Genomic DNA, 72,089 nt, shown 5'->3' on the forward strand with positions numbered 1-72,089 from the left:
GTCCACTCACTACCCTTCTATATTGCACACCATTTAGTTTGTCCATTTTCATCTCATGATTTTATGTGAATTTTAGGGGGTTCAATTAGGGGGTTTAGTCCAGTGTTGTGTTTACCCCGTTTCTTTAATATTTATCTATAATAATTGGTAGTTCTAAGTACTTAGTTTCTCTTTTTATTTTTCCACAGTATTTAACAGCGGTACACAATAGGAGAGAGACCGATAATTTCTCTTTCCGTCGTTAAAATCAACCATAAAGGAAAAGGGCAAAAGTGTCATGCTATTAATTGTCCAAAGCAGGAATGGCGAGTAAGCTAGTGAGGTAGACTGCAGTGGGTTTGCTGGTCTATACATATACTGAACATGTAACCACAGTAATGGTGGCCAGTAAATCAATGAATAAAATATGAATACATATATTGACAAGTTAAACAGAAATTGTAAACCTTTAATCTTTTCCAACATGTCAACAGACACTTGACTTCAAATAAGTATGAAACATTTCAGTGTTAACTTTCTCTTTATCCCTGGTTGATGTACATTTCAGAGCCTCTTCAGTGTGGATGGGGTATAGCATACATTTTCAACAACAAATACTGCACCTCCAGTTTGTGTTCTTTACTCTGGTGAACTCTGTTGTCTTCATTCCTAGGCACAGCACACGGAACCATCATTGGCATGCAAAACATTCAATCTAAAACAAAACACGTTATAAATAATATCAAATATCAATGCAGTATGACGAATGACGAATTAGCCATCCATTTTGTTATATCATAAATTGTCTGCCATCAACTGTTGTGAAAAGATTATAAACATGTTAAATAAAGTTACTAACCCAGTCAGTCTTTGGGCCACATCCATGTTCTTTATCAGTGGCACACATGAAGCAGTTGTTGAACTCTGAAATCATAGGCATGAACTGAACATATGGCTGTCCCACACGAGTACATACAAATAAAGAATTTACATTTACTTTGAATTAAATGTCATTACACACCATAGATTTTTAGTATATCCTCAGTCATTTCTTTTCGCAGTTGCTACATGTGTTTTTGAAGTTTCCGTATCAATTTAGGAGGGGATGTTGGGGAAGTTCTGTGCAACTTCCTTGGCCATCTTCACCAAAAAAATAAAATAGAGTTTTTGACCTAATTGTCACATAACAGCTAACATTTCATTTTTGAAAATATAACTATCAAACCTGCATTACAAAGACCCCACAGCTGAAGGTGTCCTACTGCATGGTGGGAGTTATTTCCCCTCCTTTCCACTTTATGTCCACCCACTTGTCTTTTCCATGGCAGGATCTTCTCATTTTGAAGTATTCTCTTTTTTAAATAAACATAATGGAATTCTGATTAGTTATAGGCAAATGAATACACAAGGCAAATTTGTATGCTGTTATCTATAATATAGCAGTACTTCAGTAGTAGAGGTCATTTCATGTATGCCCCATTCTACACACAGCCTAAATTATAGGCACTGAACCATTTACAGGACAGTAATAAAAGTAACATATAGGATCCAACCCGATCACAGAGTGAATGAATGTAGAGCATTTGTAGACTTTAAGAAAAAAATATTAAGTGCCAGTTTCATCATACGTGCTTAAAAGAAAGTCATATTACAATGATCAAAGATGACAGTGCCCACCAAATCTATGACAAAAGACAATGAATTGTAAGCACCAGTGTGTTTGTCAAAATAATTTCTGAAAATGTCAGTTGTTGAACATAATTATATTTGCAATAGCAATTTATGATATATGCAGTTCAGGAATATTCCATGTACCAACACTACATGTAGGACAGACATAAGACATTCCCACATACAGTATGTTTTTATTTCACCTTTATTCAACCAGGTAAGCCAGTTGAGAACAAGTTCTCATTTACAACTGCGACCTGGCCAAGATAAAGCAAAGCAGTGTGACACAAACAACAACACAGAGTTACACATGGAATAAACAAACGTACAGTCAAGAACACAATAGAAAAGTCTATATACAGTGTGTGCAAATTAAGTCAAATTAGGGAGGTAAGGCAATAAATAGGCTGTAGTGGCAAAATAATTACAATTTCGCAAATAAACACTGGAGTGATAGACGAGCTGAAGATGAATGTGCAAGTAGAGATACTGGGGTGCAAAGGAGCAAAAAAGAAAAAAAGAAAAATAACAAAATGGGGATGATGTTGTCGAATGGGCTATTTGCAGATAGGCTATGTACAGGTGCAATTATCTGTAAGCTGCTCTGATAGCTGATGCTTAAAGACAGTGAGGGTAATATGCTTCAGTGATTTTTGCAATTCGTTCCAGTCATTGGCAGCAGAGAACTGGAAGGAAAGGCAGCCAAAGGAGGAATTGGCTTTGCGGGTGAACAGTGAAATATACCTGCTGGAGCACGTGCTACAGGTGGGTGCTGAGATAAGGTGGGGCTTTACCTAGCAAGGACTTATAGATGACCTGGAGACAGTGGGTTTGGTGACAAATATGAAGCGAGGGCCAGCCAACGAGAGCATACATGTCGCAGTGGTGGGTGGTATATGGGGCTTTGGTGACAAGACAGATGGCACTATGATAGACTGCATCCAATTTGAGTAGAATGTTGGAGGATATTTTGTAAATGACATCGCCGAAGTCAACGATCGGTAGGATAGCCAGTTTTACGAGGATATGTTTGGCATCATCAGTGAAGGATGCTTTGTTGTGAAATTGGAAGCCGATTCTAGATTTAATTTTGGATTGGCGATGCTTAATATGAGTCTGGAAGGAGAGTTTACAGTCTAGCCAGACACCTAGGTATTTGTAGTTGTCCACTTATTATTATTATAAGTCATTATAAGTCAGAACCGTCCAGAATAGCGATGCTCGGCAGGCAGGTTCGGGCAGCGATCAGTTGAAGAGCATGCATTTAGCTTTACTAGCATTTAAGAGCAGTTGGAGGCCACAGAAGTATGGCATTGAAGCTCGTTTGGAGGTTAGTTAACACAGTGTCAGTTAACACAGGGGCCAGATATATACAGAATGGTGTCGTCTTTGTAGAGGTGGATCAGAGAATCACTAGCCGCAAGAGCGACATCACTGATGTATACAGAGAAAATAGTCGGCCCGAGAATTAAACCCTGTGGCACCCTCATAGAGACTGCCAGTGGTCCGGACAACAGGACCTCCGATTTGACACACTGAACTCTATCAGAGAAGTAGTTGGTGAACCAGGGGAGGCAGTCATTTGAGAAACCAAGGTTGTTGAGTCTGCCGATAAGAATGCAGTGATTTACTGAGTCAAAAGCCTTGGCCAGGTCGATGAAGACTGCTGCACAGTATTGTCTTTTGTCGATGGCGTTTATGATATTGTTTTGGACCTTGAGCGTGGCTGAGGTGCACCCATGACCAGCTCGGAAACCAGATTGCATAGCGGAGAAGGTACGGTGGGATTCGAAATGGTCAGTAATCTGTTAACTTGGCTTTCGAAGACTTTAGAAAGGCAGGGTATGATAGATATAGGTCTAACAGTTTGGGTCTAGAGTTTTGCCTCCTTTGAAGAGGGGGATGACCTCGGCAGCTTTCCAATCTTTGGGGATCTCAGACAATACGAAAGAGAGGTTGAACAGGCTAGTAATAGGGGTTGCAACAATTGCGGCGGATAATTTTAGAAAGAGAGGGTCCAGATTGTCTAGCCCAGCTGATTTGTAGTGGTCCATATTTTGCAGCTCTTTCAAAACATCAGCTATCTGAATTTGGGTGAAGGAGAAATGGGGAGGCTTGGGCAAGTTGCTGTGGGGGGTGCAGAGCTGTTGACTGGGGTAGGGGTAGCCAGGTGGAAAGCAAGGAAGCCGTAGAAAAATGATTATTGAAATTCTAAGTGGTGACAGTGTTTCCTAGTCTCAGTGCAGTGGGCAGCTGGGAGGAGGTGCACTTATTCTCCATGGATTTTAGAGTGTCCCAGAACTTTTGGGAGTTTGTGCTACAGGATGCAAATTTCTGTTTGAAAAAGCTAGCCTTTGCTTTCCTAACTGCCTGTGGTATATTGGTTCCTAACTTCCCTGAAATGTTGCATATAACGGGGGCTATTTGATGCTAATGCAGTACGCCACAGGATGTTTTTGTGCTGGTCAAGGGCAGTCAGGTCTGGAGTAAACCAAGGGCTATATCTGTTCCTGGTTCTACATTTTTTGAATGGTGCATGCTTATTTAATATGGTGAGGAAAGCACTTTTAAAAAGAGCAACTAGGCATCCTTTACTGACAGAATAGGGTCAGTATCTTTCCAGGATACCCGGGCCAGGTCGATTAGAAAGGCCTGCTCGCAGAAGAGTTTTAGGGAGCGTTTGATTGTGATGAGGGGTGGTCGTTCAACCACGGACCCATTACGGAAGCAGGCAATGAGGCAGTGATCCCTGAGATCCTGGTTGAAGACAGCAGAGGTGTATTTAGAGAACAGGTTGTTCAGGATGATATCTATGAGGGTGCCCGAGTTTATGGATTTGGGGTTGTACCTGGTAGGTTCCATGATAATTTAGGTGAGATTGAGTGCATATATATATGCCATTTAGCAGACGCTTTTATCCAAAGCGACTTACAGTCATGTGTGCATACATTCTACGTATGGGTGGTCCCGGGAATCGAACCCACTACCGTGGCGTTACAAGCACCATGCTCTACCAACTGAGCTACAGAAGGACAATCAGTCTCGGAAGGGGGACTCAAAAAGAGTTAGACATCGAAGTCCAGGCACTGCTGCTCTGTTTGTTTTGAGTGTTTGCAATGCTAGTATTTTTAGTTAATCTGTGTATCTCACATTATGTGCCCAGTATGATAGAGCAAGAATATTTCTTAGCAGATATTGACAACATGACAACAACAGTAGCTGTACATTTACATTTAAGTAATTTAGCAGACGCTCTTATCCAGAGCGACTTACAAATTGGTGCATTCACCTTATGACATTGAGTGGAACAGCCACTTTACAATAGTGCATCTAAATCTTTTAAGGGGGGTGAGAAGGATTACTTTATTCCTTAAAGAGGTGGGGTTTATATGTAGATGATGTAATGAAAAGTTGAGGGTGGTTGGTAATGGAGGACATCAGGGGGATCCACATCTGGGTAGAACCCCTAGATCCTGGAGAACAGGAGCAGTGTAGAAGGCAGGTGAACACACAGGTTGTGTAAAAAATACAGTTAGTGAATGATTTAATTTAAATGTTTGATTAGACATGTAATAATGTTAATGGCGAACAGAAAAGAAAGGATACCGGTCTGTAATATTTTATGTCAGTGAGGTGGATGAGGAAGGTGGTCCCTGGAAAAGATGAGGTGAGTTTAGATTGTAGGACGGCTCGGGTGTTAAGCATATCCTAGTTTAGGTCACCTAACAGTACAAACTATGAAGATAAATGGGGGGAATTTTAATTCACATATGGTGTCCAGGGCACAGCTGGGGGCTGAGAAGGGTCTGTAACAAGCGGCAACAGTGAGAGATTTATTTCTGGAAAGGTGGATTCTTAAAAGTAGAAGCTCAAACTGTTTGGGCACAGACCTGGATATCATGACAGAACTCTGCAGGCAAACTCCATCCCCTTTGGCAGTTCTGTCTTGGTGGAAAATGTATACACATACATAGAGGCATTTTTCAGCTATGATTTTACCATTCAGAATCCAGAATTGATATGACAATGGGGCCAGCATAGGATGTAATACACCCGTACAACAATCTATTTTTTGATCTTCTTGACTTCTTATCTGGTAAACTGCTACTGTGTGTCAAGAAAATAGCCCCAATTAGGGGTTAGTGTACTCCTGTAAAAAAGTGCTGGTTTTGATTAAAAACTATTGCCCTGTGTCCCCGTTCATAGGGGAATGAGAGACTAGTCAGTGGTAGAATTGAGTTGGAACTTTATTGGCCCAAACACCCACAAGGTTGAGGTTACTCATGGACAATAATTAGTTTTAAAAAATGTTTTGCATTGATGCATTGTCTACTAACTGTCCAAGAATAGGATCCAAAGTGTTAGGAAATATTTGTTCCCATATATACAAAGGAGGATGTCTCTCCTCATACCTCTCGCACTTTGGTCAGACTGCCAGACTATGCACCACAGAGCCAATCAGGAGAGAATACATAGAGGTCAACAGTGCCAGGTGTGGTTCTCAATCAGAGGCAGCTGTCTAGGAATGGCAACAGCTGGTGTCTGATGGCGACCGATTATTTTACCAAGTGGATGGAGGCAATACACATTAAGGTCTGTAAAGGAAGAGAACGTGCTTAACTCCCTTCTGTATCCCATTGAAAAAGGGTGCTTGGAACCAAAAATAGATTTTCTTTTGTGTTATACCCATCAAGGACAACACTGAGGCCACCTCCAAGGCGATGGACATCTTCAACACCCATGGTTCTCCTAAAGTCATCTCAAGTGACCGAGGTCGTGAACTCTGGAACAAGGTACGGAGGTTATATTCTATCACCAATGTTTCTTGTGGTTTTTGTACAGTTTTAATTTTTCATTGTTACATAATCAGACATTTCAATATATCTTCCATTGCCAATAGATATCCCTTTCTACCCCCTCCTCCAGGTTTGGATGAACAAACCAACTACACCCCTAAGACTGCCATGGGCAAGTCCCTTGACGGGTTCCAGGTATGGTGGGAGGACCAGCTGAAGGTCATTATCTTTGCACACAACAGCAGCAGAGTACTCACCCTATTGCCTGCTGTATGGACAGGAGCTGCAACTGTTGACTGAGGTTAACATTGCAATAGTTTATTGGATATACTATAGTATTTAAAATGTGTGATTGACATCTAGTTGTTTGTCTATTGCTATTTTTGTATGGACAAGGCACAGGAGAAACAGGAGAGCAACCGGAGGAGAATCAAGGAGGGGACCGACATCCGGGCGAATTACTTGGTTTGGAAGGACGAAAGGAGGCGACCTGAGAATCCTTTCTGCTTGTTGCTCCTAGCTTCGGGTCACCATCCATAAGGGTGATTATTAAAATCTCAGATGATAACTATTTGCCTCCTCGCAATGGCCGGCATCGCCATGCTTTCAGCAGTACCAACCAGGGTTTTCTCCAAATAGTCAATGTCAAGGCTAAGTACTGGGTCACATTAAGTAACCTCTGCTGCCAGGTAGGTACTGATAAGGTGTATGACTCCAGTGGTTGTGACACCACACCAGAGTTTCTCTCACAACTCACCTCATCTTTTCCAGGGACCACCTTCCTCATCCACCTCACTGACATAAAATATTACAGACCGGTATCCTTTCTTTTCTGTTCGCCATTAACATTATTACATGTCTAATCAAACATTTAAATTAAATCATTCACTAACTGTATTTTTTACATAACCTGTGTGTTCACCTGCCTTCTACACTGCTCCTGTTCTCCAGGATCTAGGGGTTCTACCCAGATGTGGATCCCCCTGATGTCCTCCATTACCAACCACCCTCAACTTTTCATTACATCATCTACATATAAACCCCACCTCTTTAAGGAATACCTAGGATAGGATAAAGTAATCCTTCTCACCCCCCTTAAAAGATTTAGATGCACTATTGTAAAGTGGCTGTTCCACTGGATGTCATAAGGTGAATGCACCAATTTGTAAGTCGCTCTGGATAAGAGCGTCTGCTAAATTACTTAAATGTAAATGTAAATGTACAGCTACTGTTGTTGTCATGTTGTCAATATCTGCTAAGAAATGTTCTTGCTCTATCATACTGGGCACATAATGTGAGATACACAGATTAACTAAAAATACTAGCATTGCAAACACTCAAAACAAACAGAGCAGCAGTGCCTGGACTTCGATGTCTAACTCTTTTTGAGTCCCCCTTCCGAGACTGATTGTCCTTCTGTAGCTCAGTTGGTAGAGCATGGCGCTTGTAACGCAGGGTAGTGGGTTCAATTCCCGGGACCACCCATACGAGAATGTATGCACACATGACTGTAAGTCACGTCCGCAAATGCATATATTATTATGGCATATATTATATTATATTATTATATATTGATTGCCTGTTGAGAACAAGTGACCGGCAGAACCTCCCACTCACACAGCACCCACCCCCTCTCGATTCCACTCACCAGAACTCAGTATTTCAGGCTCTGATTGCCATGTGAGTGAAAATCTGTGAAAGTAAATTGACACTGAGCAAGACCTTGATATGCTAGAAAAAACTATGCATTGTGGAGTTAATCGTTGTTATAGCCTAGATCACTTTATATATTCTGGACCGTTGTTTTTTCAAAGGCTATGCAAACAACGGGTAGCATATGCTTTTTATCTGTCTCTATAACAAGGCTTAGGCCTATATCCTCACAAACCGTCTCAATTCGAGCCCTGCTTTTAACCATAAGACATCTCCCCAGAAATGTTTTGCCTACAGATTGCATGGTGACAAGGATTGTGTCTGTTAAACCAGTAAACTGGGAAGTCTGGTGAAAAAAAACAGGGTCAAATCATGACATCTGATTTTCAGGTCAGAGAAAGATGCCAGAGTTTCTGAATTGGAATCCCAAGTTGAATGACCGTTCAACACTATTTTTCCCAGTCTGAGCTTGTTTTTCCCGGAGTTCCCAGTTGTCATGAATACAGCACTAAATTTGAAAGTCAGAGAATGCCGAGTTCCCAGTTGCTTTGAATGCGCCACTGGAGACTTAGACTTATTTCAAGCTAGCGAGTTAGCACACGGTCTCCCCAGCCTCCCGGCCTGCAGGAGCGACAGGTAGTGTACTTCGCCACCGCCTGTCGGGCAGTTCTGTTTTCCTGCAGACGGAGGGATGCCCACATGCAATTTAGCCCTAAATTGCGGGTTGCAATCACACACTATTTGAGCGCGCAAGTTTGGCTTTTTGAAATCCGCAGGTACACTGTGCAGGATGGCTCTGTCTGACAGGTTTACTGGAAATTATGTGACAGGAGCTTTTCAAATGCTAAAATGCACACACACCACTTTTAATGATTGCATGGGAAGCAAAAAGAATACAATCTAACTGACAAAAATGCCTTACTACACCTGAAACATTTCAGAGGAACATTACTTTGTATTAAAATACTTTATTGTAGAAGCTTACATCACAATGATTGTTCCTATTTAAAAAGTTCAGAATAAATCCTAATTACAAATGTACTGGGTTGTTCTCATTTTGCAGTCTGATTGAGAAATCTAAACATGAAATAGAATAGCCTAATGCACATTACATTTCTGTATGTTGTAATGTAAATTATCCAGGCATCAATCACATCAGATTTGAACCACATGGATTCCATGTCTAAAGATTTGATCTCTCTCCCATACATCACACCCCCCTCAGCTAATTTAAATTTGCTCTGTTTTCCAGATAATTCAATTGATCAGTTTACGTAAAACAGGATCAGATGCTTGAACGAACCCAGAGAGACACGAACGCTCTAATCATGCTGTTTTACTAGGGCTGTCAAGATGAAGTCTTCAGAATACAGATCTAAGCTATATTTAACTTAACTCTAAACAATTTTTAAAAAAGGAGCAGAGTGGAGCACCCAGTTCGGGAGGGTGGGAAAAAACATGGGAGGGGAGTTAACGTTTAGGTCCAGGATAAGGCATTCATCACAGCTGTGTAGCTCAATGTACTACCTCTGCATATAAAAATATTAAAAAACAATGACATGGGTGTCAGCAAGAAGTCCACTTTAGCAACAATAATTGATTCTCCTTGTCTGTTCATATTCTCTGTTGCAATGTCAATAAAACAAGTAATCTCAATAATGATAACTTGATTGATGAAATAGGCAAGGACAACTATTCAGTCTGTTGTAGTTCCATTGTTACTTGTTTTAATCTCATTTCTTAATTATTTTTTTTTGGGGGGGGGGGGGTTCTAATGACAAATTCATTAATACCCATGAAGAGAAACATACAAGACAACTTCAAAACTACAAGCATGGAGGTCAAGACTCATCCGGGAGGATTTCTTTTCTTTGAGTTAATCAGAGAAATCTGCTGAAACGGAGTAAATCATGCATCTTACTAACAGATGGGCCAACAGTGATTTCACATATTTTAAATTGGTGATAGATCTCAGCAGTATCTGTTAAGAGGAATTAACAGAGCGTTAAGCTACATTCAATATCTGTTAATGAGGTATAACAGGCATTTCCCTATACTTGGCCAGTGTGTAATTACGAGTAGGGGTTGAAATGAAATTCTATAGATCGTGATGGCCAAAGACGGCAGAATTCCGTTCCACTGCTTTCCCATTTGTAAATTACCCCTGATTACAAGTAGGCATTATGGGAGGCTGTCCATCTTTGGTTGAAGGTCCCCTTCTCCAGTAACACACTTACACAAATCTGAAGCTGTGCCAGTGTGATACCATGTATAAACTCCCTTGATTTTCTATGACTGTTGGCCTGCGAGGGTAGCCTAGGTATGACAAAAAGTAGTCTGGGTACCAGTCTGATTAGCTATCATTCCACTTCATGACATAATGCCAAAGATTATTCAGTTTAGCATAACAAGGAGTGGAATGATAGCTAAACAGACTGGTACCCAGACTACTTTTGTGTGTGTGTGTGTGTGGGGGGGGTGTTATGGCTTTGCTACTAGCATATCAGAATTGCTGATAAGTATAAGGGACTTCATTACCCACGTCGGACTGCAATGCTAAGTACACACCCAAACTTATACTCTCAATTTTCCACTTCATCTGTTCTTATACTGGCCTTGATAGTCAGTAAACAGATTGGATATCCCTGCCACAGATTCCCTGGTCTATGTCCACAGGTACACTGCTTCTTGACACAATGCCCGCTCAACCCAGAAGCCAGCCAAAGTACCAAGCATTAATTCAGATTAAGACGATTATGAAATTAAGCCATCTAATCACTTTTCGAATTCATGTAGTAGTAATGAACCGCTGTCCCCCAGTCGTCAAATATTCTGAATATGGTTGTGAACAACCCTGTGACCAAGCCACAGATGCGTGCCTGGCGCACACACAAACACAGCAGTGAGCCCTAGGTACACCCAGAGCAGAAAACAAACAGAAGTGTTCCTGATGTGGTCAGGACATTGAACTGAACCAACATCAACTGGGCTCCTGCCCCCTTACAAACACTATGGGTGTGGACACATTTTGCTAGGATGCCATCATCCTTGCAAATGTGACAGACTAATGTCTTGAAGCCTCATTACACCATTCCATTTGAGATTGACAGCCACTATGGAATCCATACAGGTAAAATAAGTTTCAATGCCTGCAGTACACAAGATGAACACCCCAAATTATAGCATCAATGACAGCAGACACTGAGGGGCAATGTTGATATTGGAGTGCTGTGAAGGAGGATAGATCATTTGAGTACTTGGCAAAGATATAGTTTTCATGTTGTATTCATATCCAAAGGTAACATATAAAAGGAAATAGAAAGGTAGGAAGAACACCGTCCCTCTAGTCTTGGCAACCACAAGGATGTGCAGAAGATCTATACATTTAATCATGAAAATATTCCAAGACCAACAGAGAAAATAAGTGTAGGTGGTGGTCTTGACAAACATCGTATGCTGTGTGTATTTTCCTTATCAGCAGAGGCATATCTTTCGATATTATTCAATTCACATCAAAAAGCTCACAAAAAGTCAGAGCCACACTTTTATCGTGATAACTAGAAACGTAATTGAGCCCAATAATATAAAATCCTTTGTAAGGTTTGTGAACAAATAGTAGTGGAAAAAATGTTATTCATCTTCTATACCATTGCAGACTCATGCTTCATTTTATATGTCAAACAGCAATTGATATAAAAAACAAACAAAAAAATACAGGAAAAACATGAACAGGTTTCTCTCCGTAAAGGAGTCATTTACAAAAACACTGAGCCACAGGAAAGTCAGAGGGGTTTAAAAGCAAACTGGAAAAAATCCTTGAGTAATCCACTTATTGCTTTCTGGATGAGAGAAAAGAAGACGAGTGTAGGGAGTCTATGCAGACTGGTCTCTCGTGAAGGATTCTGTTCTGTTGGATGGGACCAAAGCTGGGTCAGAATGGACCTCAATACTAGTTTATCTGCTTGCATGAACATGAAGAGTGATGACGGAATGTTGTGGACCAGAGGGGAAATGGTAGCTGGCTACTGGTCCGTTGGCATGTCTCTGTCTGTTTCTGCTTTAGAGGGTTGCCCCGGCGACGGTGTGTGGGGAGGTCGGGACACAGGGGCAATCCCATGTGCCATAGCCAGGTTCCCTGCAACAATTCCCTCCACTGCAGCGCCTGCCCCCGTCAGGCCTCCTGCTGCCACTCCCACTAGACCAGTAGAGAACCTGTTGACAAATGAAGAGTTGAGACAGAAGAATTAAAATAGCATTATATGGAATTATCTTTCTAGGGTCATATAACACAAGCCAGATGTCATCAATACCTGGAGTTGTCTTTACTGTCACTCATTTATTACCTACGGGTGCTTCCTGTCCCTCTTAACAGTCTCCGCAAAGCATGGTCGTACCTGTAATCAGTAACACCATTGTGTTCAGAGTGCACAGCCCCAGGGTCCATGCCAGGCCACTGGGGCGTTGCCATCAGATACTCCTTATTCACACAGTTCTTCAGACTGTCAGGGATGCGGCCTGTTGGGAGAAAAAACACCACAAAAGTCAAACGGATCAAAGTCTACTTAATGACAACTCTCGATAAGGTTTTTTTGGGATGGATTACAAAACAACTTGTGGGCTGTAATACATAAACTATATCACTGTGCCAAGTCTCATGTGGACCGACTGTTGTTCACTCTGCACAGAAATGCAATTGTATCATTGTAACCTAGTGTATGTGCCTAATGCCTATAAATATGCTGTTATACACTGAGGCTTGCATAACTGAATACCTGTGATGGCCCGGCGCACTTCCCTAGCTGCCTCCTCCCGCGCCTCGAGTGACGCCTGCTCACTGTACCAGGATGCGTGGGGAGTGCAAACCAGATTGGGGGCATCCTTCAATGGGCCCTGAGAGAAGCTGGAGGAGTATAGATGAACAGACTGGTGAGACATTAAAGAGTGTGTGCAAGGGGGTGATCATAAAAAATAAATGTTAAAATGGTGAATCACAACGGTCAAACCAGTTATTGTTTGCACGTTTTAAATGACTGGGCTATAAGCAGGATGAGGAGGCTATAAGTGCCTGTGGGCTGGGAGGAAGCTGACCTGAAGGGCTCCGTCTCGTGTACGTCCAAGGCAGCACCCCGTATCCTGCCCTCTTTCAGTGCCTGGGCCAGGGCCCTCTCATCCACCAGGCCCCCGCGAGACGTGTTAACCAAAAATGCTCCCTGACGCATCTGCACACACGACAGATCAGTCAGCAAGCCATGCAGACAAAAATAACACATTGGTAATGAGGGTGTTGTGGGTGGCAGAAATGGTGTACACGTGTGTTGGGGTTGTCACAATACCAGAATTTTTACTTTGATTTCAATACCAGGTTTAGTATCACAATACTTGATACTACGGTAGACAGCCAAGTATGCATAAATCAATTAGACTTTGTTTCCACAAATACATAATGGTAATCATTTATTTGAATGGTTAATCTCTATTGATAAACTGGGTAAATCAAGATGTAGCCTAGGCCTAGCCACAATACAGGTAAATGCATTCTCAATAGGTGCGCGCATGCATTGATTTGAGTTTGTTTTGCCTGACTTCATGGGGCTACAGATGACAATCTGTTTCCCTTCCATTTGAGACTTATTTTATTGTACTGATCAACATTTGCATAGAAGTAGCTCATTTTCAAAAAATGTGTGCCGTCTCTTTAACCAGTTCTGACGTCATTCACGAGGGAGTCTGTTCGCTGATCATCTTTGGGAGAAACGAGACCGCATGAGGGGGAGCTAACATGATGCAGCCCAGACTCCCAGTGCAGGCTAGCAATGACTAACGCCTCAATCACACCGACAGCGTCATTGCATTTTGGTACACCAGAAGTACATTCATTTCCAACGGAAATCTGCGTTTGCTTCGCAGCATTGCAGAGGCAGTTGCAGTGCGTTCTGTGTGGTGCGTATGTTGGATTTATCGAACGTATGTGTCAAACTGTATGCGTAGGCGGCATGACAGAAATGGTAGCAGAAGGTGAATGTTGAACTTTTGTTGCACACATATCCAGATGATCACACCGATAGCGTCGTTGTCACAAGGCGAAAGTGGAGCAGGCACGGTGCGCGCTATAATAAGGGGTCGACTGGACTGATAGATCAGCAATTGACAGATCTAGCGAAAGTAACAAAACCTACTACTGAGCCATTTTTCCATGTTAAGAGTATCAAAAAAGTACAGAAGCGTCAGTATACCTTGCAACAGTAGTGGGCGTGTGTCTTATACCTGTTTAATGGTGAAGTCGTTGATGAGGTGATGGTTGTGCTCGTTGAGGCTGCAGTGCAGTGACACACAGTCAGAGTGGATGAGCAGGTCCTGCAGGGTGGCCATTCTCTGCAGGCCCAGAGAGCGCTCCACTCCGTCTGGCAGGTAGGGGTCGTAGAACATCACACTGAAGCCAAAGGCCTTGGCCCGCAGCGCTACAGCTTGGCCCACTCGCCCTGCGCCACAAGATACACTCAGACTTGAGGATGGCGTAGCGGTCAGAGTAACCTCTCACTACTTCTCAGAAAACTAAAAATGATTTACTTTAAATATACATTAAAATGATCTGAGAAGACACCAACAATAATAATAATGATTAAAAAAAAAATTAAAAAAAATACATTGCAACTTCAAAACAGATCACATCAGAAAACTTGAATCAACATGTGTGTCCTATGATGACTGCACTTGCAGAGAGCCCTCGCTAAGACGAGATCAATTTCCCTTCTCACCCAGGCCGATGATGCCCAGCGTCTCTCCCCGGATGCGGGCAGCTCCGCTGGCCACCTCCCTGATCTGCTCCACGCTGGAAGCTCTGGTGCCCTCTCTCATAGCCTGGTGCATCCAGGTGACACGGCGGTACAGGTTCAGGATCAGACACATGGACGTGTCCGCCGTCTCTTCCACTGATGTCGCAGGCACATTACACACAGCTATACCTGAGGGGGACAGAGCACAAAGGAGACAGCGATTAGTTATGATACATAATTGAGGTGGATGGATGGATGGGTGTAGTAGGTAGGAGAAAAACAGATGGGAGGTGAAGCAAAGTATTGATCCAGTAGCCAACCTAGTTCAGCCGCAGCCTTGATGTCCACGTTGTCAAAGCCACTGCCAATTCGCACAATGATCCGCAGGCCCTTGAACTTGTCCAGGTCGTCCCGCGAAAGGCTGATGGTGTGGTACATCAGGGCGCCCACTGCCTCATTCAGCACCTAAAGCACCAGGGAGAATGTACGAGTTCTACTATTGCATTAAAAGAGCAAATACATTCCCTAGCTCCATTGAGTTGGAAATAGCCCCCACCACAAAAACAACAGACAGGTAGGTTCATGAAGCATCCATTTCCCAACTTTAAACTAAATGCAGATAGATACGTAGAGGTGCTGGGAGAGATAGGTGGTTACCTTCTCGTGGATCTCCTGGGTGGACTGGGCATCACAGAAGGCCACTGTGGCCACGTCCTTCAGGACAGGCATCTCCACGGTGCAGTCACGCCCATCCAACAAAGCCACCAGGGGCCGCGGGTGCATCGGTCCATTCAGAATCGGGGGGCGAATGCCTAGATAAACACAACAAATCAATTTCAGCAATGTCAAATGGGACCCCCCCCCCCCCCAAGTCTCCTTTCTATAGAGTCAATCATGGTGTGGGGTGGCATTTCTTTGGGGGGCCGCACAGCTCATGTGCTCGCCAGAGGTAGCCTGACTGCCATTAGGTACCGAGATGAGATCCTTGTCACCATATGCTGGTGTGGTTGGCCCTGGGTTCCTCCTACTGCAAGACAATGCTAGACCTCATGTGGCTGGAGTGAATACTTATGTAAATGTGATATTCCAGTTTATTTTATTTCTAAAAACCTGTTTGTGCTTTTTCATTATGGGGTATTGTGTGTGTGTGGGGGGGGGACACAAATATAATCCATTTTAGAACAAGGCCGCAACGTAAAATGTGGACAAAGTCAAGGGGTCTGAATTCTTTCCGGATGCACTATATATAAAAATGGCCATTTCCGAGTACACAAAGTTGTCTGCTTCATTCTCAAATAAAGGCAGTCCTCCAACCCCCACCAGACCCCTCCTGATCAGGGGAGACTCCTCCAGCAGATTAGCAGAAGGGTGCGGTTGGGGGCACAGGCTTGTTGAGTTATCATGACCTAAATGTCTATGTCTGGAGGCAGAAACCCCTGCCCTTCTGCAACAATACACAGCCTGCCTGCGAGCCCTATCGCCACAAGCATCTCATAAATAAATGTACAAACTATGTACACCAAAATTAGCAAAGATAAATAGGGATGGGCATTTGAAATGATTTCACCATTTCGAATAATAATCAGATTTATTAAAACCCTTTTTACATGAGCAGATGTCATGATATTTAAGATATCTGGATAGTCAAAACATGTAATAAAGCATGTATTTTTTTGTACTTCAATGGAGACTTGCTAGCACGACTAGAGTAGGAGGGGCCGGTGAGTGTGTATGGCAGAGAGTGTGCAAGCGAGTAGCCAAACTGACTTGCGCTAGTCAAACTTGTTGTTGCCATAGGTTATTTATACCATCATCTGGTAGTGCTCGTCTTAACTTCATCAAATATTTGTAAAGACGCTAGCTAGCTACATTAGAGGCTGTTGCTGTGCTGCCTGTACTTGACTCATTGTCATTGTAGCTACTCCTAATTTAGCCATAAAATAATTCTGTAATTGTATTTCCATTTAGAAATACCCAATTTCACTTTCTTATATGGCACCTTTCACTGCAGCACTGCTTTGATTGACCGACAACAACAACAATTTACACGTGTGAAATGTGTGTAGGCTACCTGTGCGTCTTTTTTATGGGGCGCACTCAAACTGTTGTACATTTCTTTTGTCATGGTCTATCCTTGTAGGCTATATAGCAACATCACAGATAATTGTATTTAATTTTAAACTAAGCATTTATTGTTAAAATAGGCCTTATTTATTTTAATTGTCTTCAAAAATGACTAGTCTCCGAGTAAGCAAATACTAATTTCAGTTTAGATATTCGAATAACCATGCCCATCCCTAAGAGATAGCAGGAAGATAATTCATTAACAGTTGAGAAATCCCCTAAAGTGATGCAGCAATTTAACTCTGCTAATCCTTGAAGGGCAGTAGAATGCCAACCCACTCCAATAGCGCAATTCTAAAACGTTAAGGCCAGAGTGCCAAGTAGAGACAGCCGAAAACTCTGAATGACAAGCAAAAAAAAAAGCAATTACAAGTGTCTTTCTAAATCATGACACTAAACACAAGTGATAATGGAATTCACAGGCACACAAGCCTTTCGTGGAGCTACAATGTTTTGCTAAGGAAAACCAAAGAGTAGCCTAGACATTGACGCTTTAAAGAGACGAGAATGCAATACTCAAAGCAACAGCACTGCCTGCACACAGACCACAGCACTTGTGACTGTCAATTGCTTCCTTTGCTTAATATGAAGGCTCCAAGTACAGATTACTGTTCTGTTTGCCAACAAATTCCATCATTCCTCCTCAAGGACAACGCATGGAAAAATAAATGGCTTTTTTGGCTCATTCTAATCTGATCCTGAAAATGAAACATAGCAGTAATAAGGCGCTAGTCTGACAAAATTTCACAGGCGATTGGAGCAGAATATAAACACACAACAAAAGCAGAGCGCTCACCAAACATACAAAAATAACCCATTTCCATCTAGACAAAAAAAGGCATTGATTACAAATTAACCTAAAGACGACAACAAAAAGGTGCACAACAGAAAGAGAGCGGAGGTGGCAACACACATGCACCATATGGTCTTGGAGACAGACGCCTGGCAGTGTGTGTGCATGACCATGTGTGCGTGTGTGGAGAGCCTGGTCTGACCGGCAGCAGGGCCATGCACACAATGCTATTCATTCAACGTTCATTCCTTCTCCCCCTCCGCCTGCCACTGTGGGTGTAAGTGAGCTCGCAGGGAGGGGTGGCTGATAATGCTGCAGGACCCCACCCAGCCCCCTGCCACACAAGCTCCAAAGCTCGCTCTCTCTCTCTCTCACACACACACACAATACCAGGAGAGACCCCAAGGACAAAAATGCTAAACCAAATAGCAGATTTGTACTCTGTCCTATCCATCTACCCCTCTCTCGTCCCAGAAAAACAAGACATTCATCCTCCTAACCTTGCATGCTGCAGTTGACCAGCCTTTCTTCCTCTCCTTCTCCACTTACAGCTACTGTCAGAATGCTTTCGCTTGGCACAATCCCAGGCAAACACCCTCCTCCTTCTGCCTGCCCCCTGCTCCAATCAGAGGGAGGAACAATTCAGCCTTAACCAACCAAAACAAAGCTTATTAGCATTGAGGCGCTAGGTTAGGTAGTCCTGCATGTGCGCCATTTGTGGACAAAAAAGGAATAACTTGTGGACTTATTTTGACACTGAGGTAAGCAGAGGGGAAGTGGGTCTATACAACAGATCCACGTTTGGAAAGTCTGTTTAATAATACTATCCTTTAGATATTTTGTCTCAAATTCCCATAATGACCAGCCTTCCTGCCCACTGGCACAGTAAGTTGCAACGGAATTGGCTTCCCGCAGACTGTTTTTGTGCAACCCAATACAATGGAAAGCAACGCTAGTGTATGTAAATAAACCCATGTTGCTAAGAGCAGCTAGGCTGCTACTTGATATGCAGTAAACTAGATTAATAATAAAGTGCATAATATGCCAAAAGCTATTGAAGAAAAAATTACAATGAAACATAGCCTAACCACATGTAAACCTTTGAGTAAGGCACAGTGCTTTCAAAACTGAATTTTCTGTAGTAGATAGTGTGGATATAGGTAAATGTGAAAATTATGATAATGCCCTTTAAGTGTAAGAGCAGTTTGAAAAGACCACCTGAAATTTCAGCCTGGGGATGGAGTTTTAGTTAATAGACCAATAAGAAAGAGTTCCAAACCTCTGTAAATAACAGCAAACCCAGCAGCTGATTGATGGAGCCCACTGTGCACTTGGGGACCTTCAATGCTGCAGAAATAATATATAATAATATAATATATAATAATATATATATAATAATATGTTTTAGTACTCTTCCCCAAATCTGTGCCTCGACACAATCCTGTCTCGGAGCTCTACGGACAATTACTTCAACCTCATGGCTTGTTTTCTTTTATCTGACATGCATCCTCAACTGTGGGACCATATAAAAGACAGGTGTGCCTTTCCAAATCATGTCAATTGAATATACCACAGGTGGACTTCAAGGATGATCAATGGAAACAGGACCCCTGAGTTAATTTCCAGTCTCATAGCAAAGGGTCTGAATAATTATGTAAGTAATGTGTTTTTTTTTTATACATTTGCTAAAATTTCAAACAAAATGTTTTTTATTTTGTCATTATGGGGTATTGTGTGTAGATTGTTTTTTCTCAAACTATTTATTTAAAACTTTTTAGAATAACAGCCTTATTCTATAATGTAACAAAATGTGGAAGAAGAGAAGGGGTCTGAATACTTTCCAAATGCACTCCTGTTTTATCAATGTATGTAACCTAAACAGCCAGTGATGACTTGACAAAGGCAACATGAAGGACCACAGGCAGCCACCCTCACTCTTTTGCTGATTATGGAATTAAGAGCTGTTATTCAATCAATCATTGGAGAACCCTTCACACATTGAACAGCTTATAAGACTGGTCCCATTCCCCTGCTCAGATGCTGTATGCATTAACCAATGGTTGCGTGCCACTTCATCAACTGTTTCATCAACTGACAGATTGCTATAACATATGTGGTTTGCTGATACGTAAAATAGCTATCCAGGCGTTGTAAGATCTGGCATGTCAGTAACGCCTGGGCAGAGGAAAGCTCCCATTGTCTGCCATAATGAAGTCAAGCGCAACTTCATGCTGTCCATCACCTATCATCTATGGTCCATCATCAGGCCCTTCTACATTGGATTTTTTTTAAATAACATTTTCAAGAATCCTTAGCTATGTTAGTTAGCTACAGAAGCGTGTATACGTGGATTGTCAGTCCCTAACATAATATGGGGCAAAAGTATGTACTGACCTTCACAAATGCGGTCCAGCCTCTGGCGCTTGACTTTGTGCTTATCCATGAGAGCCATCAGCGTTTTTCACCCCAGCCAAAGCACAAACAGACCAAAGGCTTAGCTGTGAAGCACACAAGACAAATAGTCAAAACACTTCCCGGGGAACAATGTGTACCGATGAAAACCTGTAAGATAAATAAAATGAACAGCGTTTCAATATTTAGATAAATTATTTACGTGACAGGGTTCGCTACTAATTCCTAAAGTTGCTAGCCACACGACTAGTCGTAGCTATTGCTAATAAAGTTGTTTACTTATCTCTGCTTAGATTTTTTTAGCTAACTAATTATTTTAGTTAACCTCTCTAGCTAACATGACTGCTGGCAAGAGCCAACACAGACAATTAGGGGCTAACTTCCCAACCATTACCATATTAAAACTTTCACACTATTCTGGCTTCTTAGCTAACGTTAGCTAGCTAGCTAATACGTAAAACACTTCGAAGCTTCAGTTTATAAGTAGCTAACGTTAGCTAAATAGCTAAGCAGTAAGCAATATACGAACTTTAACATCAACTATGTACTGTAGTTGGCTAAATGTTGTTAGTTAATGTTAGCAGCCTAACTAGCCATCGTCAGCAAACTAAAAAGTAGTTAGCTAGACTAACAATTCAAAGTCAGCCAAGAAAGTCGTGTGGCTCACATGGCTAAATAGCGTACCGAACACCAGGCAAACGTGAGTGTTCGCGAAAACAGGCCTGTTTTACAAAGCTATCAGCTAGCTAGTAAGCTAATGATAACTAGCTAGCGCTGATAAATTACAGGCATACATCAACACACAAGTTCAAGCGGCGAAAAACATTTAGTTTCAAGAGAATAATACTACGACTAACGTTACGGAGCAGTAACATTATTGTGGCTGTTGGATCAGACCACTAATTGGTAGCTAGCAAAGGTTCATTCATTACCAAATAGTGCAGGTTATATTCTTAGTGCTGTGGGGTCAAAATTAGTTGTCTTCCCACTGATCTCTCGTCATGAATCCAAACAGTTTGTTTAGAGGAGTCAGGTGACGGACGAGTCACAGAATGAAGAAAATCCTATATAAACCACTATTAGTTGAGTGTGGCGCCTTCACGTAACACAGGAGGTATTGCATCTGGCAGGCCGCACACTGACCATCCGCCCGATTGCTCAGGGTCCACATTTGAGGTCGATTAATTTTTTTCAAGATGGCAAAGATCATAATGTATTCTCAAGCACAGGCAGGCTGCTACTTCCCTTTTCAATGTATTGCCCAATGCAATTGCTACAGTTCCAGTGAATATAGTGGAGGGCAGTCACAGACAGGATAAGAGTGGACTCTTACTGTGCTACTTGAGGATATTGATATCATGTCATGGCATGATGTGCCATCACTCACTGCCACTAATTGTGGTCAGTGATGGTTGGGGGCTACCCATTCTTGGTGGATGTGGACAGATACCTGACATGCATGCTTGAGATCAAGCATGTATGCACTACACACACATTATTTCAAAAAAGCTCACTGGACACTTGCCTTTCCTTGTAAAATAATTTCCAATAAACTTTATTTATTCACAAACTGAGTTTGAAATTGCCATCTTTTTTTTTTAAACACATACAATTAAAAAAAAACATGTCTAAAAGACAGCCATGGCCTGCCCCAGGTCTCCCAGCCACCATCTTTACACAACTTGTTTTCAACAAATGATCGCTGTATAATACAATATTACAATGTGCCCTCAGAATACAGTGGTTGCTTCCATTTTTAGGTTAACTTGTCAAACAGTGCATTCATTATCAATACATCTCTATTTTCAGAAGATGAGTCATAGATATAAAAGAAACAATGAAAGGACTAATAGCAACAGCTACACAATTCATTACCTTTTCATAGTTGTATTTTTTTGTTTACAGAAAAAAAGGTGTCTTAAGGCTTATGCTGAATCATATGGATTGTTTAACAGAAAATAACAGGACTGCAGAAAGAAAACTGCAATGACATACTGCTCTTTTGCATCAAACTGAACAAAACACAGATATTCAATTCACCACCATCATTCAAGTCTATTCTTACTACTGCACCAACAAAAATACAATTAAAAGAAAAGTAATGTAAAAGAAAGCAAGTGACCAGAAGCTTGTTAGTCTTCCAAAATTCCATCAGTCTGAGGGTGCATTATATGAAGACATCCAACAGACACTATGGGAATAGCTGGCATCTCCAGCATTCAGATTATTCACAATGTTTCAGCAACTGGTTCTGGAATGTACTCTGATGGAAGGACAGCATCCATGGCTACCTGAATTAATTGTTATTATTGGTAGTAGTCAAATCATGACCATTGTCAATGAGATTATATATACCCCAGCTCTTCCCATGAGAGAGAAGTCATGTTCCTGAGAGCCCTGCCGATGAAGTACAGCAGGGCTGGGAGTGGAGTGTTGAATGCTGGCGGTAAAGGGGAAAACAGTCTCCAATTAACAACATTTTAATTTTCTTCAATTAGGCTCAAATCTAATTCTGTACAATCCCTCTCAAAGATACTTGGCTGACACTCTTCTCGATCAGGATCTTCCTCCCCCTCTTCCCCCTCCTCGTCACTCTCGCTTAGAGGACCAATGCTTGTCCTTCCCAGCCCCTCTGGTGAACACGACCCTCTGAAGTCCCCCAAAAAAGGTTCAAAGCCCATGCAAACGTCCCCTCCACAAGCCAGCCTCCCACGCGCCATACCACTCAAGGGGTCTGTACTGCGAGTCTGAAAAGACACAAATAGGAGAAACATTTGAGAGCGAACAAGGCCTTGTTTACACATGTATCATCCCTCTCTAGAAAAGACAAGAGCAGTCTACATTCAAACCACATGTTCTCTATTCATGATACAGAAATAGGTTAAGTGTTGTTCCATATGATTTCTGACTTCTGACATTCTGACTGCACCCCTTTCTGATTAGAATGAAACCTTCCATACATGTTTGCCCATGGTAGAAGTGGTCAGAAAGTGACTTTTTGGACCTGAACACCAAAACATTCAGGAGATAGAGGTGCCAAAAGTTGACCCATTTTGCATACCTCACCCTACCATGACACATCCATGTCTTCATGACTGAAAGATAAATGTTTGAATTTGTTATCATTTGAAAGCATACAAACTTAAGGATAGGAATGATGATGGTGTCTAAGAATCGTTGACAGACATGTTCTCCACTTGGTTCTGGAGCTGGTCTCGTCAAACTATTTGATCATTTCTTTACATAAATTACCTAAAAACCCATCTCACTCAATGAGAAAAAAACTTGAAATATACAAGATGGCGGCATACACATTGTTGGATTTCTTCATGGAGCAAAAAATATATTTTAATAGTCTGCTAAATTCAATTTTCTACGGACACCCTGCAACTAGACAAGGACATTTTATGAAACTCATGTTTCCACAAATGGAGGATGAAGACAGTATTGCCAAGGTTGGTCCATTATACACCAAACAGTATAATGGATACCCATTTGGGGGGGTTCAAACACAATATCTGGTGTTACAATCTGTAGCTAATGTTTTGGCTGATAAATAAAATAAAACATGAATAAAATTGTAATTACAACTTTCAAACGGTACCACAAAGATGGTTGAAGGTCCACACATCAGATAACGTTGACTTGAGTGGGAATATCCATTGACAATTTCATTTAAAACAATCTTCCATAGGAAACCTATTGAAATCATAGAAATATAATAGAATATAGATTTGAATTCATGTTGACATTCAAAAGTGGGTGGACTGGTGGCCATCTTTCTGGTAGTAATTGAAACTTTGAATAAAAAACATGAGCTGGCGCACACCCAGAGAAAATGATTTTATGTAGAAGTGCTGACTAAAACGGCAAATAAACTATAAGCTATAAACATAAAGAGAGTTGCACACTATATATAAACTCCCAGTAATTTATTGGGTAAATCACCAACATTTCGGCATCGCTGTGCCTTCAGGGTAATGTGATAAATGCTTGAACCAGGTTATGTAGAAAAACAGTGCAACCAATGACAATTGTGTCATAATTATTAAGTTAAACTTTAATAAAATAAAAAAAATAGTTTATAACATATTGAATATATTAGCCTATTGTTATCATATGAAAACAGTTAAATATTGTACATAATATGAGCATCAACATATATTGTTTTATTACATTTCACCAATTCAGTATATTTAATTGTTTCCTATTTCCTTACATTTTTTGTTACATGTCATCTTTTAGTTAAACTATAATTCATAATAAGCATCATCAACAGCGGGAACATAGTAGGTGTACGCTGATAAGCTGTAGAAAGAATATATCAATTTATAAGACTTGTTCATAAGAGAGAATTGTTCCCAAGGGCCTGAGATCAAAGTCAATGTTCAGACCACTAGGGGTCAATGTTCTTACACCTGATTGAGCTGTGGTGTTCAGCGAAGTGTTGTTTAAATTGACCTTTCATTTGTCCTACGTAGGCTTTCCCACATGAACAGGTGATGAGATAGATACTCCCTTGGTCTTGCATGAGATGATACCCCTAACAGGGATTTTTCAACCTGGATGTTTTTATAGTGCCATTGCACTGTGCGCATTAGCCACATTTGTAGTTCCCATTTGGAATGGGTGTCTATAGTGTCTGGTGGGCTCAGGATACAGGTCAGATCTCAGCAAGCCATCTCCAATATTGCGACCACACTTATAGACCACAGAGTGGGGATTCCTTGAACAGGTGTGCGATATTTTTGTTTTGATTGCAGAATATGCCAGTGCTTTTTCAGGATTGCTTTCATTTTCTCCGAACACTTGGTGCAAAACACTGTTGCGCTGTTATTCTTCTTTGGTTGAGTTAAGCAATTCCTCTCTTGGTTTGAGATATTTTCATCATTGCAGTGTTAAGAGTTTTGTCGTTGTAGCCTCTCATTGAATTTTTCTTTTTTTTATAGCATTGCTGTCAAATCTGTCTGGTGGCTACAAATTAATTTAACCCTACATAACTGGCTATATGGTAGACCATTCATGAGGGGACCCTGCATAACTATATGCACATAGCAGGGTATTGCGGCCTGTGGACTTTGTGTGTAAGTCTGTGTGTAATGCATCACTCTCTTTGATGATCCATAAATACCGGTAGTATACTTTCTCTCATCAGTCTGTATGGTGAATTTGAGGTATTCAGAGCTCTCGTTTAGTAGTTTGTAAATCATTTAGTTCCTGCATACTTCCTCCCCATAGCACAAAGACATCTATGCATTTCTTCCATAGGATGCCTTTAGAAAGTAGGGTGTGTATGTTTTGTAAAGGAGTGCTTCCTCAAATTGTCCCACATACATGTTTGCAAGGTAATTGAAACGTAAAAATTAAATGTCAATAGTGTACCAGCTAAAGTGGTTAGAGCGTTGGACTAGTAACCGGAAGGTTGCAAGTTCAAACCCCCGAGCTGTTGTTCTGCCCCGGAACAGGCAGTTAACCTACTGTTCCTAGACTGTCATTGTAAATAAGAATTTGTTCTTAACTGACTTGCCTAGTAAAATAAAGGTTAAAAAAATAATAATAATAAATAAAAATACCCTTGTAAAATTGAACATCCTACCGATCCTCGACTTCAGCGATGTCATTTACAAAATAGCCTCCAATACCCTACTCAATAAATTGGATGCAGTATATCACAGTGCCATCTGTTTTGTCACCAAAGCCCCATATACTACCCACCACTGCGACCTGTACGCTCTCGTTGGCTGGCCCTCGCTTCATACTCGTCGCCAAACCAACTGGCTCCAGGTCATCTACAAGACCCTGCTAGGTAAAGTCCCCCCTTATCTCAGCTCGCTGGTCGCCATAGCAGCACCCACCTGTAGCACGCGCTCCAGCAGGTATATCTCTCTGGTCACCCCCAAAACCAATTCTTCCTTTGGCCACCTCTCCTTCCAGTTCTCTGCTGCCAATGACTGGAACGAACTACAAAAATCTCTGAACCTGGAAAAACTTACCTCACTAGCTTTAAGCACCAGCTGTCAGAGCAGCTCACAGATCACTGCACCTGTACATAGCCCATCTATAATTTACCCCAAACAACTACCTCTTCCCCTACTGTATTTATTTATTTAGCTCCTTTGCACCCTATTATTTTTATTTCTACTTTGCACATTCATCCACTGCAAATCTACAATTCCAGTGTTTTACTTGCTATATTGTATTTACTTTGCCACCATGTCCTTTTTTTGCCTTTACCTCCCTTATCTCACCGCATTTGCTCACATCGTATATAGACTTGTTTTTCTACTGTATTATTGACTGTATGTTTGTTTTACTCCATGTGTAACTCTGTGTATTTGTCAAACTGCTTTGCTTTATCTTGGCCAGGTCACAATTGTAAATGAGAACTTGTTCTCAACTTGCCTACTTGGATAAATAAAAGGTGAAATAAATAAAATAAAAAATTAAAATGTAAATATTTTTCAGTAATGAAAACATGGATGACATCTCATGGTAGGGAGGGGTATGCAAAACAGGTCAACTTTGAGCACTTCTATCTCCTAAATGTTTTGGCATTCTGGTCCAAAAAGTAACTTTCACCACTTCTACCATCAGCAAACTTGGATGGAAGGTTTCATTCAAATCTAAAGGGGTGCTATCAGAAAGTAATTGAACTCTTATGGAACGACCCTAAATCAAATGAAATCAAGTTGATATAACTGTTTAGGAAGTGGAAAAATGTAGAATCATGTAAAATCTTTGTGATTCTTACAACATGGACGCAGTAGTTTAGCTAGTTCAGGATTTTCTTTTTAAAAAATGTGACAAACAATTAGAAACAAGGGTAATATGATGCCACATCTCCCTGAAAATTAACTGGGATAGTATTGTCAACTTGAATATAGCGGGCTGGACTACCGAATACTGTAGGTGTAAGCCTAGTCTCGTATGCTCTTCCAATGACTGTGGCTGTTGAAAGAGTATTCTAAACCTAAACAGAACACAACGGTTGTACATATACCACATGTAAATGAGTCTGGCAAAATTAACCTGCAACTTTTAAAATGTAGTGTACCATGTTTTTTTTTCATGTGAAGGAGTGACTGGGTGAGTGCACTGAAAAGGGACGCCAGACTTTCTTGCAGCTGCATGCAAATGACATGCAAATCCAGTCAAGAGTGAGTCTTGGTGTACAGTATAACATTTGCCTGGCATTGCCTACAGGGAGAGCCATTGGCACCCTGCCAATTACCCACACTCAGTGTTTGCGCCTGGGGCATGGGAACAGAAGAAGAGACATCTGTGGCCTGGGACGATTGGTAACAGGAGGACAATAATACACAGGTATGGTCTGTATTCTAAGAATGGAGTTATGGGTGAAAGTTGCCTCTGCATGTCTATTGGATGTTATAAAAGGCAGACTCAGCGATATGACGTCGATGCTTGGGGTGTGGCGAGCAGTTGGACAAAAAGAGTATCAAATCAAATTTTACTGGTCACATACACATGGTTAGCAGATGTTATTGCGAGTGTAGCGAAATGCCTGAATCGTAACGGATATGGGACATTTTCTAGATACGATTTTGAGCAGAGTATTTTTTGTAATTATCCATGATCAGAAAAAATGACATTGTCGGGTGCCAGCACGCATCTTTATCATGTCAGTCAGTCAAGGTTTAACGTGATCTAAATAACTCAACTGGCTAGTTTGCAAAGAGAAGGGTGGGCCGTATGCTCTGATTGGATAGTGAAGTTGTAGCTGTCCACTCGCTTCATAATTTCACCTGATCATTCCTTTGGTCTGATAATTTAGATTGCTGCTGCCTGCTACTATGATAAATTGCATGGTGAAGACGTTTGCTATCAAGCTATCAATGTGTATAATATCTAACAAGCGAGGCAAGGGTATGGGAAGAAAAATTTGGGATGCACGATATATCGGTGAACATATCGGAATCGACCGATATTAGCTAAAAATGACAACATCGGTATCGGCCCAATGTCTAGTTTAATGCTGATGTTAAAAACCGATGTCAAAGCTACATTGCATACCTATATAAACGTAGGTAGATGAAGTAATAATACCACGTAAAATTTTGCGCTACATGTGCAACACAGCATTCCTAACCTAGCCCACATAATGTCTGCTGTGTGGATCGAGCAGCCATTTGAAAGAGTAGGAACATTTCAGTGAGACAACGCAAAGGCGAAATCCATTAAAGCCAAGATAATGGAATTCATTGCCCTTGACAATCCACCGGTGGTCTCTGTTGTGGGTGATGCTAACTTTCACCAACTGGTCGAGCACCGGTACACACTACCAAATGCACTATTTTTAGATGTTGCCCTACCGGAGTTACAGAGTAATAGCGTCACCAAATACATGCTATTAGCGTCACCACATACATACTATGGAACACCGTTTGGATCTTTGTTTGTCAAAAATATACAGTAGCTCTGTCAAAAGCACTGTCAAAAGCTGTACAAAAAAGTCTGCAAACACTGGCCACGAATGATGCGTTTACAATAGCGCGTTGGTAATAAAGCATCATTTGTTAGCTACCACCAATGCAACCAGCCTGAAAACAATGACCAGTAGAAACTGCAGGCATTTTCATTATTCTTAGCAATGATTTAGGAATCGTTGTGAGTAGGTATTAGCTAGGTTGCCACTAGTTCACCTATTGAAATTGAACATAATTTCATAAAAATAAATAGTTAGCCAGCTACTTAACCCTGTTGCCCAAAGCTAAAGTTATGAGCAACCAGCTAGCTTCATCTGGCTAGTGAGGCTCGACCGGACTGGGTTATGTGTTGTAAAGCTAGCCACAATAAGGATTAGGCACAAGAGTGGAATTTGCGGTTTGCCTTCAAAAATCAAAGTTTGTCATTGATAGTGATGCAAATGAATATAGTAGAATTATGCCATACTTTTATTTAAGGCTAACCGCAAAGTCCACTAATGTGGCTAATCCTTATTGTGGCTAGCTTCACATAGAATGGTCTGACAACCATTAATCAAATAAGAACTGTCTTATAAATTAGGGTTATTTTAGATGACACCTAGCTATATAGTTAGCTAGCTAACTATAGCAACTGAAACAGATTATGTCGTGTTATTTGACCTGTCATAGTGTTATTTGATGTGTATGTTTTTTGACACGCAAAGACCCAAACAGCGTTCCATAGCAATCCTGGTTGAGAATGAAACGACTGAACAAATGAACAACGAAACAGCACAGCAAGTAAGTGAAAGAAATAGGTTTTGATTAGATTTTACTGGTAATGGGGACATAAGTAAATGCCAACAAAATAACCTTTTGGTCAATGTGGTGTGTGTGTAACCTTTAACTTCTTTGGGATAGGGGGCAGTATTTATGTCCGGATGAAAAGCGTTCCCAATGTAAACTGCCTGTTTCTCAGGCCCAGAAGCTAGGATATTCATATAATTGGTAGATCTGGATAGAAAAAAAACACTGAAGTTTCTAAAACGGTTTGAATGATATCAGGAGTATAACATAACTTATTTGGCAGGCGAAACCGTTAGGACAAACCAACCAGAATTGTTTTCAATGGGTTTTCATTGGGAATCTAGAATTCTAAGGCAGTTCCTTGCCGTTCCTTTTGCCTCCACTGGATGTCAACAGTCTTTAGAAATCGGTTGATGTTTTTCCTTTGTGTAATGAAGGAGTAGGGCTGTCCAGAACACGGGTCGAGTGAAGTGTACTGTTTGATAGAGGCGCGTGACCTGAAAAGCACGCACCACTTTGTTTTCCTCCGGTATTAAACGCAGTTTATCCCGTCTTAAATTGTGTTGATTATTTACGTTAAAAAATACCTAAAGTTGTATTAGGAAAGTTGTTTGAAATGTTTGGACAAAGATTACAGGTATCTTATGAGATATTTTGTAGTCATGTTGAGCGAGTTGGAACCAGTGTATTTTCTAAATCATACACGCCAAATAAATTGACATTTTGGACATATATAACGACAGAATTAATTGAACAAAAGGACCATTTGTGATGTTAAAAATGAACATATTGGAGTGCCAACAGAAGATCTTCAAAGGTAAGGCATGCATTATATGTTATTTCTGACTTTTGTGTTGAGCCTGGCGGGTTGAATTATGATTTTCACGTGTATGTTTGCTGGGGTGCTGTCCCCAGATAATAGCATGGTTTGCTTTCGCCGTAAAGCCTTTTTGAAATCGGACACTGTGGTTGGATTAACAAGAAGTTAAACACTGATGCGCATTCTGACTGAGTGACAGCAAACTTGGCTGCCTGCTGCAAATTGAGGACATACACATTTTTGCAGTGAGAACGTGCAGGAAGGTATTTTGCCAACATATACTTAGCATATTAAAACACTTTTGTTTTTTCCGATCACAAGTATCATCCAATCCAACTATCAACTGCCAATTTACGGATACAACTAGGAGAACGTTAATGTTGGCACACCTCTAGTAGATGCAGAAAGTAAACAGCAGTAGGTCAATTTCTGCAACAGTAGGGAAGTGGATATTCGACCAGCAGAACAAACATTTAAGATTAAGGGTCTAATTTAATGAAGGTTAAAGGTCAACTCAGCAATATGATGTAGGTGCACAAAGTAAACAGCATAGTGGGTCAATTTCCACAACAACTGAGGGGGTTTTAGTGCAAGGCTCAACTTCTCTGCTGTTTTGGTGCCCTGGCTACCCATGTCCATGCGCAGATACTGTGTGACTGTATGAGCGCAAAGTCATGCATCTTGCTTATCTCAATATCTGCGGTGGTGCTCGTGGCAACGTTATCTTTCCGAGTCTACCTTTAAAGGGATAGTTCAACCAAATTCTATATTGGTTTCCTTAACCGGTATGCAGTCTACGGACAATGTATGACAGGAATCCATGCTTTGGTTTTGTTTCCGAATGCTAACGTTCTAGGCTGTGTGACACAAATACCATGCATTGCTGTCATACCTTGTCCATAGACTGCTTACAGGGTAAGGAAACAAAATTCCATTTTGTAATTTGGGTGAAATATCACTTTAACAACTTTCCTCTGGCTAGCAGATGGCATGTTCCACCACCAACCTACATACGGCTAACATTTCTATCTTGGCTTTAATGGATTTCTGACCCTTAAAGATTTTTTGTTTACCTGAGTCATCTTGGTGAAATCCAGTACTGGCCGGGCAAATGGTCTGTCTGGGTCACGGCGTCGCTTCAGTCCTGGTTTGAGAAGGAGCAGGTCACAGGGTTGTGAGTGGCAGCGAGGGAGCTGAGGGGGGATGGCCCGGCGAAGAGAGGACGGGGTGCTGCAGGCAGAGGAGGGCAAAGCAGGCACAGCCGGAGGGGGTGCTGCACAGTGGGGTGGAACTGGAGGCGGGGGCAGGAACTTGGCGGCAGCCTCTCTGATAAGGACAGGTGACAGAGAGAAGCGTCGCTGTGGAGGAAGGGGAGGGTGGAGCGGGGACGGAGAGGAGCATGATGATGGGGAGTGGAAGAAACAGCAGCAGGCGCCTCCTCCAGCAGTGTCACTGGGGTCCCATGGGAAATTCCAAGGCAGTGGGGAGTCAGGAGAGAGAGCAATGCTAAAGAATGTGGGGCTTGAAGAAGAGTGTAGTGAAGAATTTAGAGATGAGCTAGGAGCACGAAGCGGACAAGGCCCCCCGGCTACCCCTCCACTGTGGCATTGACGATTCACAGGTGTCCAGACCCTCGAAGCGCTGGGCCGCCAGGTGTAACGGCAGCGTGAAAGGTCCTCTGGCACGGACAGTGAACGACAGTGGCGTTTGGGGGGTGGCGGGGGGGGAGGGGGTGCACCTGGAAAAGACAGGTCTGTCACTGAGGTGCTTGGGACCAGGGGCCGGTGCAGGGCTTCCCCCTCTGCCAGGTGAGTTTCGGGGGGAACCAGAGGGACAGGGCAGGGGGGGAAGCTGGAGCTCAGCACACCCTGCAGGCCAGGCTTGGAGGGAGGGCAGAGCTGCCAATAACCACTCTCTATTAGGGAGAAGGAAAGATGATACCATAAATTAGAGCTGGAATGATTAACCAAAAATGTCGACGTCAACCAAACCGACCACTTATCAAATACATTTTACAACACTAGAGAAATGTGAAGTTTGAAAAGAGTCTGCTAATTTGGGCAATTCCTAATGGGACATTTGATAACTACTACAATCAAAGTAGTACTAGTAACAAGTATACAAACATAACTATGGTGCATATTAATGTCAGACTTATCGTTCTATTTGTGATAAATCTATATCCCCCTTCTAACATTAATAGAAACCACTTTTGAGATGTATTTATTTAAATAAATAATATGTGAGAAAATCGAAAAGCAATTCATTCCTGATACAATGTTGTTGCAGCTTGCTCTTGACAATGACAGCGGTCCTGAAGCTAACTTCCTGCAATTCTATCCATTTTACCATGGGGATTTCAACTGTGTATTTAAATAATGTATTCTCAACATAAACGTTGTTGCTCATTCTAATATTTCTACGACGTGACTATAAATTAAAACTTGTTCTCAACTGGCCTACCTGGTTAAATAAAAGGTGGAAAAAAATACACCAAAAAAAACACCCCATATGTATTTATATACTGGATTCTTGACATAGCTTACTTAGGACTGGGCGATATGGCCAAAATATTATATCATTTTTTAAATTTATTTTTATTACAGTACAACAGCATTTTATGTTTTTTAATAATAGAAGTTCTACATTTGCTTTGAGTAGTGCGTGACCCTAGGGTGGCAACACACACATTCTCAGTGATTTCAATGGGTCTTTCTTCATTCTGATTGAACAGTATAAAACAATTCAACACCAAAAGTCGTAATTTTCCATTTGAGATCATTTCCACACTGCCACGTAGGGCTGCACGATATGGGCAAGTAATCTGGGCCTTATTTTAACAAAATGTTGCAATTTGACTTGCGATTTAGAGCAAATCACTTGGGTTAACTGTTGGAATCATGGGAATAGAATTTATATTCTAAGTATATAGTTAGAATATAATAGTGGGCACTTTTAATACAGTGTTGTTTGACATGACAACGAATGAAAATGCCAGGGAGGAGTTATTGTAACAGGGTAAAAACTAATGTGTTGATAGGTGTTTCCTAGGGGACCCAATAATCTTTGGCTACATTGAATGTTTTCTCTTAGCTGCTTCATGTAGATAACATTCTTGCTTTGCGTTTACCTCTTTAATTTAGAAGACACTGTTGCACAAACATGTCGATTACGTCTACGCAATCACTGGTATTATCAGGCTGCATAGCTAATTATGCTTGCTCTTACTCAGTACATTTATTAGCTAGCTAGCGATTAGCATTAGCAGCTAACAAGATTTAGGAACAAAATGCTAAGAAAAGACAAACTAGCTGTTTGCAGATGTAAGAAACAAGCTAATAGTGTAATTATAGAATGCTAGTAGATTTATATTAAGAAGCAAAGTGACAACTGCATCGATGTTATAAATTGTGTTGCATATGCTGCATTGACCATGCAGACTGAAGGCAAGTTTCTCCTGATTGAAAAACATCAAATGCGCTCCTTGAGTGACAGGGAGTGTGCCTAGGTCTGTGTGGAAAGCGGCATAGAAAGAGATGACTCAAGTAGCAGAATAAACTATAAAAATGGACGCTACACATTGCGTATCACATTTAAGAAACCAAACATTCAAATACCGGTACAGAAGGTAAAGTAAAAACCCAAACCAGTCCGTGCATCAATACCTGTTTATAGCAACAACAAAAAAAGAAGGGTATTACCGCCCAGCCCTAAGCTTACTCTAATTCAGCAAAAAAAATAAAACATCCCTTTTTCAGGACCCTGTCTTTCAAATACAATTTGTAAAAATCCAAATAACTTCACAGATCTTCATTGTAAAGGGTTTAAAACACTGTTTCCCATGCTTGAACCATAATTAATGAACATGCACCTGTAGAACGGTCGTTAAAACACTAACAGCTTACAGATGTAGGCAATTAAGGTCACAGTTATGAAAACTTAGGTCACTGAAGAGGCCTTTTTACTGACTCTGAATTACACCAGAAGAAAGATGCCCACGGTCCCTGCTCATCTGAGTGAATGCGCCTTAGGCATGCTGCAAGGAGGCATGAGGACTGCAGATGTGGCCAGGGCAATATATTGCAATGTCCGTAATGTGAGATGCCGCTACAGGGAGAAAGGGTGGACAGCTGATCGTCCTCGCAGTGGCAGACCACGTGTAACAACACCTGCACAAGATCGGTACATCCGAACATCACAACTGCGGGACAGGTACAGGATGGCAACAACTGCCCGAGTTACACCAGGAACGCAAAATCCCTCCATCAGTGCTTAGACTGTCCGCAATCGGCTGAGAGAGGCTGGACTGAGGGCTTGTAGGCCTGTTGTAAGGTAGGTCCTAGCTAGACATCACCAGCAACATTGCCTATGGGCACAAACCCACCGTCGCTGGACCAGACAGGACTGGCAAAAAGTGCTCTTCAAGTGACGAGTCGCGGTTTTGTCTCCCCAGGGGGGTGACGGTCGGATTCATGTTTATAGTCGAAGGAATGAGCATTACACCGAGGCCTGTACTCTGGAGCGGGATCGATTTGGAGGTGGAGAGTCCGTCATGGTCTGGGGCGGTGTGTCACAGCATCATCGGACTGAGCTTGTTGTCATTGCAGGCAATCTCAACGCTGTGTGTTACAGGCAAGACATCCTTCTCCCTCATGTGGTACCCTTCCTGCAGGCTCATCCTGACATGACCCTCCAGCATGACAACGTCACCAGCCATACTGCTCGTTCTGTGCGTGATTTCCTGCAAGACAGGAATGTCAGTGTTCTGCCATGGCCAGCGAAGAGCCAGGATCTCAAACCCATTGAGCACGTCTGGGACCTGTTGGATCGGAAGGTGAGAGCTAGGGCCATTCCCCCCAGAAATGTCCGGGAAATTACAGGTGCCTTGGTGGAAGAGTGGGGTAACATCTCACAGCAAGAACTGGCAAATCTGGTGCAGTCCATGAGGAGGAGATGCACTGCAGTACTTAATGCAGCTGGTGGCCACACCAGATACTGACTGTTACTTTTGACCCCCACATTATTCCATTTCTATTAGTCACATGTCTGTGGAACTTGTTCAGTTTATATCTCAGTTGTTCAACCTGTGGTAAATTACATTGATTGGACAGGATTTGGAAAGGCACACACCAGTCTATATAAGGTCTAAGCACGTCAAAGCAAAAACCAAGCCACGAGGTCGAAGGAATTGTCTGTACAGCTCCGAGACAGGATTGTGTCAAGGCACAGATCTGAGGAAGGGTACAAAAACATTTCTGCAGCATTGAAGGTTCCTAAGAACACAGTGGCCTCCAGCATTATTAAATGAAAAAAGTCCGTAACCACCAAGACTCTTCCTAGAGCTGGTCGACCGGCCTAACTGAGCAATCGAAGAAGGGCCTTGGTCAGGAAGGTGACCAAGAACCCAATGGTCACTGACAGAGCTCCTCTGTGGAGATGGGAGAACCTTCTAGAAGGACAGCCATCTCTACAGCACTCCACCAATCAGGCCTTTATGTTAGGGAGGCCAGACAGAAGCCACTCCTCAGTAAAAAGCACGACAGCCCACATGGAGTTTGCCAAAAGGCATCAAAAGGACTCTCAGCCCATGATAAACAAGATTCTCTGATCTGATGAAACCAAGATGGAACTCTTTGGCCTGAATGCCAAGCGTCACATCTGGAAGGACGAGGTCAGAGACCTGGCCGTGTGGTGCGTCACATCTGGAGGAAACCTGGCACCAGCTGTGGGGATGTTTTTCAGCGTTAGGTACAACTCAGGATCTACGCAAAGATGAACGGAGCAAAGTACAGAGAGATCCTTGATGAAAAAAATGCTCCAGAGCACTCAGGACCTCAGACTGCGGCGAAGGTTCACCTTCCAACAGGACAACGATGCTAAGCACACAACAAGACAATGCAGGAGTGTCTTCGGGACAAGTTTCTGAATGTCCTTGAGTGGCCCAGCCAGAGCCCAGACTTGAACACAATCCACCATCTCTGGAGAGATCTGAAAATAGCTGTGCAGCGAAACTCCCGATCCACCCTGACAAAGCTGCAGAGAAGAATGGGAGAAACTCCCCAAATATAGGTGTGCCAAGCTTGTAGCGTCATAACCAAGAAGACTCGAGGATGTAATCGCTGCCAAAGGTTCTTCAACAAAGTACAGAGTAAAGTGTCTGAATACTTAAGAAAATGTGATTTCAGTTTAAATGCATTTGGGGGAAAAAAATGTAAAACAGTTTTTGCTTTGTCATTATGGGGTATTGTATGTATCTGATTGAGGGTAAAAGAACAATTTAAGAATAAGGCTGTAACATAACAAAATGGGGAAAAAGTCAAGGGGTTGGAATAGTTTCCGAACGCACTGTATTGCTGAGTCTACCTTTAAGAAGACTTCCTTTGCATGATCAGCCTGAGAAGATACATGCGTGGAATAAATCACGTAATGTGTTTTCCTGTTTAACAACCTATACAAACATTTCCTTTCTGTCATTTGGAATTCACCTCCATTTATCTGTGCTCTTATCAACAGTGCAAAGCCAACGTTACAATGCCTAATGCAAGACATTGCTGAATAACAGGCTACGTGGTTTCACTTGTACATACTCACCAGGCATCAATCCATCTGTAGGCCAGCAAATTCCTAGGTTGTTGGGGTCCAGCAGAAACTGGAAGACAGACATGTTTATCGAGGAGCAAAAGCACAGGGGAAAAAAATCAGAACGGCTCAATTAACAGCAAGAGAAATAAATGGTCATGAAGCTGAGCACTGTTACAATCAAGACAAGGACATGCAAGCAGTCATAGGCTGACACATAAGGGGGCCCCCGAGTGGTGCATCGGTCTAAGGCACTGCATCTCAGTGCTAGAGGCATCACTACAGACCCTGGTTTCAATCCAGGGCTGTAATCACAACCGGCTGTGATCGGGAGTCCCATAGGGCGCCACAAAATTTGCCTAGCGTCGTGCAGGATAGGGGCGGATTTGGCCATTATTGTAAAATAAGAATTTATTCTCGACTTCAAAACACATTTTATTAGTCATATGCGCCGAATACAACAAGTGTAGACCTTACAGTGAAATGCTTACTTAGGAGCCTCTAACCAACAATGCAGTTTAAAAATACATACAAATAAACAAGAAAACATAAGAAATTTAAAAAAAACAAGTAATTAAAGAGCAGCAGTAAAATAACAATGTGAAACTATATTACAGGGGGGTACTGGTACAGAGTCAATGTGCGGGGGCACCGGTTAGTCGAGGTAATATGTGCATGTAGGTAGAGCTATTAAAGTGACTGCATAGATGATAACAGAGAGTAGCAGCTGTGTAAAGGGGAGGAATGCAAATAGTCTGGGTAGCCATTTGATTAGATCTTCAGGTGTCTTATGGCTTGGGGGTAAGAGATGTTTAGAAGCTTCTTGGACCTAGACTTGGCGTACCGGTACCGCTTGCCTTGCGGTAGTAGAGAGAACAGTCTATGACGAGGGTGGCTGGAGTCTGGCAATTTTTAAGGCCTTCCTCTGACACCGCCTGGCATAGAGGTCGTGGATGGCAAGAAGCTTGGCGCCAGTGATGTATTGGGCCGTGCGCAGTACCTTCTGTAGTGCCTTGCGGTTGGAGGCCGAGCAGTTGCCATACCAGGCAATGACGCAACCAGTCAGGATGCTCTCGATGGTGCAGCTATAGAACCTTTTGAGGATCTGAGGACCCATGCCAAACCTTTTCAGTCTCCTGAGGGGGAATAGGTTTTGTCGTGCCCTCTTCACAACTGTCTTGGTGTGCTTGGACCATGTTAGTTTGTTGGTGATGTGGACACCAATGAACTTGAAGCTCTCAACCAGCTCCGTCGATGAGAATGGGGGCGTGCTCAGTCCTCTTTGTCATGTAGTCCACAATCATCGCCTTTGTCTTGATCACGTTGAGGGATAGGTTGTTGTCCTGGCACCACACGGCCAGGTCTCTGACCTCGTCCCTATAGGCTGTCTCATCGTTGTCTGTGATCAGGCCTACCACTGTTGTGTCATTGGCAAACTTTTGTGTTAAGAAGCAGTGCGGCTTGGTTGGGTTGTGTATCGGAGGACGCATGACTTTCAACCTTCGTCTCTCCCGAGCCCGTACGGGAGTTGTACGGGAGTTGTAGCGATGAGACAAGATAGTAGCTACAAACAATTGGATAACATGAAATTGGGGAGAAAAAAAGGGGGGTAAAAATTCCCCAAAAAAGAAGAAAAAAGAAAGCATTCTTATTTTCAATAACTGCCTTGTTCAGGGGCAGAACGAGAGATTTTTACCTTGTCAGCTCAGGGATTCAATCTTGCAAACTTACAAACGAACTAGTCCAACGCTCTAACCACCTGATTACATTGCACTCCACGAGGAGACTTACGCGAATGCAGTAAGCCAAGGTAAGTTGCTAGCTAGCATTAAACTTATCTTATTTCACTTTTACTTTCTTCTCCAACACTTTGTATTTGCATTATTTAAACCAAATTGAACATGGTTCATTATTTATTTGAGGCTAAATTGATTTTGATGTATTAAGTTAAAATAAGTGTTCATTCAGTATTGTTGTAATTGTCATTATTACAAATAAATAAATCAAATTAAACTCGTACGATTAATCGGTATCGGATTTTTTTGGGTCCTCCAATAATCGGTATCGGTGTTGAAAAATCATAATCGGTCGACCTCTAGTTGATATGACCAGCCTTTCAAAGCACTTCATGGCTACAGACGTAGTGCTACGGGTCGGTAGTCATTTAGGCAGGTTACCTTAGTGTTCTTGGGCACAGGGACTACAGTGGTCTGCTTAAAACATGTTGGTATTACAGACTCGGACAGAGAGAGGTTGAAAATGTCAGTGAAGACAGGTGGACGGCGCATGCTCTCAGTACACGTCCTGGTATTCCGTCTGGCCCTGCGGCCTTGTGAATGTTAATCTGTTTAAAAGGTCTTACTCACATCGGCTGCGGAGAGAGTGATCACACGGGACTCCGGAAACGCTGGTGCTCTTATTTATGTTTCAGACTTGCTTAGTTAAATAAAGGTTCAATTTGAAAAACTTACCACGTTTAGGGCCCTTTGGTGAGCGTTGCTGTCCAGACTATGTTTCTGCAGATGCTCGATCAGTGAAACCATGCATGGTTGCGAGGTGGTGGGCAGTGTTGAGGGGAAGGGGCGTGTCCCTCTATCTGTTCTTCAATCTAATTGTGACTGGCAGAGCTTCTCTGGCACCTCCACTCCTCCTCTGGGCCAGGTTGCCCTGCCCAGTCTCACTGGGACATGGTCATCACTGTAGTCAGCTCACCTGAAGGGTAAAGTCCGATAGCAGGACGGACCAGTGTTACCAAAAGTAAATGACAGTGCAGGGGTTTTCAAATACAGGTGATACCGCTCAAATGGGGAAGCTGTTAATGTTTTAGGACATTTGTAATCACATTTTCATGTTCTATACAGTTTGCCATATTGACTTTTGGTAACCCATCACTTTCTCTGTATCTTATGGAGTAGACAAATTAAGCCTAGATGTCGAAATGGGGTCTTTTCCAGACCTGACATAACTTTAACACGTCTTTAGATGCTCAACCACTGACCAAACGTGCTCACAGGTGTTCAGACACACCATCTCTGAGTGCAGAAGTAATGGTGACAGGTGCCTGGGATGTGATGGCCTTCCTGATGCCACTCGGGGGTTTATTGAATACCTACTCAAGATCACGAGGCACATGTCCGACAACCAGAAAATGTAACCAAAAACGAACACCTCAACCAGTAACCTTAATGATGGATACGTGAATTTGAAAAGGGTGCATACTGAGGTCCAATCTGGCAAAGTACCAAGCATGTCATGATCTATCAAGAACTGGCATGCTCTTCTTCACTCAATAACAAGATTGAGAAAAAGCTTCTTGGCTAGCTAACGTTTGGTAGCTACCATTTTGATAAGAACATTTGGAAAGCCAGAATGATGGCTACATAACTAGTTTATATCAAATGATGGTATCCTTGCTGTCCATTACAAACCTTTCAAATGAGCAATGTGTGGTAGCGAGCTATTCATTCACAATTAGTATATCATATGTTTGAAGATCGTTCTAAACCCCTTCACAGAATATGAAGCCTTCGCTTATCTAGCTCAGTCAAGATGACTAACGTTAGCAACAGCAAGCCGCACTGACAATATGATGCTAACTAGCTCGGTTAGCTAACGCAAATCGTAATTTGTATGGTTAGCAAGCTAGCTAGCTTAGCGTACATCCATTTAACCGATTATGCAGACACATCCACACAAAACACCGCTTGTTAATCTGTAATAAACAAATGAATTATTACCCCCTACCCGATTAGATCACTAGCTGTCGAGGCTCGCTAGCTATTCTGCATGCATTTATCGCTAGAGCCTTGGACCGCTGTGCCATGTCTAGGACGCGTGCTTACAAAAACACGGCCATGCATTTTATAAAGCAGTGAGACGTTTCAGATAAATAAAACTGCTAATCAATAACTTTTCTTTGTAACGGCTACTTGATTCAAATGTCGTTCTTACCTCGACCAACACCACCGTACATCAGGCCTTGCAGGGGTTAAATGCTGCTTGTTGAAGGATAAACCAATTTGGAGCCTGTGCAGAACGCGACTGGCAACCACGTTAGTATCTGTGTCTCCGATATTATTGACCTATTAAAAAGCATAACATGTACCAGAACCGTTGTTGATTACAATATCTGGAACATAAAATTAACGTCATAATCAAGGTGCCGTTGAAATATACACGACATATCCGTATTAGACAAAAAATAGCACAGCATACAATTCAGTCGTCCATTTAAAATAAATTAAATACGTTCAAACCTGTGAGCGATTTGAATGTATAAATAGGGGGCGCCCAAGCAGTGGGCGCATTCGATGATAATTCGAACAACAGATTGAAGTAGCTGACGTGCAACAGTTTAGCATTTTAAAAGAGCGGACAAAAACGTCTTTTTTTTTAAAGATGTCAAATCGCAAGATTTCATTCATTGTTGAAAATGGCACAACTTTGACTGAACTAACGTACGTTTATTAGATGGCTATAAAGTGTGGTACTTGTAGTTCGCTACTCATATTCGGATCAGTTGTTTACTTGACACATTGATAGGCCCTGGGACCATTTCACGCCTTAACACTGGAATATGTCACTTTTCATATTACTTATATATCATCCCACCGTACGATTTATTGGTGAGGCAAGTACAAGAAATAGCGTATACCGTTATCTTGTGGATGCTTTGAATACTGCAGTTAGCGTTGCATGTTGGACGGGCCGAATGAAAGCGCAAAACGTTGTGACCTCAGCGCTATCCCCCCAATCCCGGAGACCCATTAAACCAGGAAAGCCAACTTCAACATCTCCCGAGAATTGTGTGTGGAAAAAGCAAATCTTTATTAATTTCGCTTTGCATCAGTACTCCGGTTGTAACAAATGACAATTGAGAAAAAAAAGTAAGAAACCAACCAAAGTGATCAACATTCTGTTTTTAGAAAAACAGTGAGGTAGGTAGGATATATGAGACATCATTAGACAGTAGAGCCTGAGAGTCAGCTGAGTCGCAGACTGGTGAACATGGTGAAGTGGCTAGTGGGTCAAAAGCAACAAAACCAAATATGACATCTTTACTACTAAAACAGAATTGGGAGGGTGAGAAGAGTGTTAGAGGTCTGGGCCATGAAGAAAACCTAACACAAATAAATGTAATTGGGACAAGAAAGTAAAGTTTAAACAAGTTAAGAATAATACTGGGTCCAAATAAACATCTAGGTAAAACATTAGTGAAGCAGATACTGCTTAAACATGTGTTTGATACAAAACGATGTGTAAAAAGTGTCCCAAAACTGACAAGTGTGTGTGGTCAATATTTGACAGAAATATCTTTCAGTCAGCACCCAGTGAACCCCTGCAAGTCGATACCGCTGTGACTGACAGCCATGATCAGGATGGTTTCCACGGTAGCCAGTCTCCCTGCATGGGCCCTTGTTGATCATGATCAGTTTCCAGGAGAAATCTGAGCAAAATATAACTTGACATAAGTATTCAGACCCTTTACTCAGTATTTTGTTGAAGCACCTTCACAGTGACTACATCCTAGAGTATTCTTGGGTATGATGCTACAAGCTTGGCACATCTGTATTTGGTGAGTTTCTTCCATTCTTCTCTGCAGATCCTCTCAATCTCTGTCAGGTTGGATGAGGAGCTTCACTGCACAGCTATTTTCAGGTCTCTCAAGAAATGATCGATCGGGTTCAAGTCAGGGCTCTGGCTGAGCCACTCAAGACATTCAGAGACTTGTCCTGAAGCCATTCCTGCGTTGTATTGACTGTATGCTTAGAGTTGTTGTCCTGTTGGAATGTGAACTTCGCCCCAGTCTGAGGTCCTGAGCAGGATATAGTCAAGGATCTCTGTACTTTGCGCCATTCGTCTTTGACTCGATCCTGACTAGTCTCCCAGTCCCTGCTGCTAAAAAACATCCCCACAGCATGATGCTGCAACCACCATAGGGATGGTGCCAGGTTTCCTCCAGACGTGAAATTTGGCATTCAGGCCAAATAGTTTAATCTTGGTTTCATCAGACCAGAGAACCTTGTTTCTCATGGTCTGAGAGTCTTTAGGTGCCTTTTGGAAAACTCCAAGCGGGCCATCATGTGCCTTATGCTGTGGAGTGGCTTCCATCTGACCACTAAAATAAAGGCCTGATTGGGAGAACCTTCCTGCAGCACTCCACCATCGCCACAGAGGCACTCTGGATCTCTGTCAGAGTGACCATTGGATTCTTGGTCACCTCCCTGACCAAGGCCCTTCTCCCCCGATTGATTAGTTTGGCATGGCAGTCAGCACTAGGAAAAGTTCAAAGCTTCTATTTAAGAATGATGAAGGCCACTGTTCTTGGGGGCCGTTAATGCAGCAGTATTTTGTTAGTACCCTTCCTGTGCCTTGACCTGCACAGGAAGGTCTGTGCCTCGACACATTCCTATCTCGGAGCTCTACAGACAATTCCTTCTACCTCATGGCTTGGTTTTTGCTCTGACATGCACGGTCAATAGACAGGTGTGTGCTTTTCCAAATCATGTCCAATCAATTAAATTTACCACAGGTCGACTCCATTCAAGTTGTAGAAATATGTAGAAATATCTCAATGATGATCAATGGAAATAGGATGCACCTGAGCTCAAATTTGAGTCTCATAGCAAAAGGTCTGAATACTTATGTTTAACACATTTGTAAAAATGTCTAAAAACCTGTTTTTGCTTTGTCATTATTGGGTATTGTGTGTAGATGAGGAGGAACAAAATAAATGAATAGACTTTAGAATAAGGCTGTAAGGTAACACATTTAAAAAATAAATCAATTTTAAAAAACAAGGAGTCTGAATACACTGTAGGTCTCATCCAATAAACAGTTCAATAAATGTGTTTTTGTGGGCTCTTCACAGGCCATCAGTTACCTTTCAAGAACCTAGTTACAATAAAATTGTAGTATAATCAGTTCTCATACTTGGGAACTTGCTCCAGGTAATTCTGGTAGCCAGACGTGTTCTTGCCGTACTGAATCTGTTTCTGCCGTCGTTTCAAGACCGATTCATTGTCTTCTGTGTGAGCTGGATCCAGGTTTCGTAGGACCCACTGCATCCTTGCCTGGGACCTAGGAAAAACAAGCCCCTATAATATTTCCCCCTATAATATTGCTTGAAATAATATTGTGCATGGAAATAAAGAACATGCACCACATTTCAAAAGAGGAAAGGTAATGTAGAATGGTAAATGGTTCAATTCCACCAATTGAGGTACTGAGGCCCTTCAGATGAGTGTGCTTAATTGTGTTCTTTAGGTTAACAATTTTTTATTATGTACATTTTAGTCATTAAGCAGATGTGTTTTCCAGAGCGACTTGCAGTAGTGAGTGCATATATTTTAACATACTGACCTCCTGATACCATCCATGTCCTCTGTTCCAACAGCAACACTGGCAGTAGACATGCTTAGGATACGTTGTTGAAGGATGGATGACCTGATGGGAAAAGCAACCAGAGACGCCGCAAACTTATCCAATAAGAACCGGATATTTTCATTTGCAAAACATTTTGCTACGTGTGCACTAAGTCCAAGGCAGGTGCTAGAATACCATAGTCATGAACAGTACCTGCAATGCTTTTGCATAGCAGGGGCAGGTCCCCTTTCACCATTCATTGGTGAGGTAAGCATGGCTGGGTCTGAATTACTAAAAAAGGGACATTAAATGTTGATTAAAAACGTGATAAAGATAAGTAGGGAAATGGATATTTGACCGGCTGAACAAATATTTAAGATTCGGCATAGGGGTCAAAAGTAATTAAGGTTAGGGTTAAAGGTAAACTCTGCAATATGACATAGGTGCAAAAAGTAAACGGCATAGTGGGTCAATTTCCAAAACAACTAAGAGCGTTGAAGCGTGAGGCTAAACTCTTCCAGTGTTTTGTAACTACCACACTCAGAGTGAAGCAAACCCATGCACAGATACTGTGTGTCTTGCATCTCAATATCTCCGGTGCTGCTCATGGCAACGTAATTTAGCTGAGTCAACCTTTAACATTAGGTTAAGGAAAACAAATCAAATGTATTTATATAGCCCTTCGTACATCAGCTGATATCTCAAAGTGCTGTACAGAAACCCAGCCTAAAACCCCAAACAGCAAGCAATGCAGGTGTTGAAGCACGTTGGCTAGGAAAAAACCCCTAGAAAGGCCAAAACCTAGGAAGAAACCTAGAGAGGAACCAGGCTATGAGGGGTGGCCAGTCCTCTTCTGGCTGTGACGGGTGGAGATTATAACAGAACATGGCCAAGATGTTCAAATGTTCATAAATGACCAGCATGGTCAAATAATAGGTCTGGGACAGGTAGAACGTCCGGTGAACAGGTCGGGATTCCATAGCCGCAGGCAGAACAGTTGAAACTGGAGCAGCAGCACGGCCAGGTGGACCGGGGACAGCAAGGAGTCATCATGCCAGGTAGTCCTGAGGCATGGTCCTAGGGCTCAGGTCCTCCGAGAGATAGAAAGAAAGAGGGAATTAGAGAGAGAATACTTAAATTTATACAGGACACCGGATAAGACAGGAGAAGTACTCCAGATATAACAAACTGACCCTAGCCCCCTGACACAAACTACTGCAGCATAAATACTGGAGGCTGATGCAGGGCCAAACAGGAAGGATATAACCCCACTCACTTTGCCAAAGCACAGCCTCCACACCACTAGAGGGATATCTTCAACCACCAACTTACCATCCTGAGACAAGGCCGAGTATAGTCCACAAAGATGTCCACCACGGCACAACCCAAGGGGGGGCGCCAACCCAGACTGGAAGATCACATCAGTGACTCAACCCACTCAAGTGACGCACCCCTCCTAGGGACGGCATGAAAGAGCACCGGTAAGCCAGTGACTCAGCCCCTGTAATAGGGTTAGAGGCAGAGAATCCCAGTGGAAAGAGGGGAACCGGCCAGGCAGAGACAGCAAGGGTGGTGCGTTGCTCCAGAGCCTTTCCGTTCACCTTCACACTCCTGGGCCAGACTACACTCAATCATATGACCCACTGAAGAGATGAGTCTTCAGTAAAGACTTAAAGGTTGAGACCGAGTTTGTCACGTCCTGACCTTAGTTCCTTTTTTATGTCTCTGTTTTAGTTTGTTCAGGGCGTGAGTTGGTGTGGGCATTCTATGTTTTTGTTCTAGGTTTTGTATTTCTGTGTTTGGCCTGGTATGGTTCCCAATCAGAGGCAGCTGTCGATCGTTGTCTCTGATTGAGAACCATACTTAGGTAGCTTGTTTTCCCACTATGAGGTGTGGGTAGTTATTTTCTGGTTAGTGTTTGTTGCACCTGTCAGAACTGTTTGTTTATCATTTTGTTGTTTTTGTTAGTGTATTCATTCTTAATTAAAAGTATTATGAATATGTACCACGCTACACTTTGGTCCTCCTCTCCTTCCACCAACGAAAATCGTTACAGAACTACCCACCACAAAAGGACCAAGCAGCGTGGAAGGGACTCCTGGACAGGTGAGTAAGCGCTATCTGGAGAAATGGACATGGGAGGAGATACTGGAAGGCAAGGGACCCTGGGCACAGGCTGGAGAGTATTGCCGTCCAGAGGAGGAACTGGAGGCAGCTAAGGCTGAGCAGAAACACTATGAGGAGTTGGCCCGGCTGGCAAGGAAGCCCGAGAGGCAGCCCTAAAAATGTATTGCGGGGGGCACACGGGGAGTGTGGCAGAGTCAGGTTGGAGACCTGAGCCAACTCCCCGTGCTTACCGTGGCAGGTGCCGTACTGGTCAGGCACCGTGTTATGCGGTGGAGCGCACGGTGTCCCCAGTACGCGTTCTTAGCCCGGTGCGCTACATCCCAGCTCCCCGCATCTGCCGGGCAAGGGTGAGGATCCAGCCAGGGCGGATGGTGCCAGCCTTGCTCTCCAGGCAGCCAGTGCGTCTCCTCGGGCCAGGATATTCTGTGCCGGCTCTGTGCACTATGTCTCCCTTGTGTCTGCACAGCCCAGTGCGTCCTGTGCCTGCGCCCCGCACGTGCCTGGGTAAAATCATCATCCAGCCAGGACGGGTTGTGCAGGCCCTTAGTTTGATACCTCCAGTGCGCCTCCACGGCCCGGTCTATCCTGTGCCTCCTTCGAGGACCAGGCTGTCTCTCCGTCTCCTCCCTCCAGGTTCTCCCACCTGTCCGGCACTTCCAGAGTCTCCCTCCTGTCCGGAGCTGCCAGAGCCGCACTCCTGTCCAGAGCTGCCAGAGCCACCCTCCTGTCCGGAGCTGCCAGAGCCGCCCTCCTGTCCTGAGCTGCCACAGCCGCCCGTCATTCAGGAGCTGCCAGAGCCGCCCTCCTGCCAGAGCCGCCCTCCTCTCTTCACTCCGGCCCGGCCAGAGTCGCTGCCAGAGTCTCATAGTCCGAGGTCGGCGGCGAGGGTTGCCACTCCAAAGGCGCCACTTAAGTGGGCAAAGACTATGGTGGAGTGGGGTCCACGTCCCTCGCCAGAACTGCCACCGCGGACAGACGCCCACCCAGACCCTCCCCTATGGGTTTAGGTTTTGCGGCCGGAGTCCGCACCTTTGGGGGTGGTACTGTTTTTGTTTGTGTATTCATTCTTAATTAAAAGTATTATGGATACGTACCACGCTGCACTTTGGTCCTCCTCTCCTTCCACCAACGAAAATCATTACAAAGTTTGCGTCTCTCATATGGGTAGGCAGATCATTCCATAAAAATGGAGCTCTATAGGAGAAATGCCTGCCTCCAGCTGTTTGCTTAGAAATTCTAGGGACAATTAGGAGGCCTGTGTCTTGTGACCGTAGCGTACGTGTAGGTACGTACGGCAGGACCAAATCAGAGAGATAGGTAGGAGCAAGCCCATGTAATGCTTTGTAGGTTAGCAGTAAAACCTTGAAATCAGCCCTTGCCTTGACAGGAAGCCAGTGTAGGGAGGCTTGAAATGGAGTAATATGGTCACATTTTGTGGTTCTAGTCAGGACTCTAGCAGCCGTATTTAGTACTAACTGAAGTTTATTTAGTGCTTTATCCGGGTAGCCAGAAAGTAGAGCATTGCAGTAGTGTCAACTAGATGTAACAAAAGCATGGATTAATTTTTCTGCATCATTTTGGACAGAAAGTTTCAGATTTTTGCAATGTTACGTAGATGGGAAAAAGCTGTCCTTGAAACAGTCTTGATATGTTCGTCAAAAGAGAGATCAGGTTCCAAAGTAACGCCAATGTCCTTCACAGTTTTAATTGAGACGACTGTACAACCATTAAGATTAATTGCCAGATTCAACAGAAGATCTCTTTGTTTCTCGGGATCTAGAACAGGCATCTCTGTTTTGTCAGAGTTTAAAAGTAGAAAGTTTGCAGCTATCCACTTCCTTATGTCTGAAACACAGGCTTCTAGCGAGGGCAATTTTGGGGCTTCACCATGTTTCATTGAAATGTACAGCTGTGTGTCATCCGCATAGTGGTGAAAGATAACATTATGTTTTCGAATGACACCCCCAATATATAGTGAAAACAATAGTGGTCCTAAAACAGAACCTTGAGGAACACCGAAATGTACAGTTGATTTGTCAGAGGACAAACCATTCACAGAGACAAACTGATATCTTTATGACAGATAAGATCTAAACCAGGCCAGAACTTGTCCGTGTAGACCAATTTGGTTTTCCAATCTCTCCAAAAGAATGTGGTGATTGATGGTATCAAAAGCAGCACTAAGGTCTTGGAGCACGAGGACAGATGCAGAGCCTCGGTCTGATGACATTAAAAGGCAATTTACCACTTTCACAAATGCAGTCTCAGTGCTATGATGGGGTCTAAAACCAGACTGAAGCATTTCGTGTACATTTTTCTTCAGGAAGGCAGTGAATTGCTGCGCAACAGCCTTTTCTAAAAATTTTGAGAGGAATGGAAGATTCGATATCGGCCGATAGTTTTTTATATTTTCTGGGTTAAGGTTTGGCTTTTTCAAGAGAGGCTTTATTACTGCCACTTTTAGTGAGTTTGGTACACATCCGGTGGATAGAGAGTCGTTTATTATGTTCAACATAGGAGGGCCAAGCACAGGCAGCAGCTCTTTCAGTATTTTAGTTGGAATAGGGTCCAGTATGCAGCTTGAAGGATTAGAGGCCATGATTATTTTAATCATTGTGTCAAGAGATATAGTACTAAAACACTTGAGTGTCTCTCTTGATCCTAGGCCTTGGCAGAGTTGTGCAGACTCAGGACAACTGAGCTTTGAAGAAATACCCAGATTTAAAGAGGAGTCCGTAATTTGCTTTCTAATAATCATGATCATTTCCTCAAAGAAGTTCATGAATTTATTACTGCTGAAGTGAAAGCCATCCTCACTTGGGGAATACTGCTTTGTAGTTAGTTTTGCGACAGTATCAAAAATACATTTCAGATTGTTCTCATTGTCCTCAATTAAGTTGGAAAAATAGGACGATCGAGCAGCAGTAAGGGCTCTTCGATACTGCATGGTACTGTCTTTCCAAGCTAGTCGGAAGACTTCCAGTTTGGTGTGGCGCCATTTCTGTTCCAATTTTCTGGAAGCTTGCTTCAGAGCTCTTGTATTTTCTGTATACCAGGGAGCTAGTTTCTTATGAGAAATGTTTTTAATTTTTAGGGGTGCAACTGCATCTAGGGTATTGCGCAAGGTTAAATTGAGTTCCTCAGTTAGGTGGTTAACAGATTTTTGTCCTCTGACGTCCTTGGGTAAGGCAGAGGGAGTCTGGAAGGGCATCAAGTAATCTTTGTGTTGTCTGTGAATTTATAGCACGACTTTTGATGCTCCTTGGTTAGGGTCTGAGCAGATTATTTGTTGCCATTCCAAACGTAATAAAATGGTGGTCCGATAGTCCAGGATTATGAGGAAAAACATTAAGATCCACAACATTTATTCCATGGGACAAAACTAGATCCAGAGTATGACTGTGTTCGTGAGTAGATCCAGAGACATGTTGGACAAAACCCACGGAGTCGATGATGGCTCCGAAAGCCTTTTGGAGTGGGTCTGTGGACTTTTCCATGTGAATATTAAAGTCACCAAAAATTTGAATATTATCTGCTATGACTACAAGGTCCGATAGGAATTCAGGAAACTCAATGAGGAACGCTGTATATGGCCCAGGAGGCCTGTAAACAGTAGCTATAAAAAGTGATTGAGTAGGCTGCATAGATTTCATGACTAGAAGCTCAAAAGACAAAAACGTCTTTTTTTTGTAAATTGAAATTTGCTATCGTAAATGTTAGGAACACCTCCGCCTTTGCGGGATGCACGGGGATATGGTCACTAGTGTAACCAGGAGGTGAGGCCTCATTTAACACAGTAAATTCATAAGGCTTAAACCATGTGTCAGTCAGGCCAATCACATCAAGATTATGATCAGTGATTAGTTCATTGACTATAATTGCCTTTGAAGTAAGGGATCTAACATTAAGTAGCCCTATTTTGAGATGTGATGTATCACAATCTCTTTCAATAATGACAGGAATGGAGGAGGTTAGGTATAGTTTCAGTAAGTTGAAGGTAAGGTTTAGGGAAAGGCATAACAGTTAACATTGTTAACAGCACCGCTGTTCATTTTCTGCCTGTGTAAAAGTAGCCAGCTGCACTTGGGTCAGACAGCATTCCTATGTAGATTAAGACACTGCAGAGCCAATGTGAGATATACCTCGGAAAATGTACCTCAATCCAGGGATGAGAAATGCTTTGTCAAAGATTTGAATAACTTACCTAAGATTGACCAGAGCCTATCGTTTCCAATGGGAGCACATTAATCAGTGGGCAGAACAAGCAAAGAGGTGGGCAGAGCCAAACTAGGTAGATCCTATTGGCGTGTTCTAGCATTTATTTGCATATTGCCATTAGGGAACTCCTATGCCGAAATTCACGTGTGCAATAACTCAATTCGCCCTTGCACTCCTAAGCAACCATTTTTAATCAACTTTGGCAAACGTCTAAAAAAATTACAAGGCTTTGTTACATCTTTGTTTCATTGATAAGAACATTTGCAGAATGTTTGGCCAAAATCCATCTCACTCCATCTTCTCCCACCGGACTTCCTCTTATCAGTGAGTTGAAATGCCAACCAGATGCTTCACATACTGTATATACATCCAGTGAAATATCTGCCTCTTTGTTTATCTGTGGCGTTGTCCCATTATCAAATTGAAAACACATAGAAGATTATGACTGCTTGTTTATAGCAGTCTTTCACAATCTTCTCTGTGTAACAGTTAGGCCAATAGGACAATTCAGAGTACAAAAAAAAAACACATTTTTGCATTCCTAAACTACACAGGAATGCTGTCAGACCCTAGTGCAGCTGTAAGCAAGCGAGTCAGATCTGCTGGCTAGTCTAAAAGTAATCCAGAAATTTGGACATCTTTTTTGGCCTAAACCTGCTTCTTTGGATATGTTTTGATGTTTGGCTGTTGTGCTGAATCAACAAAGAAAATCTGGTATCTCAATTAGAGGGCTCTTCCTCCTCCTTACCTGACCAGACAGTCATACACAGCGCTACAGCCTGGAAGAAGCCAGGGTTCAGGGCTGTATGAATGAGTTGTTGCTCTGGACCTGAAGCCAGGGGGCAGCTCTGGGATGCCAGACCAAAGAGGCATTGACCAACCCCTAAAACAGCAGCACACAGGGAGCAAAATGTAACTCTATCAATATACAGTAGGAATGGGCAACTCCAGTCCTCGAGGGCCTGATCAGTGTCACTTTTCCCTCAGCCCTATAGCTAAAACACTTGATTCAACTAATAGTATTCCAAACTAAAGACCACGGCTAGTTGATTATTGGAGTCAGGTATGTTAGTAGGGGCAAATGTCACCAATCAGGCACTCCAGGGCTGGAGTTGCCTGTCCTGATATACAGTCATGGCCAAAAGATGAGAATGAAAATGAATATTTGTGTCAAAGTCTGCTGCCTCAGTTTGTATGATGGCAATTTGCATATACTCCAGAATGTTATGAAGAGTGATCAGATGAATTGTAATTAATTGTAAAGTCCCTCTTTGCCATGCAAATGAACTGAATCCCCCAACAAACATTTCCACTGGATTTCAGCCCTGCCACAAAGGACCAGCTGACATCATGTCAGTGATTCTCTCGTTAACACAGGTGTGAGTGTTGACGAGGACAAGGCTGGAGATCATTCTGTCATGCTGATTGAGTGTGAATAACAGACTGAAAGCTTCAAAAGGAGGGTGGTGCTTGGAATCATTGTTCTTCCTCTGTCAACCATGGTTACCTGCAAGGAAACACATGCCGTCATCATTGCTTTGCACAAAAAGGGCTTCACAGGCAAGGATATACTGCCAGTAAGATTGCACCTAAATCAACCATTTATCGGATTGTCAAGAACTTCAAGGAGAGCGGTTCAATTGTTGTGAAGAAGGCGTCAGGGCGCCCAAGAAAGTCCAGCAAGCGCCAGGACCGTCTCCTAAAGTTGATTCAGCTGTGGGATCGGGGCACCAACAGTACAGAGCTTGCTCAGGAATGGCAGCAGGCAGGTATGAGTGCATCTGTACTCACAGTGAGGCGAAGACCTTTGGAGCATGGCCTGGTGTCAAGAAGGGCAGCAAAGAAGCCAGTTCTCTCAGGAAAACATTAGGGACAGACTGACATTCTGTAAAAGGTACAGGGATTGGACTGCTGAGAACTGGGGTAAAGTAATTTTCTCTGATGAATCCACTTTCCGATTGTTTGGGGCATCCGGAAAAAAGCTTGTCCGGAGAAGACAAGGTGAGCGCTACCATCAGTCCTGTGTCATGCCAACAGTAAAGCATCCTGAGACCATTCATGTGTGGTGTTGCTTCTCAGCCAAGGGAGTGGGCTCACTCAATTTTGTGCCTGTTTTTATTTTTGCACCTTTATTTACCCAGGTAGGCCAGTTGAGAACAATTTCTCATTTACAACTGCGACATGGCCAAGATAAAGCAAAGCAGTGCGACAACAACAAAAACACATGGATAAACAAACGTACAGTCAATAACACAATAGAAAAGTCTATATACAGTTTGTGAAAATGTAGTAAGATTAGGGAGGTAAGGCAATAAATAGGCCATAGTGGCGAAATAATGACAATTTAGCAATTAAACACTGGAGTGATAGAGGTGCAGAAGATGAATGTGCAAGTAGAGATACTGGGGTGCAAAAGAGCAAGAGGATAAATAACAATATGGGAATGAGGTAGTTGGGTGGGCTATTTACAGATGGGCTGTGTACAGGTGGAATGATCGATAAGCTGCTCTGACCGCTGATGCTTAAAGTTAGTGAGGGAGATATAAGACTTTGTAGTATTTGTAATTGTCCACATATTCTAAGTCAAAACCGTCCAGAGTAGTGATGCTAGACGGGCGGGCGGGTGTGTGCATCGATCGGTTGAAGAGTGTGCATTTAGTTTTACTAGCATTTAAGAGCAGTTGGAGGCCACGGAAGGAGTGTTGTACGGCATTGAAGTTCGTTTGGAGGTTTGTTACTAAAAGAAGGGCCAGAAGTATACAGAATGGTGTCGTCTGCATAGAGGTGGATCAGAGAATCACCAGCAGCAAGAGCGACATCATTGATATATACAGAGAAAAGAGTCGGCCCGAGAATTGAACCCTGTGGCACCCCCATAGAGACTGTCAGAGTTCCGGACCTCTGTAGCAACACAGTGTATTAACTCGCTAGCTTGCTATTTAGCGACACAGTGTGTTAGCTTGCTAGTAAGCTAGCACACAGTGTCCCTGCCTTCGCTCCCGCTTACCGAACACCTGCTCTCACCGTTATTAACAGAACTGCCACACACTCTACTGGTGTGTACTAGCTATAGCTAGCTACCGTTCTTCTTCTTCAGTGAGGTTTAACGGCAGTTGGCACCAATATGTTGCATTACTGCCCCCAACTGAACTATGGTATAGATCCATTACAGTTTAATGGGGAACCCCAAACAATAAATGTATAAAATAAAAATATACATTTATTTTTAATTACCCTACCAGCTAACTCTATAATCATTAAAACCCAACACCTTATTCCACTACTATTGTCCTACCCCAGGCCAGCAGCCTGAGAGGACGGGACACTACCACTCAACACATGCTGTAACTCTTCTGATGACAAATATCATACCCCCAAGTACTTCTCTTCAGCTGCCACTACAACATATATTTTCACTTCCGGTTACCTTCACCGACTCAACACCACCCACCATCTTTTCCACCCAACCTGAAACCACCCATGGATCAGCCAAAGGCCTGGTTCCATCCTCTTCAAAATCAAACGTATCTTTACCATAACCATGTCCATCAATGCAAGGTTCAGGCTCCGAGCTCCTCCAAACACCTTCCATTTCACCTCCAGAACTCAAACTGGCATCTGACTCACTCTGTTTGAACTTGACACCGATCTTCCTCGAACATACCCTCTCCCTTGTTATTGCTAGCTTCATCCTCTGCCTCCCTCAGTCTTTTCAACCTCCTCTCTCTTTCCCTCCAACCCTCCTCCCTTAACCAATTACGAGACTCCTTCTGAAAATATAAACATTTTTCAAGCCAAAATCACATTTTAGCCTCCTTGAGAGACTAAGCTGAGCTTTGTACTCCCTCCACTTCAAACTCATTCAGCCCATCAGCTAGCATGGCAGACTACACCTATTGGTGTATTGCTGCCACCCACTGTACGGGTCTTCTTCTTTGATATCATGACGGTTCGCAAACAAATGCTATAGGTGTATGCCACCACCTCCTTTTTTGGCTGTATATCAGCCCAAATAATCAGCAAAATTAAACTTAACAAAACTCAATGTACTCATTTTTTCGATTCAACTTGCCAGTTGAATGAGAGTAACAAGAGAAGAAGGCAGAGTTGATGGAAAAAGCATTTGTCCAAGTGCGTAGCTTGGCTAATCTGCTTGAGGATGGGCAGAGGGGAGAGAGAGAACGAAAGGGGAGCAACCTGATGTGCTGGACAGGAAATAATGCATTGAGTGCACCTTTTACTAGGTGAACTGGAGGTGAAGAGGGCAATAGGCAAGGCTGGTTTAACCTCAGCTGGGAATGATGAGGTGTGCTCTGCCATGCTGACCCATCTCAGTGAGGCACTGGATAAGGTATTGGGCCTGTACAACAGAGTGTGGCAGGAGGAGAAGTTACCGGGCAGCTGAAAGGAGGCAGTAGTGGTGCTAATCCGGAAGCCAGGGAAGGACCCAACGAGGCCAACAAGCTATCGGCCAATAGCCCTAACATAACATGTATGTAAGATTATGGTACGTATGATTACGGAGAGATTAACTTACTTCTTGGAGACCAGGGGCTAGTATCGTCACATCAGAGGGGCAACTATGGGCACAGTGCTCTGTGCAGAAGCAGAGTTCAGGATGGCCCAAATGAATAAGGAGACATGTGGCTATCTTTTTTTTTTTTTGATGTGGAAAAGGTATACGATATGATGTGGAAGGAGGGATTGCTAATTGAGCTTGATCTTTTGGGGGTAGGAGGGAGAACGTTCAACGAGATAAAGGGCTTCCTGTTTGGAAGGTATATCCAGGTGAGGGTGGAGAAATCTCTATCAGACAGCTAATTGGTGGATAACGGTACAACGCAGGGGCGTGTGATTTGTCCTCTTTTGTTCTTAATCATGATCAATGATGTATTCTCTCAGCTGAACATTGGGAGGTGTTTATTTGCAGATGATTGGGCCTTATGGAATAGGGAAAGAAATGTACCACACATAGTCAGGAAGGTACAGGAAGCAATTGATGAGGTGGAATGGTTGTCATTAAAGTGGGAAGTCAGGTTCTCTGTAGCGAAAACTCAGTGTTCTTTAACAGAAGGATTGGAATTTAAATCAAATGTTATTGGTCACATACGTATGGTTAGACAATGTTATTGTGAGTGTGGCAGAATGCTTATGCTTATAGTTCCGACAGTGCAGCAATATCTAACATGTAATCTAACAATTCCACAACAACTACCAAATACACACAAATCTAAGTAAAGGAATGGAATAAGAATATATACATTTAAATATATGGATGAGCAATGACAGAGCAGCATATGCAAGATGCAATAGATTGTATAAAATACAGTATAACCATATGAGATGAGTAATGCAAGATATGTAAACATTATTAAAGTGGCATTATTAAGTGACTAGTGATCAATTTATTAAAGTGGCCAATGATTTCAAGTCTTTATGTAGGCAGCAGCCTCTCTGTGTTAGTGATGGCTGTTTAACAGTTTGATGGCCTTGAGATAGAAGCTGTTTTTCAGTCTCTCGGTACCAGCTTTGATGCACCTGTACTGATATCGCCTTCTGGATGGTAGCAGGTTGAACAGACAAAGGCTCGGGTGGTTGTTGTCCTTGATTATATTTTTGGCCTTCCTGTGACATCGGGTGCTGTAGGTGTCCTGGAATTCAGGTAGTTTTCCCCCAGTGATGTGCAGACCACACTACCCTCTGGAGAGCCTTGCGTTTGTAGGCGATGCAGTTGCCATACCAGGCGGTGATACAGCCAGACAAGATGCTCTCAATTGTGCATTTGTAAATGTTTGTGAGGATTTCAGGTGTCAAGACACATTTCTTCAGCCTCCTGAAGTTGAAGAGGCGCTGTTGCGCCTTCTTCATCACACTATCTGTGTGGGTGGACCATTTAAGTTTGTTTGATGTGTACGCAGAGGATCTTAACTTTCCACATTCTCCACTACTGTCCCATCGATGTGGATAAGGGGTGCTCCCTCAGCTGTTTCCTGAAGTTCACGATCATCTCCTTTGCTTTGTTGACGTTGAGTGAGAGTTTGTTTTGCTGACACCAAACTCAGACTGCCCTCACCTACTCCCTGTGGGCTGTCTCGTCGTTGTTGGTATTCAAGCCTACTACTGTTGTGTTGTCTGCAAACTTGATGATTGAGTTGGAAGCATGCATGGCGACGCAGTCATGGGTGAACAGGGAGTACAGGAGGGGACTGAGCACGCACCCTTGTGGGGCCCCAGTGTTGAGGATCAGTGAAGTGGAGATGTTGTTTCCCACCTTCACCACCTGGGAGTGGCCCGTCAGGAAGTCCTGGACCCAATTGCACAGGCCGGGGTTGAGAGCCAGGGCCTCCAGCTTAATGATGAGCTTGGAGGGTACTATGGTGTTGAAAGCTGAGCTATATTCAATGAACAGCATTCTTACATAAGTATTCCTCTTATCCAGATGGGATAGAGCAGTGTGCAGTCTTATGATGATTGCATCATCTGTGGACCTATTGGGGTGATAAGCAAATTGAAGTGGGTCTAGGGTGACAGGTAAGGTGGAGGTGAAATTATCCTCGACTAGCCTCTCAAAGCACTTCATGATGACAGAAATAAGTGCTACTTAGTTCAGCTATCATTGCCTTCTTGGGTACAGAAATAATGGTGGCCATCTTGACGCATGTGGGGACAATAGACTGGAATAGGGAGAGTTTGAATATGTCCGTAAACACCCCAGCCAGCTGATCTGCGCATGCTCTGAGGACGGGGCTAGGGATGCCGTCTGGGCCGGCAACCTAACGAGGGTTAACATGTTTAAATGTCTTACTCACGTCGGCCACAGAGAAGGAGAGCCTACAGTCCTTGGTAGCGGCCGCATCGGTGGCATTGTATTATCCTCAAAGCGGGCAAAGAAGGTGTTTAGTTTGTCTGGAAGTAAGACGTCGGTGTCCATAAAGTGGCGGGTTTTCTTTTTGTAGTCCGTGATTATCTGTAGAGCCTGCCACATATGTCTTGTGTCTGAGCCGTTGAATTGCAACTCCACTTTGTCTCTACACTGACATTTTGCTTGTTTGATTGCCTTGTGGAGGGAATAACTACACTGTTTGTATTCGGCCATAATCCCAATTACTTTTCCACCGTTAAATGCGGTGGTTTGCGATTTCAGTTTTGCGCGAATGCCGCCATCTATCCATGGTTTCTTGTTAGGGTAGGTATTAATAGTCACAGTGGGTACAACATCTCCTATCCACTTCTTTATAAATTCACTCACCGAATCAGCGAATATGTGTCAATATTATTATCTGAGGCTACCCAGAACATGTCCCAGCCCGCGTGATCAAAACATTCTTGAAGCATGTATTCCGATTGGTCAGATCAGCATTGAATAGTTATTACAATGGGCACATCCTGTTTGAGTTTCTGCCTATAGGAAGGGAGGAGCAAAATTGAGTAATGATCAGATTTGCCAAAAGGAGGGTGGGGGAGGGCCTTGTATGCATTGCGGAAGTTAGAGTAGCAGTGATCCAGAGTTTTACCAGCACGAGTACTACAGTCAATATGCTGATAGAATTCAGGTAACCTTGTTCTCAAATATGCTTTGCTAAAATACCCAGCTGCAAGAAATGCAGCCTCAGGATATATGGTTTCCAGTTTTCATAAAGTCCAGTGAAGTTCCTTGAGGGCCGTCATGGTATCGGCTTGAGGGGGCATATACACGGCTGTGACAATAACTGAGGAGAATTATCTTGGGAGAATATACGGTGGGCATTTGATTGTGAGAAATTCTAGGTCAGGGAACAAAGGACTTCAGTTCCTGTATGTTGTTACAATTATACCATGAGTCATTAATCATGAAAACATACATCCCCTTCTTCTTCCCAAAGATATGTTTTTCCTTACAGGGCGACGTACAAAGAATTCAGGTGGCTGTATCGACTCCGACAGCATATCCCGAGAGAGCCATGTTTTCCATGAAACAGAGTGTGTTACAATCCCTTATATCTCTCTGGAAAGCAACAGTTGCCCTAATTTCGTCTACCTTGTTATCTAGAGACTGGACATTAGCAAGTAATATACTCGGAGGCGGTGGGTGGTGTGCGTGCCTCAGAAGTCTGGCCAGAAGACCGCTCCATCTACCTCTTCTCTGGCAGCGTTGTTTTGGCTCAGCCTCTGGAATCAGCTGAAATGCCCTGGGAAGTTAGGACAAAATATCAGCTTCGGTAAAGTCATATTCCGAGTCCTAATGCTGGTAAGTTGACGTCGCTCTGATATCTAATAGTTATTCCAGGCTGTATGTAATAGCACTTAAGATTTTCTGGGCTAACAATGTAAGAAATAATAAATAATACATAATAATAAATCATGCAAAGTTTCCTAAGGACTAGAAGCGTGGTAGCCCTCTCTGTCGATGCCATCCTGAGTATGGGAGACATTGGGGTTGTGGGGTTCTTCATGTTCCTTGGGGTGTACATTGATACTAAGCTGGCCTCAGCAGAAAACATGGAGAGAGTGATGGTAAAATGTAAAAAGTTTTAAATGTGATGCGCTGTTTGACAGAGATGGTGTGCGTGGCTGGGCGTTCCTCACTGAGGACCATGTACAGTTGAAGTCTGAAGTTTACATACACCTTAGCCAAATACATTTAAACTCCGTTTTTTCACAATTACTGACATTTAAAAATCCCTGTTTTAGGTCAGTTTTGATCACCACTTTATTTTAAGAATGTGAAATATCAGAATAATAGTAGAGAAAATGATTTATTTCAGCTTTTATTTCATTCATCACATTCCCAGTGGGTCAGAAGTTTACATACACTCAATTAGTATTTGGTAGAATTGCCTTTAAATTGTTTTAAGTTTGGTCAAATGTTTCGGGTAGCCTTCCACAAGCTTCCCACAATAAATTGAGTGAATTTTGGCCCATTCCTCCTGATAGAGCTGGTGTAACTGAGTCAGGTTTGTGGGCCTCCTTGCTCGCACACACTTTTTCAGTTCTGCCCACAAATTTTCTATAGGATTGAGGTCAGGGGTTTGTGATGGCCACTCCAATACCTTGACTATGTTGTCCTTAAGCCATTTTTCCACAACTTTGGAAATATGCTTGGGGTCATTGTCCATTTGGAAGACCCATTTGCGACCAAGCTTTAACTTCCTGACTGACGTCTTGAGATGTTGCTTCAATATATCCGCATAATTTTCCATCCTCATGAAGCCATCTATTTTGTGAAGTGCACCAGTCCCTCCTGCAGCAAAGCTCCCCCACAACATGATGCTGCCACCCCTGTGATTCACGGTTGGGATGGTGCTCTTTGGCTTGCAAGCCTCCCGATTTCCTCCAAACATAACGATGGCCATTATGGCCAAACAGTTCCATTTTTGTTTCATTAGACCAGAGGACATTTCTCCAAATAGTACGATCTTTGTCCCCATGTGCAGTTGCAAACCGTAGTCTGTTTATTTTATGGCAGTTTTGGAGCTGTGGCTTCTTCCTTGCTGAGCCGCCTTTCAGGTTATGTCGATATAGGACTCGTTTTACTGTGGATATAGATACTTTTGTACCTGTTTCCTCCAGCATCTTCACAAGGTCCTTTGCTGTTGTTTTGGGATTGATTTGCACTTTTCTTACCAAAGTACGTTCATCTCTAGGAGACGGTTTGACGGCTGCATGGTCACACGGTGTTTATACTTGCTTACTATTGTTTGTACAGATGAACGTGGTACCTTCAGGTATTTGGAAATAGCTCCCAAGGAAGAACCAGACTTGTGGAGGTTTACAATTTCTTTTCCGAGGTCTTGGATGATTTCTTTAGATTTGCCAATGATGTCAAGCAAAGAGGCACTGAGTTTGAATGTAGGCCTTGAAATACATCCACAGGTACACCTCCAATTGACTCAAATTATGTCAATTAGCCTATCAGAAGCTTCTAAAGCCATGACACCATTCTCTGGAATGTTCCAAGCTGTTTGAAGGCACAGTAAACGTAGTGTATGTAAACATCTGACCCAACGGAATTGTGATACAGTGAATTATAAGTTAAATAATCTGTCTGTAAACAATTGTTGGAAAAATGACTTGTGTCAAAAAGTAATGTCCTAACCAACTTTCCAAAACTATACTTTTTTAACAAGAAATTTGTGGAGTGTTTGAAAAAGGAGTTTTAATGACTCCAACCTAAGTGTATGTAAACTTCCGACTTCAACTGTATGTTGCTTTGATCCTATCAGTAATAGACTATGGAACTATAGTGTATGGTTTGGAAGCCAGGACATCACTGGAAAGGGTTGATGTCATGATGTCATACAGGTGCAAGAACTGTAGTGGGACCTTTCTGACCTCTCCCGTGTTAGCTCTACAGCTGGAGATGGGGGAAGATGCCATTACATATTAGAAGACAACAGCTGACAATTAAATATTGGGTTAACTTACAGGGACATGGCATGTCTCACCCCATGAAAGGGGTGACTGTTACAGGCATGTTGGGAACATGAACGTGGTCAGAATACAAGCTTTGGATGGGTGCGTAATACCGAGGCGAGGCAGATGGGACTGTATGACAGGGAGTGTAACCCAACTTCACCTATCCCTGTGAGTCCACCACTACTCCCTACTCCAGTAGTTGATATACACATGTTGGAGAGATTAAGGAAAGACAGGGTGAGGGTTGATTCATTCAAGTTATTTAAAAGATGGCTGTATACTGTATATCAGGATTTTATGCCGATATATACAGATGAGTCAAAAGACCCAATGGCAGGTTGGACTGGGTTAGCCTTTGTTGTACAGGAAAGTGGGGTGGCAGTCAGGAAACGCATTACAGATCACTTCGCTGTTTACACAGCAGAGCCGATAGCTGTACTGTTGGCTTTGCAGTTGGTGGAGGAAGTTAAGCCAAACAGTGTAGTTATAGGGGATGCAGGCAGCCTAGTGGTTTGAGTGTTGGGTCAGTAACTGAAAGGTTGCTGCATCGAATCCCTGAGCTGACAAGGTAAAAATCTGCTGTTCTGCCCCTGAACAAGGCAATTAACCCACTGTTCCCCGGTAGGCTGTCATTGTAAATAAGAATTTGTTCTTAACAGACTTGCCAAGTTAAATAAAGGTTAAATACATTTTTTAAAACCTGTTATATGCAGTATCAGACCTGTTAAATGAGATACTCCTCACCCATGGCTGGGTATGACAGATGGGTATACAGGCTAGATTTACTTGCGTCCAAGCTCATGTGGGGGTGGAGGGAAATGAGGCAGCTGTTCTGGCAATGCAGTCCCTTAACAGTGGGGAGGTGGACATAGAGGTGCACATGAGTAAGGCAGAGGCTAAGAGCCTCATATGGACAGCGGTGATGCAGGCATAATAAGGGTAGGCATCTCTAGCAAATACAAAGATAGCAAATACAAAGAACAAAAATACAAAAATACTTTCCCCCTTCTGATGACCAGGTGGCGAATCGCATCTCTGCATGTCTGGCAGACATATCAGTGTGGATGACGGATCACCACCTCAAGCTGAACCTCGGCAAGACGGAGCTGCTCTTCCTCCCGGGGAAGGACTGCCCGTTCCATGATCTCGCCATCACGGTTGACAACTCCATTGTGTCCTCCTCCCAGAGCGCTAAGAACCTTGGCGTGATCCTGGACAACACCCTGTCGTTCTCAACTAACATCAAGGCGGTGGCCCGTTCCTGTAGGTTCATGCTCTACAACATCCGCAGAGTACGACCCTGCCTCACACAGGAAGTGGCGCAGGTCCTAATCCAGGCACTTGTCATCTCCCGTCTGGATTACTGCAACTCACTGTTGGCTGGGCTCCCTGCCTGTGCCATTAAACCCCTACAACTCATCCAGAACGCCGCAGCCCGTCTGGTGTTCAACCTTCCCAAGTTCTCTCACGTCACCCCGCTCCTCCGCTCTCTCCACTGGCTTCCAGTTGAAGCTCGCATCCGCTACAAGACCATGGTGCTTGCCTACGGAGCTGTGAGGGGAATGGCACCTCAGTACCTCCAGGCTCTGATCAGGCCCTACACCCAAACAAGGGCACTGCGTTCATCCACCTCTGGCCTGCTCGCCTCCCTACCACTGAGGAAGTACAGTTCCCGCTCAGCCCAGTCAAAACTGTTCGCTGCTCTGGCCCCCCACTGGTGGAACAAACTCCCTCACGACGCCAGGACAGCGGAGTCAATCACCACCTTCCGGAGACACCTGAAACCCCACCTCTTTAAGGAATACCTAGATGCACTATTGTAAAGTGGCTGTTCCACTGGATGTCATAAGGTGAATGCACCAATTTGTAAGTCGCTCTGGATAAGAGCGTCTGCTAAATGACTTAAATGTAATGTAAATGTAACAAAGGAAAGTTGGAGAGGGGAGGATGGCAGGAAGGGACAGGAAAGAGGAGCCCATTTTCTATAGGACACAGCCGGCTGAACACCTAAAAGTGTGGTTACTGCCAGGAATTGCAAACTTTTGTGTTAATACAGTGTGGACAATATGAGAGGGAGGGAGAGAGAGGTTGAGAAGTGGAATGACAGAGAAGGGGATAGAGGAATTGAGTATAAAACAGTTTATTAAGTAGAACATCAGTAGTTATACAGTAGTTTCCAACCTTTTTTAATTTTTTAAGACAAGTGGGGCTGGCAGGTACGATTTAGGTGGCGGTAATGCACCTTAACATTGGATGCCAACTGCTGATAAACCCCACAGAATAAGGCTTTTCTGCTTATTTATACAGTTTTAGGGTGAAATAAATGCAACGTAAACAAATTTGTGCACAAAATTTGAGAGAAATAAGATTTTCATGCATTTGGAACATTTCTGGGGTATTTTATTTCAGCTCATGAAACATGGGAACCAACACTTTACATGTTGGGTTTATATTTTTGTTTACTGCACATTAGAACGGCTGAGTAGCTGGCTAATTTGGTAATAATTTGTATTCTCTCCTCTCATCTTCTTTCTTCTCACAGACCAGAGGAATCTGGAAATGTCCATGCGAATAGAGCGCTCCTCATTCATCCGGGTGAAGAAACGATTTGAAGCTAACAATAAGAAGATTGAGGAGAAGCAGAAGGAGTATGATTTTGAAGAGTGCATGAAAGAGCTTTGAGAAGAGGTCAGTGATGGGGCTAGAATAAGCTTACTCTGTGTTAGTCCAAATGGATGTAATGTCTATTAGTTCAGGTCAGGAAATAAATGTCATTGCTGGTATGTCTAACATGCCGACTTAACCTGCTGGGTTGCGTGCGCCAGCATTGCAAATTAAATGTACATACTGTACATATTATTCAATCGTTGAATCCAAACTGCTCGCGAGCGACAAAGGGCGTCTGCATTGCCAGGCCCTAAAATAGAACTTGGTTCTATGTATTTTAGATGCCTAAAGTATTGCAAGTCCTGCCTTTCCCATCTGCTCCTTGGTTTGTAAGATCCTACGGACCTACATAGGTGATTGAAAGATGAACGAGGTGCACACTTAAGTTCAATTGGTCAAAGATTTTTTATAACTAACCAAAGATAGACCACAACCTGTTGTTTCTAATGGGAGCAAATTAATCATAGTAGCAGAACAATCAAGGAGGTGAGCTAGAGCTAGCGAGATCTTGTTGGTGCATTCTAGCATGTATTTGCATATTCCCATTAGGGAACGCCTTTTCTGTGAAGTGCTCATGTGCATTAACTTAATTTGCCCTGGCACTCCTTCAGAACAACACCATTATTAAAACTTTGGTAAAGGGGAAATTCTACAAAACTTAGTCCACTGTTTGTAACAGATTCTAGTTTTGGAAACAGAAAACTCTATTGAGATGAAAATGTTGAATCGATGAGAAAATGATCAGAACATCGGCCAAAATCCATCTCGCTCCATCTTCTTCGACCTTCGGCCACTGGGCTTCCTCTCATCGACCATATTTGGATGTTTGTAGGAATGCCAACCGGATGCTTCCGGCTCATTGTTCTATTTGGGTCGTCACTATTTACGACATCCACACAGTCATAAACACCACCTATTTCTGTAATTTCTCTTCTTGAAATGTGATTTTAAACCTGTGAGATTGTTGCGATAATGCACCTTAAAGTTGGTTGCCAACCGCCATATAAAATCCACAAAAGAAGAAGAAGGATGCGGAACGAGGAGAGATTAATCAAAGAAAATGAAAAACGAACTAGGTTTCCCCTTTTATCTGTGGATTATTTGTCAGAGTGGAGAACATGATTTTGTATGACTCAAAATGGGTAAAAAAAAATGTACCATATGCATTTCAGGTGAAATAACAACCCAATGTTTATCCATCAGGACAAATTAGCTAGCAGCAACAAGCTAGATACATTTCCATGAATGTTTCATGTGTGTTTCGACCTGTCCCAACATGAATATTGTTGGTTCACAGTTGGTTTTGGTATTTTAACTTGCGTGTCATGAATGCATCGGGCGGGGATAGACAAAATCAACATGTGCACGATGACGCATGCAGACGCATGCACGGAGACGGGTTAGTCAACATGTAAAACACTTGAGTTTAATGGCTTTAAAGCTATGCTACAACAATTAGTGAAAGCATGTATTTGAAGGGGCTCGTCGGGGCTCACATCAACACCATCATCCCAGAAACCCTAGACCCACTCCAATTTGCATACCACCCCAACACATCCACAGATTACGCAATCTCTATTGCACTTCACACTGTCCTTTCCCACCTGGTCAAAAGGAACACTTACTTGAGAATGCTGTTCATTGACTACAGCTCAGCTTTCAACACCATAGTGCCCTCAAAGCTCATCACTAAGCTAAGGACCCTGGGACTGAACACCTCCCTCCGCAACTGGATCCTGGACTTCCTGACGGGTCGCCCCCATGTGGTAAGGGTAGGTAAGAACACATCTGACATGCTGATCTTCAACAAGGAGGGCCCTCAGGGGTGTGTGCACAGTCCCCTCCTGTACTCCCTGTTCACCCATGAATGCATGGCCTGGCACAACTCCAACAACATCATTAAGTTTGCCAACGACACAACAGTGTTACCACAAGGCCTGATCACTGACAACGATGAGACAGCCTATAGGGAGGAGGTCAGAGACCTGGCAGTGTGGTGCCAGGACAACAACCTCTCCCTCAACGTGATCAAGACAAAGGAGATGATCATGGACCACAGGAAAAGGAGCTCGCCCCCATTCTCATCATCATCTAAAAACTTGTTTTCACTTTGTCATTATGGGATATTGTGTGTAGATGGGTGAGAATCAAATTCATTTAATCCATTTTGAATTCAGGCTGTTACACAGCAAAATGTGTTATAAGTCAAGGGGTATGAATACTTTCTGAAGGCAATGAACAGGAGCATTTTTGCAGACTGTAGTATACTGTAGTATTAACTGTACGGTTTTTGCAGACTGTAGTATACTGTAATATTTACTGCAGGGTTTTTGCTGACATTTCTGTAGTGTTTAAAATTGTGTTTTTGCTTTATTATCTATTGACATAGAAGTGGAGGCTTTCTAAAAGAGGAAACCTACTGAAGAAATATTAAAAGAGCACATTTCCATAACCTCAAATCAAATGAAATTTTATTTGGAACATGCGCTGAATACAACAGGTGTAGGTAGACCTTACAGTGAAATGCTTACTTACAAGCCCTTAACCAACAATGCAGTTTTAAGAAAAATAAGTGTCAAGTAAAAATAGAGCAGCAGTAAATTAACAGTAGCGAGGGTATATACAGGGGGTACCTGTACAGAGTCAATGTGTGGGGCCACAGGTTAGTCGAGGTAATTGAGGTATTAAAGTACATGTACTGTAGGTAGAGTTAAAGTGACTATGCATAGATCATTACCAGAGAGTAGCAGCAGCGTGGAAGGGGGTGTTCAGGGGTCTTATGGCTTGGGGGTAGAAGCTGTTAAGAAGCCTTTTGGACCTATACTTGGCGCTCCGGTACTGCTTGCCGTGCAATAGCAGAGGGAACAGTCTATGACTAGTGCAGGTGGAGTCTTTGACCATTTTTAGGGCCTTTAGGGCCTTCCTCTGACACCGCATGATACAGTTGTGAAGAAACCTATTCCTCAGATCCTCAAAAGGTTATACAGCTGCACCATCGAGGTTGCATCACTGCCTGTTATGGCAACTGCTCGGCCTCCGACCGCAGGGCACTACACTCTGGACCATGATAAATTGTTGGTGATGTGGACACTAAGGTATTTGAAGCTCTCAGCCTGCTCCACTACAGCCCTGTCGATGAGAGTGGGGGCTTGCTCAGTCCTCCTTTTCCTGTAGCCCACGATCATCTCCTTTGTCTTGATCATATTGAGGGAGAGGTTGTTATCCTGGCACCACACGACCAGGTCTCTGACCTCCTCCCTATAGGCTCCCTCATCTTTGTCCGTGATCACTGTTGTGTTATTGGCAAACTTAATGATGGTGTTGAAGTCGTGCCTGGCCATGCAGTCATGGGTGAACAGGGAGTACAGGATGGGACTAAGCATCACACCCCTGAGGGGCCCCCATATTGAGGATCAGCGTGTCGAATGTGCTGTTACCTACCCTTACCACCTGGGGGCAGCCAAATAGTTTAGAGCTTAAGCTCTTTTCTATAACCTGCATTGAACACAATATATGGTCTATACTTAGCATGTAGGTTTCTCACTTATGGGCTACACAAATTGGAATTTGGGGGAGGGGAATGGGCACAGTTTATGCAAACTAAAAACTGTTGTATTTACTATGGTTAAAGTGTAGAGTTTTTGGGGACATTACTGTTACATTACTATAGTATTTACTACATTTTTTTAGGATAACACTAGTATTTACTATAGTATTCTACAGTATACTACAACATTCTATAGTAAGTACTACACATGATCGAGGGATACTGCAGTGTGTTGTATGCTATTCTACAGTATACAGTGCAGACCACTTCACTTTTTCCACATTTTGTTACGTTACAACCTTATTCTACAATGTATTACATTATTATTTTTACTCATCAATCTACACGCAATACGCCATATTGACAAAGGGAAAACTGTTATTTTGAAATGTTTAAAAAACAAATAACAGAAATACCTTATTTACATAAGTATTCAAACCCTTTGTTATGAGGCAAACATTTTAGCTCAGGTGCGTCCTGCTTCCATTGATCATCCTGGAGATATTTCTACAACTTGATTAAAGACTACCTGTGGTAAATTAGATTGATTGGAACTGAGTTTGAAAGGCACACACTTGTCTATAAGGTCCCACAGTTGACAGTGCATTTCAAAGCAAAAATCAAGGTGACCAAGAACCCGATGGTCACTCTGACAGAGCTTCAGAGTTCCTCTGTGGAGATGGGAGAACCTACCAGAAGGACAACCATCTCTGCAGCCCTCCACCAATCAGGCTTTTATGGTAGAGTGGCCAGACATAAGCCACTCCTCAGTAAAAGGCACATTACCCGTTTGGAGTTTGCCAAAAGGCACCTAAAGGACTCTCAACCCATGAGAAACAAGATTCTCTGGTCTGATGAAACCAAGATTGAATCTTTGGCCTGAATGCCAAGCGTCATTTCTGGAGGAAACCCGGCACCCTCCCTACGGTGAAGCATGGTGGTGGCAGCATCATACTGTGGGGAAGTTTTTCAGCAGAAGGGACTGGGAGACTAGTCAGGTTTGAGGGAAAGATGAACGAAGCAAAGTACAGAGAGATCCTTGATGAAAACCTTCTCCAGAGAGCTCAGGACCTCAGACTGAGGTGAAGGTTCTTCTTCCAACAGGACAATGACCCTGAGCACAAAGCCAAGACAATGCAGGAGTGGCTTTAGGACAAGTCTCAATGTCCTTGAGTGGCCCAACCAGAGCCCGGACTTGAACCTGATCGAACATCTCTGGAGAGATCTGAAAATAGCTGTGCAGCGATGCTCCCCATCCAACTTGACAGAGCTTGTAAGTATCTGCAGAGCAGAATGGGAGAAACTCCCCAAATACAGGTGTGCGAAGCCTGTAGCGTCATACCCCAAAAGACTTGAGGCTGTAATTGCTGCCAAAGGTGCTTCAACAAAGTACTGCATAAAGGGTCTGAATACTTATGTAAATGGCATTTTTCAGTATTTTATTTTTAATAAATGTGAGAAAAAAATCGAAACCTGTTTTTGCTTTGTCATTATGGGGTATTGTGTGTAGATTGATGAGAGGAAAACTATTTAAAACACTTTAGGATAAGGCTGTCAAGGGGGTCTGAATACTTTCCGATGGCCTTTGAAATTGGGACTCCAGCATCATGAGCATATGAGCATCCAGCATATGATCCTATAGCTCGCAGTGAGATGGCTGCAGCTGCATAACCCAGCAGGATCACACTGATATAGTCTGCATAGTCATGGACAGAAGTCTGGGTCAATACGAGATACTCTCTCTGCTTAAAATACATACCTAAATCTTGAATTTGAGTATGGTATGTGACTGGTTCACACCTGTGATGGGTAGGAGGCAGAGGTTTGACTGACGATGCCTTGCTGGTCCCGGACCCAGTGACAAGCCAGAGGGTAGATTAGTTCTGAGAAAACAAGAACACTCTCAACACAGGCCATATAACAAACCTCACCTAAAAAGTATTGAGTGGAGAGAAAGTGGCCCAAGAACCATGGTTTTAGAATCAGTGAGTGAGAATACCTGAGAAAACATATGCAGGTTTGAGTTGGCTGGCTTCCAGTTGAAGCTCGCATCCGCTACAAGACCATGGTGCTTGCCTACGGAGCTGTGAGGGGAACGGCACCTCAGTACCTCCAGGCTCTGATCAGGCCCTACACCCAAACAAGGGCACTGCGTTCATCCACCTCTGGCCTGCTCGCCTCCCTACCACTGAGGAAGTACAGTTCCCGCTCAGCCCAGTCAAAACTGTTCGCTGCTCCTGGCCCCCCAATGGTGGAACAAACGCCCTCACGACGCCAGGACAGCGGAGTCAATCACCACCTTCCGGAGACACCTGAAACCCCACCTCTTTAAGGAATACCTAGGATAGGATAAGTAATCCTTCTCACCCCCCTTTAAGATTTAGATGCACTATTGTAAAGTGACTGTTCTACTGGATGTCATAAGGTGAATGCACCAATTTGTAAGTCGCTCTGGATAAGAGCGTCTGCTAAATGACTTAAATGTTAAATGTTAAATGAGTATTATACTTTGTAAATGTAATTGGTTACATTTACTAGTTACCTTGTAATCAGTAATGTAATTTCTGGATTACTTTCAGTTATTTTTGGATTACTTTCCCCTTATGCACTAGGAGAAGACAAACATGATCCATCAAACACATTTAGGGTGTCATCATAGTGGTCTCTCACTTATGGTCAGATTCGCTCAGGTGGAACAAACTTAAACTTGAGCCTTTTTTCAGTGCTGAATTGAATGTCATTGTGAAAACAGTAAGGTACCATAATGTTTTTTTTTTTGCAAACATCTGAATTTAAAAGCATTCAACAAGTAATCATATATATGATACACCCACCTGCATTGTTTGCTGTTTGGGGTTTTAGGCTGGGTTTCTGTACAGCACTTTGAGATATCAGCTGATGTACGAAGGGCTATATAAATACATTTGATTTGATTTGATTTTTTTTTTTTTTAAGTATCTGTAGTCTGATTACAATATTTTTGCCTTTAACGTAACACCCCAACCCTGCCCCCCCAACCCTATCAGTTACACCCCAACCCTGCAGATATGAGGTGGGTTCTGTTCTCTCGTTGGCAGCCCCTAGTGCCAGAGTAGTGGCCACAGCACAGCGAACATAGTTGAAGAAGTACACCATGTTTGTGTTGTCCAGTGTGGGGAAGAATTGGGTTCTGATAAAAGTGTTGTGCTCCCCAAAGGCAAATGCAGGGCCAGCAAGCTGACAACTGTGAACACAAAAAAATGGATGGAAAAACAAATGGTGAACTTTGCTTTACCCGTTAGGCCTATTTTTTTGTCAGTTGTAATTGCATAAAAGCATGACTACTTTTTTTCCAGCAGATTTAAAGATCTTCATGATCTAAACAGTCACCTACTCATTTTTCTTCTTTGACCTGTAAACATAGTTCACAAACTCCTACTTTGCCACATCAGTCAGCAGGAAGTGGAAACTGTGCTATTGAAACAACTGCTGTCAAGACAGCAAGCAGCATGCATTCTATTGCTACTGCACTGACATGCAAGCATATTGCTTGCAACCTGTTTATGGGTTGGTGTCAGTGGAGGCATGCGAGAATTTTACAGCTACAGTAGCCTGAAATATCAGTCAAATTTTTTGGGATGTGATTCTTGATTCTTCATAGATTAAACACTCACACAATGATCTTCTTCAAAGGTAACATTTACATATTGTGAAAGGTGTTATTGAAGATGCCACCCCAAAAATTCAAAGGTGGGTGTGGAGCTCAAGATAAGTGCCCCCCCCCCCCACCACCACCACCCACCATTGGAAACAAATTGTGAAAATGTTCAATTTGTTTTCAACTGTCTGCTACATTTTTTTTATATGACATTGGAGACGTTCTTTGGATCTGTCTTGCCGGCCTCCACAAACGCAAGCCCAAACTTGAGTCATGTGCAATCCTAGTTGTAGCTATAGTTCTAATATTTTTTTAAATCCACAAATAAGAGCTTTTACTGTAAACGATCCAGGATAAAATGATCAAATTTACAAAGAGGGAAAGACGTAGGAAGACTATCCGTACCAAACTTTAAGTTGTATCTCCAGGCACTAGCATTTCGCCCCATCCTAAATTGGTTTTGACATGATTATTCTGCCTCTGGCTGAGTGAGTACAGAGAGAAATATGGTGTCTCCTATTGCCCTGGAGGAGGTGGTCTTCACTGATATATCCCTTAAACAATGTAAACTATGCCTTGGTCCTATTATTGCTCACACAATCTCTATTTGGAGAAACATTGAAAAACAATGTAAATGGGAATCAAAATTGCATGCCCATACTCCAATATTTCACAATAATGGCTGGCGATCTGGAGGCCGGCCTTTTGCATCACCCCATCGTCCAAATGTGGACTCCATACCCTTACCGACATCATGGACAGTAGCAATTTTATAACATTCCAAGATTTGAAAGATACATACACATGACCTTTTTTCTATATTTACAATTTTGGACAAATATGCTGGCTATGGAGTCCCTTGGGAAACACAACTACCCAATCATCCAATGATGGGATTTCAAAAATAAATTCTCCGGACTCCCGAAAGGACTGATCTCTATAATATGTATAAACACATTTTGGAAAGTTTATATTCAAAATGTATTGTCCATAGTCCTAATTGAATCCGAACAACCATTTAACTGGAACAGAATATGGAAAATTATGAACTTGACATCCCGTAATCCAAACCATCAACATTTCAAGTTTGTTCCCAGACTATATTTAACACCAAGGAAAAGTTATACGGTGTCCCCTAAATCAGGTAGGCACATTCCTTCATAGGATGTGGGATTGCCCTGCAGTTAAATGCTTCTGCTGCAAAGTTACAAAATTACTTTTGATTTGCATGAATGTAAATATTCAATGCTTTGCATCTATTATGTTACTTAACATTGATAGCCCCTTCAATCTCTCAATCAAT

General features: G+C 42.8%; 2 protein-coding genes and 1 long non-coding RNA gene across 11 annotated transcripts; 1 reads left to right on the forward strand and 2 right to left on the reverse strand.

Moving 5' to 3' along the window:
- The first annotated feature begins 6,343 nt into the window (after positions 1–6,343).
- On the forward strand, positions 6,344–7,484 carry LOC118370372 (uncharacterized). The gene is made up of 3 exons (XR_008060698.1): positions 6,344–6,443; positions 6,577–6,641; positions 6,843–7,484. It is a non-coding gene; the product is annotated as an uncharacterized LOC118370372 (long non-coding RNA).
- Positions 7,485–11,466: 3,982 nt separating this feature from the next.
- LOC118370383 (C-terminal-binding protein 1-like) lies at positions 11,467–21,317 on the reverse strand. Of its 6 annotated transcripts, none has more exons than XM_035755352.2 (10): positions 21,134–21,317; positions 20,184–20,287; positions 15,530–15,684; positions 15,193–15,337; positions 14,855–15,061; positions 14,364–14,578; positions 13,188–13,318; positions 12,872–12,999; positions 12,494–12,614; positions 11,467–12,311 (listed from the first exon to the last, which is right to left on the reverse strand). In XM_035755352.2, exons 2-10 carry the CDS (start codon positions 20,239–20,241, stop codon positions 12,122–12,124), a joined length of 1,350 nt encoding a protein of 449 aa, XP_035611245.1. In that variant the 5' UTR covers positions 20,242–20,287; positions 21,134–21,317; the 3' UTR covers positions 11,467–12,121. The 6 variants fall into 6 exon arrangements, with proteins under 6 accessions (XP_035611245.1, XP_035611246.1, XP_035611247.1 ...); XM_035755353.2 differs by lacking the exon at positions 21,134–21,317 and adding an exon at positions 21,059–21,107; XM_035755354.2 differs by lacking the exon at positions 21,134–21,317 and adding an exon at positions 20,869–21,018.
- Positions 21,318–21,727: 410 nt separating this feature from the next.
- LOC118370385 (protein FAM53C-like) lies at positions 21,728–41,596 on the reverse strand. 4 transcript variants are annotated; one of them, XM_035755358.2, is made up of 6 exons: positions 41,485–41,596; positions 40,782–40,912; positions 39,302–39,542; positions 36,843–36,900; positions 31,325–32,166; positions 21,728–22,948 (listed from the first exon to the last, which is right to left on the reverse strand). In XM_035755358.2, exons 3-6 carry the CDS (start codon positions 39,371–39,373, stop codon positions 22,682–22,684), a joined length of 1,239 nt encoding a protein of 412 aa, XP_035611251.1. In that variant the 5' UTR covers positions 39,374–39,542; positions 40,782–40,912; positions 41,485–41,596; the 3' UTR covers positions 21,728–22,681. The 4 variants fall into 4 exon arrangements, with proteins under 4 accessions (XP_035611251.1, XP_052313539.1, XP_035611252.1 ...); XM_052457579.1 differs by lacking the exon at positions 41,485–41,596 and adding an exon at positions 41,292–41,310; XM_035755359.2 differs by lacking the exon at positions 41,485–41,596 and adding an exon at positions 41,087–41,186.
- Positions 41,597–72,089: the final 30,493 nt, after the last annotated feature.

This window comes from Oncorhynchus keta, chromosome 12 (assembly GCF_023373465.1).
Source record: "Oncorhynchus keta strain PuntledgeMale-10-30-2019 chromosome 12, Oket_V2, whole genome shotgun sequence".
NCBI classification, from domain to species: Eukaryota; Metazoa; Chordata; class Actinopteri; order Salmoniformes; family Salmonidae; genus Oncorhynchus; species Oncorhynchus keta.

Coding starts and splice junctions, on each gene's coding strand:
- LOC118370383 (XM_035755352.2), bottom strand. CDS start 20,241: ATGGCTCTCATGGATAAGCACAAAGTCAAGCGCCAGAGGCTGGACCGC. Junction 13,000..13,187: donor CACGAGACGGAGCCCTTCAG/GTCAGCTTCCTC, acceptor ATACTCCTCCAG/CTTCTCTCAGGGCCCATTGA. Junction 12,615..12,871: donor AGTGCGCCGGGCCATCACAG/GTATTCAGTTAT, acceptor TTCTCCCAACAG/GCCGCATCCCTGACAGTCTG.
- LOC118370385 (XM_035755358.2), bottom strand. CDS start 39,373: ATGGTTTCACTGATCGAGCATCTGCAGAAACATAGTCTGGACAGCAAC. Junction 36,901..39,301: donor ACCAAAGGGCCCTAAACGTG/GTAAGTTTTTCA, acceptor TCTGTCTTCCAG/TTTCTGCTGGACCCCAACAA. Junction 32,167..36,842: donor TACAGATGGATTGATGCCTG/GTGAGTATGTAC, acceptor TCTCCCTAATAG/AGAGTGGTTATTGGCAGCTC.